Source organism: Ctenocephalides felis, unplaced genomic scaffold (genome assembly GCF_003426905.1).
Source record: "Ctenocephalides felis isolate EL2017-DRISC unplaced genomic scaffold, ASM342690v1 CF-g0.4_SCAFFOLD_03570, whole genome shotgun sequence".
Taxonomy (NCBI): Eukaryota; Metazoa; Arthropoda; class Insecta; order Siphonaptera; family Pulicidae; genus Ctenocephalides; species Ctenocephalides felis.
Window position 1 is genome coordinate 10,231,389 of NW_020539724.1, and position 60,678 is coordinate 10,292,066.

At 29.3% G+C, this 60,678-nt stretch overlaps 3 protein-coding genes across 3 annotated transcripts; 2 read left to right on the forward strand and 1 right to left on the reverse strand.

Annotated features, from left to right (window-relative positions):
• The first annotated feature begins 431 nt into the window (after positions 1-431).
• Positions 432-42,229, forward strand: LOC113382909 (protein 4.1 homolog). Its single transcript, XM_026621157.1, has 17 exons — positions 432-669; positions 30,961-31,110; positions 31,174-31,321; positions 31,386-31,562; positions 31,631-31,748; positions 31,822-31,974; positions 32,045-32,230; positions 32,296-32,468; positions 32,555-32,682; positions 33,539-33,622; positions 34,291-34,399; positions 34,470-34,537; positions 34,783-37,758; positions 39,454-39,690; positions 41,300-41,380; positions 41,726-41,932; positions 42,047-42,229. Exons 2-17 carry the CDS (start codon positions 30,979-30,981, stop codon positions 42,227-42,229), a joined length of 5,160 nt encoding a protein of 1,719 aa, XP_026476942.1. The 5' UTR covers positions 432-669; positions 30,961-30,978.
• Positions 42,230-47,747: 5,518 nt separating this feature from the next.
• Positions 47,748-48,925, forward strand: LOC113382908 (cytochrome c oxidase subunit 5B, mitochondrial-like). Its single transcript, XM_026621156.1, has 4 exons — positions 47,748-47,901; positions 48,175-48,348; positions 48,617-48,660; positions 48,738-48,925. The coding sequence occupies exons 1-4, from the start codon at positions 47,823-47,825 to the stop codon at positions 48,798-48,800; spliced, it is 360 nt and encodes a 119-aa protein (XP_026476941.1). The 5' UTR covers positions 47,748-47,822; the 3' UTR covers positions 48,801-48,925.
• Positions 48,926-49,752: 827 nt separating this feature from the next.
• LOC113382907 (myelin expression factor 2-like) lies at positions 49,753-52,711 on the reverse strand. Its single transcript, XM_026621155.1, has 7 exons — positions 52,308-52,711; positions 51,673-51,835; positions 51,441-51,531; positions 51,234-51,369; positions 50,169-51,059; positions 49,975-50,110; positions 49,753-49,887 (listed from the first exon to the last, which is right to left on the reverse strand). Exons 1-7 carry the CDS (start codon positions 52,521-52,523, stop codon positions 49,832-49,834), a joined length of 1,689 nt encoding a protein of 562 aa, XP_026476940.1. The 5' UTR covers positions 52,524-52,711; the 3' UTR covers positions 49,753-49,831.
• Positions 52,712-60,678: the final 7,967 nt, after the last annotated feature.

Consider the following 60,678-nt stretch of genomic DNA (forward strand, 5'->3'; position numbering starts at 1 on the left):
AACTTACTTGGAAAAGCCACATAAAAACAAAAAAACAGCAAATGCTGATCAAAATGAAAGAATTTAATTGGCTACTGCGTAAGAAGTCTAAGCTCTCTATGAAAATAAGTTGCTGCTATATAAAACAATCATTAAACCAATCTGGACCTACGGAATTGAGCTCTGGGAATGTGCTTACAAATCAAATATAGCTATAAAGCAAGAAAAAAAATTAGTTAAAAATAATTTAATTCATTAAGTAATGCGTAACATTGCTTAAATTGTTTTAAGGTTCCTTTTACTTTACTAAATTTTTTTTTAATCTTCTAATTTTTCACCGACTCTACCTTTAATACAGTCCCTACCAAAAAGAAGTTTTGATATCGTCGCCGCTAGCGCGTAACGGCTGGCGGACGAGGAGTGCCTCGTGTCAGTTAGGTGTCGACCGCCACAGAGAGCGTGCTTTTGCGCTGAAATCATCTCGCGATAACGTTTTGAATGTGTTTTATATGAAAACAGTGGCTATTTATTTACTCGATATGTGTCCACAGTAAAGTATTTGTGATTTATTCAAGTGTTGTGTGCTGATTTAGTTTGTTCAATAGAACCTAAAAAAGAACAAGGTTTGTGGTGTTTGTGCTTACAACGTTTTAGGATTTTGAATTCGTGACTCTACGTGGATAACGCTAGGTAGGTGTGCCGTAATAATATACAGCTTTTTGGCTTAATTAGTAATTGAAATTTTATTATAAATTGAATCGTGAAATTTAGAAATAAATGTGTGTGCGAATGGAGGACAAATGTAAAAAATATTATAAAATAAACAAAAGATAACTAGCATTATTGGTTGATAACGATGGTGCCCAAAGAAGTCAACACAATTTTTTTATTACAAGAAATAATACACATTTTTTATTTTGTTCAAATTCACTTAAATTCAACATTTTTCTCACTAGTCTTTAAATTATTAAACTGTCATGAATATTGTCTCAAATAATTGAAAAAAGTAAAGTGTTGCTTCTGAGTTCATCCTCTTTTTCATAGTAGTGTCTAAATGATTTGATTGTCATAAATATTGTCTCAAAGAAAATTTTATATTTAAATTCAATCTCTTTCTCCAGTCTATAGTCAATAGTCTATTAAATTGTCATGGGTACTTTTTCAATTATTTTAAAAATAATGTGAAAATTGCTCTTAAATTCAACCGCCTTTTCAATAATCTGTAGAAGATTTATAGATTGATATTTATATTATAAAATAATAGTAAATTCATCATTTTTTTCAATAGCCTTTTAAAATGTCATATTGTGCTTTAAGTATTTTAAAAAAGATTATTATCTTGCAATGAAATTCAATCTCTTTCTCCAGTCTATAGTCAGTAGTTTTCAAATGATTAAATTGACATGAGTATTTTTTCAATTACTTTAAAAATAATGTGAAAATTGCTCTTAAATTCAACCGTCTTTTCAATAGTCTGTAGAAGATGTATAGATTGATATTTATATTATAAAATAATAGTAAATTCATCATTTTTTCGATAGCCTTTTAAACTGTCATATTGTGCTTTAAGTATTTTAAAAAAGATTAATATCTTGCAATGAAATTCTCCAGTCTATAGTCAATGGTCTTTAAATTATTAAATTGCCATGGGTATTTTTTCAATTATTTCAAAAATAATGTGGAAATTGCATTCAAATTCAATATTTTTGTCAATAGTCTATAAATGATTAAACTCTTACAAATATCCTCCCAAATATTATAAAAAAAAATAAAAATCAAGTTAAGTTTTAAGCTCAATCTCTTGAATACTCAATAGTATTTTAACAATTAAAGTGTCTAAAATATTTTTTCACATATTTAAAAAATATGTAATTCAATCAATAAAATGTTCTATTTGATAAACTTAAATGTATCAGCCTTTGTGAGTAAAAGTTATCAATTTTCAGATTAATTTTTATCACTGGGAATTAATTATCTTATTTATATTAAATGACAGGACTTTTAATTTAAATTTAATTATTTGTTATGAGAAAATGTTTACATGTAATATATATTAGATAAATCCTGGATTTTCAATAAATTGATATATGTTTCTTTTCCGATCAATTAATTCTATAAATAAAGAACTGTTTTTTTTATGAAATATCAATATTAATGATGATGATTACATATATAAAGAAATGGATTATGTACCTTTTCTTAAAATAGAAAAAAATTTAAGACATTAGAAGCAAAAAGAAAGAAGCAAAAATTATTTACCTGCAATATTGATTTATATTAAATCCATAATTTTTTATCAAATGCACTCGTAAAAATTTATTTAGAAACATTTTATATTAAAGTGAAGTCAAAATTTTCAAATATTTTTGAATATTTTTTTACAAGTGCTTTTGATAAAAAACGAGTGACAGATTTATAGATCAATATTGTGCATTAATTATTTTCTTTACAAAGTTTAATTATCTCTAATAAATTTATCTATTCCCAATTCATAGAAAAGTATGATATATCGGCGGTTAAAGTCATGGGGCAGTTAGTAATAAATATATATAGAATACGTGATCTAAACTTGTTTTTAAAGAACACATTCCTCTGAGTCATTCGGCGCTGTGTCCATCTAAAACGGTCATGCATAAGTCAAATGGACATACAAAAACGTGTTTTTAGACGATCCACGGTTTTTATTACATTTGTTTAAGAAAAAAAAACTGAACTTTATTTAAGTTAGGTTTTTGTTCTAGTCAGAAAAAAGTTAGAAGTACAATGTTACAAAAAATAGAGACAAAATAAGTCAAAATAGTGTAGATGATCTATAGAATCAAATATATATGTGGTCAAATGACCTGCAGAAAAATCTAGGAAAGTAAATAAGATAGTTTCTAGAAAAGATTGAGGATTTTCAATAATAATTTTAGAGTATGACTTTCAATAAAGTCAATAATATATTTCAAAATTAACACTTATTTTTTTACTATTTAATCATTATTTTTACTATTTAATATTTTTTTATTTATTTACATTCTTAGAGTATGAAATGAATCAAAAATTTATACTTTTGTTTGATTTTTTACATAATATAAAGTGAAAATTGTTGATGTCCTTGTGATATGATTCATTTTGATTCTATATTGCCTTAAATTTTATTTGTTTTTTTTTTTTTTGAAGATGTAGTAAAAACGATTTTGTATTTGTTTTTTATGGTTCTCTTATTTCTAAATTATATTGCATTCAATTTTGCAATTCAAAATTATAAGAATATTTCAATATACCTACTATAATTTCATTGAAATTTTGTATAATGTTAAATTATAATATTACAATAAATTTTTGATTTTATAGGTAATAAATTCCAAGTTTCAAGTATGAGCTGTAGGTACTTGTTAGCTCCCATTTAAGAAATTTAGGTTTTTATTATGTATATATTTGATTTTTTGTTTATTTTAGAACCTTACTATGACAGATTAAAGGTATATTGACAGTGTTTTTTATATTAAAATCACAAAATGGTGATATTATAACACAGAATGTGTAAAATTATTCTTTGACTACACGCTATTTAATGTTGCAGCTCAAATTTCTCTTATAATAATAGCATTTATCACAGATATTATAACAATAATGAAATGCAATAAAAATGTTCATTGAAAATACCAATTATGGATATTTATAAGTCGATTTAATGATCATGTTCATTGAATAAGTTCATATTTATTGTCATCTTCCAAGTATCAAATGTGAGCTGCGCATTTTGCATTCAAGGCTAAATTGAGTCATTAAGGAATGCCGCGCCGGCTAATGTAACGATACATTAGTAAACATTTATCGCATTATCTGATATACTATTTACCTGATAACTACTACAAATACACAGATGACACCTGTAGCAAAATTTCCTATAAATAAAATATAACCATCCAGACCGTAATCAATACTTCTAAATAACCAAAATAATACAATTTAGGCAATGAGTATCCGCCAAAATAAATTTTTCATTCTAAGCTTGAAAGCATTTTTGACCACATCAATTTTTCCCATTTCCAATTCTAAAAGTGCTAAAACACTAAACTTTTTAATATTCTAATAATGACTTGTATCAATTTCTTACCAGGTTGCATCATTTGCATTATTATTTAATCCAATTTTTCAGTTAAAAGAATGCATAAGTACTATCTTTCTTAAATTAAATTAACTCGTCCATTTTTTACGAGCTACATTATAACATATAACGACAAAAGTTTTAATAAGATTTTGAAATGTTGCAGAAAGAGATGTCCTGCAAACTTTTCTTTTAAAATCCTGCGAATGCTATTGCACATACCAAATTGAGATAGAGTTTTATATTGCGAAACTTTGATAAGATAGTACCTATCATAATAATGTGAATAACTGAAATTATTATTTTTATTATATATTTTTATCTATTTGATACATAAAATTAATATTGAAAGAATGATTCGCTACATACTAATAGGAAGGTGATACAAAAACCACTAAAACTTAATTTTGCTACTTTTGTATCGGATTTTTGCATATTTTCAATAAATTATGAGGTAGAGCGAAGGATTATTATCAAAAATTTAATATATAAGATTTTTTTTAGAAAATACCGGTATTTAAGACTAATTTCCTTAGGCCAATTCTTTGACATCAATACAATATTGTGAGTGCTCCTTATACTAAAAGCACATTTATCCAAAACGCAATTGAAGTAATGGCAAATAAATTGTATTTAATTTGGCCATGCGTTTCCGACTATAAATTCTTTCACAAGACAGGTAATGTCGACAACAATAAAACTTGCTACCACTAGGTTGTTTTTATCAGTGCTTTCCATACTTTTTCGAGATAGGTAATAAAATACTTATAATATTAAATCAAGAGTATATATATTTTTATTTGTAACATGATTTAGACTGGTAGTTGCTCATCGTGCAAATGCTTTGGTAAAAATGTAGAAACATAGATTTTCTTGTAATTTAATTATTTGCTGTAAGGTCTGTAGGTGCTTTAATAGAATCAAGACCAGGCTTACAAAAAATTAAATACAAAAAATCCTGGAAACATCAGAATATTGATTGGAAACTAAAGGATTCAAAATTTTCCAATTTGTTGTTATGATCATACTTGTCTAATTGCAATTTTATATCATGTTTGGACATTAGTCAATTAGGATTCACTAGTTTCTAGTTCGATTCCAACTTCGGACAGTTCAATATCAAGCAGTATGATATCATATTTTTACTTGAGATTATGGATCTTAATATTCTTTTTGAATGTTGTAAGAAGATGGCCCAAATCGTCAATTAACGTCGTAATCAACAGAAAACAGCTTGTTGCAATTTTATATCATGTTTGACTACTAGTTTCGATTCCAACTTCGGACAGTTTGATATCAAGCGGTATGATATCAGATTTTCACTTAAGATTATGTATCTTGATATTCTGTTTGGATATTGTGACGAGTAAAAGTTGATGTGCCTTTTCTTGGTTGTTGCAACGATTTTTAAAAATATAAATTTATTATATTTTAGCATTGCATCCCCATTACGAAAGGGTTACTCCAACTCCTTAGCCCGACTTCTATGAACACCCTGTAATTACCTGTGGAAACTAAACCAACTAACTACGGGGATGAAACAGGATGCAGTTTTATTTTATTTAATTTATATAATTATGATTACAAGTGTGAGGGCATGACTGTTTCTAAGTACAGGTGTCTCAACTACTAAAGGTCAAACTTGTGGGCTGCTTTACCAATTAACGTCATAACAGATTTGGACATTCCAGATCTAGAATTATCAATAAATTTTCTAATGTTTCCAAGATTTTTTTACATATTTTTTCAAAATTTGGTGCCCTTCCATGTTTGACTTTTTCCATCATTCCCATATTGGGGAGTTTTTGCGTATTTAGCCACGCAACGTGGTCGTGTCTTCCCTAATTCAATTATCTACCGGAGTGCGGTTAGTCCTATGCGCAGACTTGCGTGAGGCGATCACACGCGTCCTGATTTCGACCTGTTTTTGTCTAGTTTTGGGAAATCTAGGGTTTTTGATTTTAGGGAGACATCTCTCAAGGTGACAAGCGATATTATCTACTAAAGTTTTGCTCCATAAAGCTACTTGAAAGATTTCTAAAGAACTCTCTTTGGCATAAATTTATCAGTGGACATAAAATATTTATGCCAACTTTATGTTATATCTACTGACACTAAAATTTATTGATTTCTTTTAAAGTCCATTTTTATAACATATGAGAATTATGCAAGCTTTATAAAAATGACTGCAACGATAAAATTTCTAAGAATAGCTATATTTCCATGAATAGTAGTTTTGAAGTGGATTGCAGTTTATATAAAAGTATTCAATAAAACTTCGTCTAATCGGCATTATATAAATACTAGTGGAATATTTCTATGATATATTTATTAAAACTTATGAGTATTTTAAAATTAAATATTGAATGTCTTAAAACTGATATTCCCAATCGTCACATACTTCGTCTTGTTATTGCAAAATAAGTCTGGATTTAATATTATCGCTTGTAACGGCTATCAAAAGTTATGGTAAGGCTGCAATTTGCTTATCAACAGTTATATTAATAATTCAAAATATTTACAATTTCTTGTTTTAAGATAATTGGCTGATATATACTACCGTCGATCTTTGTTTATTTTGATTTATCAATACCATTCCCAAAGAATTTTTTATTTTCTATTTGGTTCTTCGATCAGAAATTCACGTCACGTATTCCGACATGAAAATATTTCAATAAAGCAAAAGTAGGGAAGGAAATAAAAAGATTTATAAGAAGTAGTTTTTATTGGCACTTTACACGATTTTTGTACATCTTTCTGAAGAAGTATTTGGTTAACATCAATCAATACTTGGATGTGTTTAAAATCAAATTTTGTGTTTCAAATTAAAAATATTATTTTCACTTATACTTTGGCCCATCTTATTAAGAGCTCTTAATGCATATGTTTATGTTTTTTGCAAATATTTATTTTGTTTCAAACAAGCTGAGATGATTATTTTTAGACACAGTCTGAGTAAAACGGATCTACGTGCTAAAATATGTATACTTTTCGTTAAACATTTCTGGTAGTTATAATAGTAATGATTTGTATATGTTGTGTTTCACATGCAAATGTTGTTCATAGGATTTAATAATAGGATTTTAAATTGTAACTTTAAACGCTTGCAAAAAGGGATTCGGGGGCTCCCTCGGAATTTGTGATTCACTGAAGATAATCTTCGTGAGATATCGAGGCAGTAAAGTGCCTCTTTATATATTATCAGATATATTTATATAGTATTCATTCTATTCAGTGAAATTTTAATAATTCATCTTTTCAATTGGGTGCAAATTAAACGCACCAGAAAAAAGTCTCCTTTGATCTATAAATTCTATTAATTATTAATGAATACCACAATTTCTAACCCTGATATAAATTACTGTGTAACAGCAAAGAAAATTTATTTTTAAAGCGTAATTATTATGAAGTACCATTTTCCTATCTTGATATCGTGTAAATCGAAAGTCTCCACGATGGCGGGCAGTTTTCAAAGGGTCGTTCATTTGCGTTTATTGTAGGATTATAATCACCCTTTTAAATTGCTCCTTTATATTTCTGCATGTATGCCTTCTGGTACTAAATTTGATGATACATTCTGTGACTGGTCATTTTACTGGCGAGAAAATTCTTTGCTCAACTGAATCAATTTGTTCATGATTTTAATAATGATAATGAAAAAAAGTTAATGGAATACGTTAATGTTGATATGATGAATCACTCAAGTTTATTGTCCTTATTTATTTATTGCTAATCTCGTAACTACACGTTAAGACCCAAACCGTTATAAATATTTTATTTGAATTATATTTTCTACGATTACGACTATCTTTCAAATTGAGTATTCTGTATTGTCATGATTTACGATGATGGAAAAGAATACATTATAGTTGGATAAGAAATATATAATTAAAAAAATCTAATTGGGTTTCATAGACAATAAATAATATACTAGCGTTATATGCAATCAAGAAAATGTGATGTAAAAAATAATGATGGATAGATTGTAATAACAATACTGGCGTATCTTGATGTTTAACTAGGCTAAAAATTATTTTATTGGTTAATAGAACATATGTTGACATTGATTGAATGTTTTTTCAATGATTTAAGTATCTCTAATAACATGACATCTTATTAGCATAAACAATGTATTGAAGTTATAAATAACGTAAAATAAAATTTTGATTTATGTTCGAAAAGTCATGTAATGATATTTTATTTTTCTATGGGTAGTTTTCACAGTTGATTTCACCCTATAATTTATACCTAGAATTACAATAATAACAATGTTGTTAATTTAGTCTTAGGAATTTTATTACTAAAATAGCCAAATATTTGATTTTTGTATATTCACCTATATTTTTCATTCTTCAAACTAAATCTATTTAAATTAAAACAAAAAAAAAAATATTTATTTGCTGCCAGTATGTTTAATTATAATAATAACGTTAACGTTTGTTTCCTTTTAGAAATTTTATTACAAATGTAACTAAATATTATACGATTTCTGCTTATTTATTAAGTTTTATTATTTTTCAAACAAAATCTACATAAATTAAATAATAAAAATAATAAATTTTTCTATATTTATGCGTCAGTATTTTTTTAGTTGATGTTATTCATATGTAAGAATTAATTATAATAATAACGTTAATAGTTGTATTTTTGTTTATTTTTAGGAATTTTATTACTACAATAGCCAAATATTATACGATTTTTGCACATGTATTTACTTTTATTATTTGTCCAATGAAATCTATAGAGATTAAAATAATTAATTTTATAATTATTCTATTTATGTTCTTGCCAGTATTTTCGATGAATTATAAATTCAATTAATGTTTTTCTTCGTACGGTTGTAGTTTTTTATTCAATTTTTTTTCGACTTCAATAATTTTATCTATTGTTATAATTTTAAAAATGAATAATAATCTAAATTGATTAAAATTAATATTACGAAATTAAATTTAGAGAATTGATTGATTAATTTACAATTTATTATATTCAATTTTTTAATTGATGCGTTTGATATGTAATTACAAAATTATAACATCATAATAACGGTAGTAATTGTGATTTTGTCTAGTTTCAAAAATATTATTAGTAAATGGCTAAATAATTTTTAATTTAGTATCTTTTTAGTAATTTTAGAAATGACTTCTAAATTAGAAAATTGATTTTTTCATTTACAATTTATTATATTCATTTTTTTAATTAATGCGTTTGATATGTAACTATAAATTACATTAATCAAATTATAAATAGTAATTGTGATTTGGTCTAATTTTAAAATTTTTATTACAAAATTTATTATCTGCTTATATTTTTATTACTTGATATCCATACGAATTAAACACATGTGTGTGCATTAGTGTGCACTTCATCCCTTACCAAAGCCATGATCAAACTATAACAACCCTCGATTGTAAATCCTATGAGGTTGTGCGTGTCCTTCCTCATTCAAGCGCGTTCATTCGGGGTCGCGATCGATATGACATCAACATTTACATTTAGGGTTCACTGTAATTCTCATGCAGAAAATGCTTCGATATAGGGGTTGGAAGTTCTAAGAAAATCAAACATATAATTTTCCTTGTCTGAGCCATTTTTTCTTGTTGGCAAGTAATATTCGTGCAAATGCATCGTTTGGGTATGAACACGTAAATGGCAAAAGGTTCTGCAGATTGTTTGCAATAATTGCATATAGATGTTGAGTAGATTATGCTTGATTGCGAAATTGGCATTTAGAAAATTGCAGGTATAATAAAACTTCATTCTAAATTAATCTGCTGAACAAGGGAAATATGTAGATGAACGAATAACAGGTAAGTCACATTGGTTTTTGAATAATCGGTCCTGCCCTGTTACATTATTAGACATAAATCAAAAGTTTATTTTTTATTACTCTATAAATTTAAATATTCTTCTTAGAACGTGACAAATAATATGCTATATTATTCAATTACATTGAATCACACTTCCTTTGACATACTGTTTTACTAAGGTCATCATGTAGATAAACTTGACCACCAAAATTTTGTTTCTAGATTATCAATGTATTCAAGGCTTTGTTAATTACGATTTGCCATTGATAAGTACGTATTAAAATTTTGTTATCAACTGTTACTAATTTTCATTACTTTGATAAGCTTTTGTGAACATAATTAGCTCCGACATCACAATGGAGACTGAAAGTAATTAGAATTAATTTAATTGGTAACAATAGTTATAATTAACTGAAAAATCGACTGGAGTCTGATACTTTCTAAAGTATCTGCTATGCATTTGTACTTCTAACAAAAGATTAGGTAGAGAAAGGGCAACAAGGAGAACGTTGATCCAAAATGAGGAGAGTGCATAACAATGCCTACAATATTTATAGAAATTTCTTGGTCCGAATCTTCTGAATATCAAATGCTTTTATGTAACATTCATAACAATAATGAGATTTTTGTATTATATTATTTGAATAAAAAAAAATTAAAGAAGCATTTTTTGAGGTACCAATTCCAATAGCAACAATTCCATTTTATAACTGAGTTTGATTGTTTTATCACAATTTGGTCTTTATAGTTTACTGTCCTCTCTTGGACTATTAAAACCATTTTATGCATAAAAATATTAAGTGAAAGGATTCCATTACAATACGATTCTGATTTCTAACACAGCCCATAATCTTTCTGTCATTATTTTACTGTGACTAATTTTTGCAATCTTTGGTTTATTGTTAGAACAACTGTTTGTGACTCATGATTACATAATGATTTAATGATTTCTTTTCTCAGATCGCGGTGCAATTTGCTTCTATATGATCTTTAGTCACGTTAACTTCAGTAATGCTATATTGAAAATTTAAATCAATGAAATTGCATTATAAGAAATTATTTTTGAAATTGCATTTCCGTAAGAAAATCTATTACGAAATCATGATTATACTGACATACTATGAAATTTTAGTTCAGCATACATGACAAATTTCTAGTGAAAAGATTTTCATGGTATTCTATTATTTATAGGCATCGCGTTCCTTTTATTAATGTAATGTGGATTCACATGTAATTAATTTGGAGCAAAAATTCTTTTATCTATTATTATTTATTTTATAAATACGTAAAAAATCAAAGATGCATATCATGTTGTTTTATTCCTGTCTGGAATCTCTTAAGATATTAGACGGCCGTACCTTTTTCACAATTGAATTTAATATTACACTTGAAACGGATGTTGACGTTCAACTGCCAAGTTAAGAATTTGTCCTATATACATTTATATATATATTTTGTAGAGTTTCGAACAAGAATCCAAAAATAATACAAAATAAAAAACAAGAAAAGTTTTTAAAAAAACAATTTCTTTATTTAATTATTTGTTTATTGTCGACGTTTCGGAACTAGGTACGTTCCATCTTCAGGACATCTGTCAAGAAACATGATCTTGATGAGATTTTAGCAAACAATATGTTTAGGAAAAGAAAATAGATTTTTCTTAAATAATGAATTAAATTGTAAAAAATATAATAATGTACAGAAATATGATAATATGTTCAAAATAAAAATGATAAAAATAAATGAGTGGATTATCAGAACAGGATATTAAACATAATAGAAAATTTTTTTGAAAGTTATGGAAATTTTTTAAGAAAAGGTTAATGACAAAGTTGAATTAATTACCTGTATGTTTGAATATTTGTTAGCACTTTTTCACTAAACAAGCTTTTTTAACAAAAATGATTTTGTGAGTTAATTTTCCGCCGAATAATTAGATTTTGTAAATCAAAATTACTAAAAAATTTTGTCTTTTTTAAAATTATTATTTGAAAACACAAATAATATTGTTCTCTGGATGTTGTTCGATTGGTTTTCGAAAATTAACTAAATGAAACTGGTGTGCCTTTTGTAACACGTGTAAACACTTGAACGAGAGATGTGAGATTGTATGTGTGTGTTTTTATATGTCAGGGTGTGAATACTTAAATTGTTGATCTTAAAAGGAAGTCGATAATAATATATCGACTTCCTTTTAAGATCAACAATTTAAGTATTCACACCCTGACATATAAAAACACACACATACAATCTCACATCTCTCGTTCAAGTGTTTACACGTGTTACAAAAGGCACACCAGTTTCATTTAGTTAATTTTCGAAAACCAATCGAACAACATCCAGAGAACAATATTATTTGTGTTTTCAAATAATAATTTTAAAAAAGACAAAATTTTTTAGTAATTTTGATTTACAAAATCTAATTATTCGGCGGAAAATTAACTCACAAAATCATTTTTGTTAAAAAAGCTTGTTTAGTGAAAAAGTGCTAACAAATATTCAAACATACAGGTAATTAATTCAACTTTGTCATTAACCTTTTCTTAAAAAATTTCCATAACTTTCAAAAAAATTTTCTATTATGTTTAATATCCTGTTCTGATAATCCACTCATTTATTTTTATCATTTTTATTTTGAACATATTATCATATTTCTGTACATTATTATATTTTTTACAATTTAATTCATTATTTAAGAAAAATCTATTTTCTTTTCCTAAACATATTGTTTGCTAAAATCTCATCAAGATCATGTTTCTTGACAGATGTCCTGAAGATGGAACGTACCTAGTTCCGAAACGTCGACAATAAACAAATAATTAAATAAAGAAATTGTTTTTTTAAAAACTTTTCTTGTTTTTTATTTTGTATTATTTTTGGATTCTTGTTCGAAACTCTACAAAATATACACAAATCCAAGACTCTACCATTCATTATATATATATATATATATATAATAGTATAATCCATTAAGACTAATGCATTTTGCAGTTTATGTTCACTATTTTAGCACCACGAATGGATGCGATAAAACTAACAACTTTGTGACCTACTGAACCATAGACCAGATACAAGTATAAATATATACAGAAAGGTTTCTTAACTTTGTTCAATATACAATTGAACTTAAAAAATCCACCTGAAAAAACCTGTCCAATTTAATTTTATAAATTATGATTAAATGCTTTTATTATTGTTTTTTATATTACCAATGAATCATGGACAAAATTAATTCTGAAGCCATTTGTCTATATGGATTTGGGTATGTGTACATTTTTATGCCGAGGCAAAATATTCATATTTTTATTACCCAACCCAACTTAACGAGAAGTCAGAAAATCATGTAATAAACGTGGTGAAGCGTTCTTTAGCAGGAAGGTCGAGTGGGTTTCTAAGATTGAATTACTCCCAAAATACCTTATTACATAGATAAAAATTTATTGAAGGCCAGTCCTAGATTCTGGCTTTGGATTGTTCTGCTTGTTCCATAAATTATTTCATTGACGACGCGGCAAAGCAATTTCGCAGTTCAGGAAATGATGACATCATTTTTTTTCGGACGCTCGATGTCTCCATGCGCTCCATTTGCACATCTAGTATCTTTCTGGGAGAAAACAACCGCTGTGTAAAGGGATAGCTAGGGAAAATTTTATTCAATACTAGCATACCGGGCGAACTCCGTTTCACCACCAGATGGTTTCATTTTATGTAACATTTCGTTTGGTGATTAAAAGATGAAGAAAACAATTGCCTGCTGTTGAAATTGAATAAAAATTTGCACCATACGTGATTGCTTGGATGGTTTCCAATTGAAAACGAATACTTAATTTTTTACTTTTTTTTGTCCAATTTCACAGTGAACACAATGTCGGTTTGTCACATGAAATTAACTGAGCAGAGAACAATGAGTAGCTACCAAACAAATGAGTAGCTGTCAAACAAAAAATATTAGTTTATAGTAGTATGTAAAAAAAAGAAAAATATGTTTTTCGATTTTCTGTTGAAACCTTTCTTAAATTTTTTTTGCTATAAACCTCACGGAGTCCGAGACTTTTCCAACGAATGCAAAATCGTCGAAATCGGTTCGTGCGTTCTGAAGTTATATCGTCAGGAAGGAAAACCCGACTTATTTTTATATAATAGATGATAATAATAATAGTAATTCTCATCAGGTGAAATCACGACAGGAGATATTGAAAATTTGACACACAGCTTATTTATAATGGTACCATGAAATTTTAGTATTGACTGAATGCTGTTACATTTCATGAAATGATAACAAACGTTATGGATATCTGGAGCAGTTATTTGTTTGTTTGTACATCTAATCAGTGATCAGAATTTAACAGTTCTATGATCTGTTCTGATGAATATTCCTTAACAAACTCAGCATCTTAGAAGCCAACCTAACGGTTTGTCTATCTCTATGTGTTTAATTTAATTATTATCACAAATAAGACTTAAGTTTCCAGCAGAAATTCTATTTCAAATTATTTTGAGTAGAAATGTCACCATGTCTTCGACTACTGGTACAGTGTAGGTTGTCTCAAGCCAATTACTCCCAACGGAGACATACCGGCACGCGATATGGACTGAAGGACTAGCGCGTACCATATTACGACATACGTGGTGAACGATTTTGTGGGAAGTTTTTCATCCCTGGATGCTGGTAGGATGTTAGTACATTTTGGGATCTTGGCTTTGGGATCATATAATACTCATAATTATTATATGATCATAATTCTGCAGATTTATAGATTGATTATCTGATGTAGGAATGTAGCTGTAATTTATAAAATGGAACAATTCTTGCTTAACCCTATAGCGCAACATGCCTAATTTACAATTAAGTCTTGAATGGTATAAGCTAATTAACAAAATATTACCAAAAGTTAATTTGTTCTGAAATATATTGCACATTTGCTAAATCCAATACCAACATATGGTACTTTTCGTGAAAACAAGCAGAATAACAAGTTCGGCCGTATATTAAGCCGAAATTATCCGCAGTGCTTCGGCACACTGTTCATGAAATTCGAAACAGGCCCGGAAACTAGGTCACCGAACTCGTAAATGTGGGGTTTCGTGCACGCAGGATAAAACTATCCAAAAAAGACGATTTCGTGTACTAGCATGAGCTTTGATGAATATTTTATTATATTAGTTTAATAAATCGTTGTTTGGTATGTTTGATATATAACCGATGCTATGAATCCGGAATGCATTCCTAATTTAATTGCTAGCTAACTTGCATATTTCAACATCAAATTGGAGACTTCAAACGTGAATTCCATTACCCATTCAATAGGCCATTACGGTCATGAGAATTTGTGTACTGGCCGAGCAATAAATGTTGTTATGTTGTCTAGAATCTGGTTACTATGTTTTATAAATCAAAAACTTGCAATTAATTTGTAAAATCCAAGTAAATCACAAACGATTCATTTACCGGCAGCTTGCAAAAACGTAGGTGTTCTATTGCGCAATTCGCACCTAATCAAGTTTTCGTAACGAGTTCGTTTAATGGTATTACACGTCTCTAATGATTTTAATCAAAAGTGAATTAGCACGCTAAAGCGTTAACGCCCACAGAAATTGAGACACAACAATAGTAATTTTCTTCTAGTTATTACTTCTAAAGTTAGAAAAGTAGGGGAAAATCCCTTAGTGGCGGACGACACCTAAGGTTATTTATAAATAAATCAAAAAACATTTTACGAAATGTTTATCAAATTATAATTTATGTTAGATAACAAAGTTAGAAATCAACCTAAATTATCAAAACCGCAATCTTTACTAAAGATTTATACTCGCTTAAATAATACGTGTTAAATAGAGTGTCCGGTGCTCGGTGCCGTCCGGCGTTACGGGAATTCCCCCTAAAGGTTAAACGTGGTAAAATGATTTTGTTGCATTAGAAATAGATATTATTTAAAAATTTTAATTGCATGATCTTTTTTACAAATTCTGATTTTTAGAATACGTGTAATTAATTTGATTATTTTTTACTGGGTCTATTATTCCTTCATAAATAATTATCACATATGTAGGTTTGTTTTTTCCCCAAGTTCCTATTCGAGTTGCTCAGACTACAACTTTTTATTACCAGAGTACTTTGCGAAAAGTTTACACGATGTAAGATGTTGTTCCCGCATTTCTTTCTTTGCTAAATGTCTTCTTTGAGGATATGAACAAGAAGTTTATATGTCCAAAGGCGTAAACTGAAACTACTTTTTGTAAAATGACTGCCGAATAATTGAAAACTTTATAAATTTGTGATGTGAGGCAAGAAGTAGGTTCTTTTCATTATTTAACGTTATAACACTGATGAATGATTTAAATTAATGAGTATGCAAGCGAAAGGTAAATTACCTTTTTGAAGCAATATATTAAATTACCGAAGCAAAGCAGAAAATTAGAGCCTTTGTAAATCCTTTTAGCTGCACAAACGGTAATAATTTTCAGAACTCCCAAGACGTTGCTCGAGCGAGAGTGTAAAAACAACAAATATATCGAGATCCCATTACATAGAATTTATTTTACGCACTGTTTTCAAGGAACCTATATACTGGACTATATTTATACCGTAGAGCAGTAGCTCACAATATGGGGGAAACGATATTATAGACTCTAATTTCCTACCAGAAAAATTTCAACTTCATCCATATGGTAATAATATTGTAAAATATAACCATGATTATATTTTGACGATGCTTTAATCAACAGTTTTTATATCTCATTGTTTGCTGATTGACAAATTTTCTTTTATCCCACCAAGTTGTCAATCTCTGCTTTGGAGTGTAGACTTTTTATCTCTTGGGACCGATATAATTTTATTTTTTCAGTTACTCGAGAAGATGTTTATATATTCATGTTACAAGTACTCTGATACAAGTGCTTTTTCGGTTGTACAAACAAAGCTATGCTGTAACTATCCCATAAATGTCAAAATACAATTACGACTTTACATTACGGTAAATCATCTAAAATTGTAGCCGAAATGGTATATAGAGATCGTAAATTAGCATTGGTTCTGACATCCACTTGATATCAATCAGTAGTGAGATTGTAGATACAAAATCTGATATCAAGCAAAAATTGACTTTTGAATTGCTGCAAAAATAATTAAGTCAAAAATCTTAAGTATCTTATCTATCAAGTATCTATCTTAAGTATGCTAAAAATGTGTTACAACTTTATGAATTTATCAAAACAACAAATGCTAACAACAATTTGTTGAAAATACCTTACTGATTAATTTTAGAAGACGGTTGTTGATTCAAATATAGTAAAGAGAGAAATGTTATATAGGCTACATATAAGAATTTACAAAGACCTAAGATTAGGGAGATTCATAATTTATTTAATATTTTTACTAAATTGGATAAAAAAAATAGGATTTTTTTTTATCGATGTTCAAATTTTTTATGGATGTTCAAATGTACTAATTTTAAATCTTAATTATTCTGCAAGCTTGGGTTGGGATTATATGAATACTTTTGATTGCTTACATAAAAGCTTCGATTTTAGATTCAGATACCTGGTTTCCCTGGGATTAGTGGTTGGATCCGTGTATTTCTTATCATGAGTTCCCAGTTCAGATAGTCTGATGTCAAGCAGTGGTTACATCAGTTCCACTTAGAAATATAGATAGTAATATATTTCCTGGTGAAAATAGCCTTTCGGGACATTGTTGCAATATCCCAATTAGAAAGGCGACTGAGTGGTTCAGTATTAATATTAAAACTATCACAGATGGATTGCATTCTGGTTGCTGTAAAATAAAGACAGAATGTTGGTGCTACTTGAAAAACTAGTGTCCAAAGTTTGGAGTTACATTTCAATTCCCACTATTGAAATAATGATATCAACTCATTTAAAATATGAATGGATTTATGCCTGGCTTAATTTGCGTATGCCAAGGTAGTATTATTTATATAACTGTAATAAAACAGACGGAAAAACGAGCAGTCACAAAGTACAGCATTTCAGCATTGTCGTTTGTAATGTCGCGCTCTACTGATTTCGGTAATAGACATATATAATCTATGAGGGGAATAAAATTTCTATGTTTTGTACACATACGAATGTCCGCTTTGAAGACCATACTAAAACAATTTCGAATCGTGAGAAAACCGATGTCATTGTCTGCATTAAAATATTTAATCATACATAGTTGATATTATTAAACAATACGTTTGCAATAAAAGCGATTTGTTATTGTTTCTTCGCTTCATTTAAATTCTTTCCCAAGTAGAGGAAAAAAATACGAATAAGTGTATGTGCGTATGTGTCAGCGATTTGAGTCTGCTTTTTACCGTTAATACTTACTTACTGTTATTCATTTCATTTCGTATCTAGAATCTTAAAGACGGAGAAGATATTATTATATTTGAATAAATAACGGAGCAAAAACTTAATGTGCATACGACTATGTTGGATAAATGAATTCGTGCATTTGAACTTCGACTGTAGGAATAGATACACACGTTAGAAAAAACTTTTTTTTTGTTTGTGTATATGTTATGGATACAATTTATCGTCGACGTTTTCCGGCGCATCAAGGGCAGATCAACCGATTTGAATTATTCAGAAAATTTGATTCGGAGATGTGCTGATTAGTTTTTGCCAAAGCACGGCATTTGCCCTAAGGCACGATGCCATGCACCACTAGCTTCTTAATAATCTAACATAATTCTAAGTTACAAGTATAAGGATTTGGAATTTTTATAAATGTTGTAATTGAAACGTTGCCATTTTTGTATGACAAATTGTAGAATTTTGTGACACAATTATAAAGTTCAAAATGATGTAGATATCGAGCTCCAACCTCTATCTAAATTTGTTATCCTACAATTATTTTACCAGCTAACAGATTTCAAATTTGTTTCTGATGCATCGTTGAGTCTGTGTACTCAAAAAAATTAATTTTAATCTGTTCTCCAGGATTCTATTTAACATCAACCTAAACAATTCTAATACAACCATGTATATGTCTACAGTTTTTTTCTCATTCATCTGTAAATCAATATAAAATTAATTAATTTTTCATTAATCACCGCATTCTCGTTCTCGGAATGTCTATCCACTACTAAAAGCGACGATTTCGTGAATGACATATTTTTACTACTCTAAAATTGATAGTTGGTCGTTAAAAACAGAACTTCGGTGTAATTTAAACTCGCAGGAATGGCAGACATGCCATTTATTTAAAGATCGTTAGGTTCCAACGATGTGCCAAAAAGAAGACGAAATCACTTAATGAAAAAATAATTGGTCTGTCAGTTGTCTATTTCTTTGGTATCTCCAAAAATTTGATGATTAGATTATTGACACAGTCTTATTTTTCTGGATGATTTATTTGGATGTTCTATTGTTAATAAGTTTTTATTATAGTGTATAGTTAAGTTTTTTGTGAAATAAATTACTATTTTATTTTATTGTTTATAGTTTTTTTAGGTTGTTAAAATATTATTTTTGTACCACATTTACACACATATATTTATTTATATAATGTGTAATTTTTCAGTGGATTATTCGATTAAAAATGGCATTATCTCTCATAAAATTGAACGCCAGCCAAGTTCAGGAGTTCTTACAATACTTGCCAAGATATACATTATCCATTTTATACAACCTTGATGTCAGAAAATGGAATGAAAAGATTTTTTGCCAAAATTAATTAAAACACACAATCCTATATATCTGCGAATTCATAATATTTTAAATGCCTTGACCTATTTCTGATTTTATAAATAAGCGTTTTAAAATAAAAAAGCTTTTATTTTGCTTGCCAACTCGAAAAAGCATTCTCACATGCTAATATCTGATTAATTTTATAGAACTTACTATCGCAGTTGGTCCATTAAGATAATCGACTTTATATCTTTTTTTAAAAAAGCTATTAAATTAAATTCAAGTTCATTCCTATGATCATTCTCCATCTTTAATTTGAAACAGAATATGAAGTTACTGTACTTTTAGTACCATATAGCTATTGTATGTAAAGTGTAATAATTTGCCACTCAATTGCCCCAACCTCTACATCTAATTTTATGACGATGCAATTCTACATGCGGAGATTATAATTCTTCGGTACATTTCCAATGGTGATGGGGATAGAAATTCGATAGAAGGTTCGAAATTGTTGTAGTTAACTAAATCATAAATGAAATATTTGAAGGCTACCAAAATCCTGAGAGCTATAGTTGATGCTTCTTGGTATATTTAATCTGCTCCTTGGTAAATGATCTACCAAGACTTGGATGCTCATTTCATCAAAGTCGTCATCAAGAACTATAGTACAGAAATTGGCGACCAGTGCAATAATACTACTATAGTATTCTAATCTCAATATTGATATTTGAAGGCTAATAAAATCCCGAGGGCTACAGTTGATGCCACTTGGTATATTGTATCTGCCCCTTGGTAAATGATCGACCAAGACTTGGAGGCTCATTTCATCAAAGTCGTTATCAAGAACTATAGTACAGAAATTGGCAACCAGTGCAATGTAATTCTACCATAGTATTCTAAAATCAATATTGATATTTGAAGGCTTACAAAATCCCGAGGGCTATAATTGATGCTACTTAGTATATTGAATCTGCTTCTTGGTAAATGATCCAAGACTTGTATGCTCATTTCATCAAAGTCGTTATCAAGAACTATAGTACAGAAATTGGCGACCAGTGCAATGTAATACTATTATAGTATTCTAATCTCAATATTGATATTTTGAGGCTAACAAAATCTCTAAGGCTATAGTTGATGCTACTTGGTATATTGAATCTGCTCCTTGGTAAATGATCTACCAAGACTTGGATGATCATTCATCAAAGTCGTTATCAAGAACTATAGTACAGAAATTGGCTACCAGTGCAATGTAATACTACTATAGTATTGTAATCTCATGAAGATTACAATACTATAGTAGTATTACATAGTATAGGAGGACTGGCCTGCAGACCTCAAAATAGAATTTTGGATTCAATTTCTGGAGTTTTATCGGTTGTTTAGTCTTGGTTTGATAAATAATGTTCTAGTCCAGATCTGCAAGGACAAAGTTCCCTTCAGGTACTTTAATAAATCTAATATCTTTGCGAAACCAAAGCTGGTCTTATCTTCCTTTCTCATCACTAAATCGACGTAGCACGCGGCGACAAAGTGTTGAATGCAGGACGGCCGAGCTGTAATACTAAAGTAATAATAATGGCAAAGTGCTGTTAGTTTTCGTCGTTACCAGACTCGCCTTGGGGCAAATTGTTAGTACAAGACTCTATTTTCTATCTTGTTCGATCATTATAAATCTTTTGCACAACTTTGTAAAAGATTTAAGTTAAGTGACGGTAGCAAATTGTAGTCATCCAGTTGGAAATGTTGTATACCGGAACAGATTGGATCATATCGTAAAAATGACCCGCCGGGAAGAATTGAGATATTCATTCTGTTGTATATTCATAAATGATATTTTGGATGAATCGTTTAGATATAAAAAATTCATGCTGAAATAATTTTATGTCGTTTAAATCCATAATCCAGTTGTGTCTATAAAAAGAATCTTGAACTAAAATGTTTAGTGAATGTGTGATTAAATTTTCAGGGAGTGTTTATTTCAAAATATTTTTAATTTTAATACTTCAAAATTACTGCAAGTTACTTATCTTCGATTACTTCCAGCAGAAAATATTTACAAATGAATTTTTTTTAATCATTTTGTTTAAAAAAAGAGGGCTAAATAGAATGAGTTAGGTCACCTTTAAAATGAATCAAATTATTATTACTATTATCAATTATTACTATTTGCTAATCAGATTTATTGCAAGTTCATCTCTGTGTCTGACTCAAGAATGCATTAGAAATCTTTAAATTTATTGCGGTTAATAAAGGAACGATGATGCCATGTCTTATTTTATACATGTAGTACAAGTATAATGACATTTCTTCGATGAATCATCGATTTATTTACTCTATCTTAATAATAATAGAAGTAGCAAAATTTAATTTGAATATAATTGATGAATCTATTGAATTATAATTTAAGTCAGGTGATTAAAATTGAAATAGGTTTATGTAATGACAAATACGAGTGCTGTAATCAATTACTATTAAATTATGTATTAGTCCTCTACTTAATTTTGAAATTCATTAGTTACATAGTAGACTAAACCCAAAATTTAATCAATGACCTAATTTTGTCTCTTACGAGAGCTACGCTTTAGGCCTGAACATATTTAAAAATAAAGAGATTATTATTCATAATTTTAAATTTAAATATCATCGCAAGAGTTTACAGTATTAGATCTATATTTAATTTCATAAAGGCGGTTTGGGATTATTCTTGCGGATTTTCTTTCTTCATTAAATTACATTCGCGACTCCTATTACAGGTTTCTGAAATCAATCGTTTTTTGCGCTAGTAAAATAATATATTTCTCTATATGTACATGTTAACTTTTATTCAATTAGCGCAGCAATATAAATTAAAATAAATTGCTCTGCATCGATAATAAAATGTATCTATGCTCCACATTCAATATAAATTAATATATATATATATATATATATATATATATATATATAATTCAGTTACTATTTTCTCTTTGATAGAGACATATAATAGATTATTATGAGCAACAAATGTAACTCATCGGTCGTTAGCATTAGATTTTCTCAAGAACGTCATTGATATAAAATTGATATCAATCGTATTTCTAGATAATTGTGTTGTGCATTTATTTATTAAGCCTAAGTTCATCGTCTCTTTAAGCTCATTGAACTTATTAGAAATAATCAATATAAATTATATAAAAATTCAACCACCGTTAATCGAATTGGATACAAAATGTAAATCATTCATGTTAGTTATTTACATGCATGTTATTAATTTACTTATTTACCTTTTTTCAATTTACTTAAAAACCTACTAAAATTTTATGACCGGCCATAATACAAACAATTAATTACACTTAATTGATCATAAAAGTCGAAATGTAATTAATAAAATTGAATACGAAATACGAAGACTGGGAAAGATCACGTGCATAAACAAAATTAAGACTGTGATTATGGATACAATCAACTTAATCTATAGTATAAATAGTAATAACAATAAAGTTCAAATCTTTCAAATTGTAGTATTTGTGTCCATCTCCCGCGTGTATCGGAATAAAATATGTTACAGCGTGTTATAAAAATACACCATGTTATTTTTATTCATAAACCAGTTTTGCAATCCTGCATCGGACGTTGTGTTTTTCTACAGAATCCGCGAAAAAATAAAATAAAACATTGATAACTGATCCCATTTAGAAATGAGAATTGCTTGCCGGTGGCCTACAAACTCGCGGTTTCTATCAGCCTAGAAGAATTTGAATTTCTCGAGGCAAAACCTGTCCACCAGAGGAGTTGTGGGACACCAGACTTAATGGCGATGGATATATATATATATATATATATATATATATATATATATTAATTTAGAAATATGAACAAGCAACACTCTTTTTTGCACTAATTTATTAAATAATAATTTTACAAACGTTTCGAGACTAGGTTTGTCTCAATATCAGTGTGTTATAATTTAAAATCTAAAACATGGAAATCAAAATTATCATTATGTGTGATCCGTTACAAGTCGTTCATTATACTGCCCCACCAATGATCGTCGGAGTCTGAATTCTCTATCAAGGTCAACTAGATGAGTCACGAAATATCAAATAGGAAAGAGAAGGAATAGGGAATCTCTAATTTGAATTCCATAGCTTTAACCTAAGGTTACTGGAATGCCTTAATGAATAAAGTAACTACCAAATTTTTAATTATTTATTTGCGTAGAAAATTTTAACATCATCTTAAAATTCTTTAAAACAAACAGTAAGAAATTCTAGTTGAAAAACAATTTTCATTCCATCGATAAATAACATCATTCCATTAAGATTGCCAGTGTATTGAAAGTAATACGATAATTAACATAACTTGTATTTTAAAAATAATTATTTAAAGACTTCTTGGAACGAGTTACATGTCTGTTTCTCAAGTATCGTGTTTACTAATTCATTATAATATATAAATATATCTGTATATATATATATATATATATATATATATTTGTGTGTGTATATATATTTCTGCATCAAAAGGTTTTATGAACATGGAGAATTTAATTACATATGATTTATTATTTAATAAAGATTTTAATTATTAATCTGTGTTGTCTTCAAGTTTGTTATGAGCTTGAGTGTTCATTGACTTCTTGCAAACATAATATGGAAATTAACATATAAACAAACTTGAAAATCACATTTTGACTTTCAAAACTAATAAATTTTGCTAATTATATTTGACTACCATTTAGCAAGCAATTACTTACTCAAGAAAAAAATCAATATCTTTGAAAAACATTTTCGTATTTAAAAAAAAAACAAGTAATTTCAACGTATTCATCGTACATTGTACATATTATTTAGGTTGGTGCATTAACTAGCACAGATGCACTAGAGAGAATAACTAACCTATTAGTCATACAATGTGTTTAACACATTAACATGTATTGAAATATATTTACTGAACGATTATTATAGAACAAAGTGCATGAAATTTGTTGTTAGCAAGCTTGAACATTTGAAAGAAATGCCTTGTTATGTGGAAAAATACACATAGTTTAATAGGAAATCAATTCTCATTGCGTTTTATTAGTCAGACCATAAAGATAAGTTTTTGGTTTTGCAATTAGATAAATATGGCGAGGATGGCTTATCTATGTTGCACTTATTTCCTCTATGGGGAAGATGATTCATTGTATAAGTTACAGATAGTGTCGTTGGCACCAAAAATATGAATTTGGTAATGAAATCTCACGTTCTCGACAACTTGATAACAAGCAGTAGTAAAAAAAATCAATAATATGTTTCCAAGTATTAGATAAATTCTAATAATAAGAACATATTAAAGATATGCCAGAAATATTGTTTGTAGCTCATAGAACTGTTAAGTTCTGGTTGCTGTTCAAATATATAAAAAACTATTTGACAACCGTTACTGTTATATTTTTTCAACTCACACTGCGATAATTAAATAAAGTGGTCTAAGAGGATGGGGTAGTATTATACAAAAATAATTAGATAAAAGCTTTTAGTTACAAATTATTACACGCAAAGTGACATGTCACTGTGACAAGTCCTATAGAATGAAATACTAATTTTGACTACCAATGATTGTTTGGATTCATATGCATTTTAGTCTTCTATTATCTTGAGGACAATTTTAGGAAATTTGAATATATTGTTTCTCAAACATCTATCTATCTATATTTATCGACAATACATTGTAGTTCGAAATGAAAACACATTCCTTGTGTACAGAGCGTGTAACCTGATAAAGTTCTCGCCTGTGGATATAGAGATAGAGTTTACTACGAAGTGTACATAGAGATCATTTGTTAGTTCAAATATTTGCCAGCTCGGTATTGGATGGTAAAATTAGCCCGTGGAAGATCGATGCCTCTGGACTGTACAGTATAGGCGGGCATTGTCTGGATATTTTTAGATTTGCAAGCAACATCATTTGACCAGATAAAATTTATGCGGATGCTGGATCGGAATCTACTCTAAATTCCATAGGTCTTCTTCTGTTTCTTCGCAATCTTCCTGTTTTGTTCGCAATAATTTTCAATCTGTTTTGAAGCTTTATATCTCGGAATGCTGTGGTTTATTTCGGTATATGAGTACATCAGAAATATTAAAACAGTTTTTCAATCAACACGTCCAATTCCATGTTACATAATTGCATATCAATATTTTGTGGTAATAAAATATGGGTTTAGTTATATTCGTGTATAAAACTTTTGGGCTTGTTTCTGGCTTAAGTGGCAAAAACTTTGGCTTTGCAACTATAAGGAACCAGGTTCTATTTCCGTCTAGGACAACTTGATATCAAGCAGTAGTGATATAAGTTTTTACATGAAATTATAGATCAGACTGGAAATGAAGCGAAAGTAGCCTTACGTGAAATTCTTGCAATATATAAATATTTCACATGGCTTATAATAGTCTTATCATAACTCATAACAAAGATAATGGCGAACCACTTTTTATATTTAAATTTAAATTCCAATACAGGATTAGACTCTTCCAATTACCATTGTGCTGAAACGACATCAAACCTGATAATAAAAATACAGTTATTGAAGATCAATTTGAAAAACATATTTTTAGTAATAAGACAGATTATATTAATTATGATATTATATTAATTATTGATATATTATATATATATAGATATAATTGCTGCTTGAAAATGTTTAACTCTGTAGAATTATAAAAGTAATCAATCAATTTCAAAAGTGATATGAAACCTAATAGGAGGTTGAAAAAAATTAAAAAGAAAAAATAGGAACATGGGAGCTGTTGAAAGAACAGTTATATCAAATATTATTGATTCACAAATTATCAGCAAGTCATTGTCTAATACCGAAATTGGCATATTTAGAAATAATGTAAAGCTTTTGGGCTTTTAAAAATCTGATGTAAAGAACAGCTCATAGAACACTCAAAAGTAACTCAGATTGATGTTCATAAAATCTTAGTAATAAAAAACATTTCAAGTGTCTTTCAAGTTGGTTTTCTCATTGGTGATATTCAAATTTATTTACCATTGATGTATTTTTTATTATATAATGAAAAACTAAATAAATAAGCTGAAGTCATTCATTTACATTGGATTTTCTGTAAACAGTAATTCAATACCATAATGTTTTATATGCCTAATGGAAAACTTTGCATCCCTCACGAGTATTCTCTCCTATAAACCGAATGATTGGCCACTTTATCTATCCATCACGTTGTCATATGTCGCCAGATATATTGATTTCGGCTACAAGACGGAAAATAGAAAAACGTACCATCATATTTTCTTTCTGCCTCTGGCTTTACTTTTTCTTTTCATATCCTTTTTGCTTCTAACAATTTTCTTTGTGGATTACTGATGTAATTGCATTGGGCACGCCCTATTTCACCTGATATAAAATATCATGCTACTAGACTGATGACACGTTCAATTGAATTGTTTCTCAGAAGCAATTATTAGAATTGCAAGGTGGAAAATAGATTTTGTCTGGAATTATTTAATGAACTATATTATAATTTATGAAAACTATTAAATATTAAAGAAAATTAATTTTAGAGATGAGTATAAAATACTAGATAACTGATTAATTTTATTCAACATTTTTTCATACAACAAGTTTTTCAATATTATTTTAATTAATATTCAGCATGCATCGTAAATTAAATTAGTGTATTCGATACCATTTCAAAATTGCGAATTGCATTTTAGAACATATTAGCTAATGGTTCCATGCGCAAGTTATTATTAATTATTTGACCAAATCCTAATAGGACACATATAGAATCTATATTGAATTACAGTCAGCATTTGAAATTAGTTTCAAAAGCAATGCTATTAATATTATAAGTTATCTTTATTGAGTACTTCTACATAAGCAACATGTTGCTACAGTAAATAAAATATTAGAATAAAATTTGTGATTTACAAGAAACAACTGAATAATATTCATTATATGCAAATTTTACCATAGCATGTTCAAATTTGTGAATTTATTTACATTTAGTGTGCGTAATGTAATGGAATATAAAATGTATGTACATAACTAAAAATATAACAAAACAAAATTTAAATAAATGAATTTTATGCAACATTTTATTGCTACTAGACATGCTATTAGTCATGCAGTGATATTTCGATAAATTCTGATTTACAAGGCTAATTTAAATAAATAAGTTAACACAGTCTTTTGAATTTACTTGGAAAATGATTTCAGAAGCAAAATGTGTTTTATAAAAGTTTTTCCAGTACAGTTACAATTTTTGTACTAGATCAATTATGTAGAAAATATTATCAAGTTTTAAGTTACAAATTCTTTTTTATCCATTTTTAATCATAAACACGATAGTTCTTGAAATTTTATAACTAGTATCAAATGTCTGTTCTGAAGTATTAATTTTCAATTGCTGGTAGTATTGCAACACATATTGCTTCTGTACTGGTTTTTAATCGAGATAAACAACAAACGAGGTATGTTTAATATTAAAGGCGAGAAATAAACCATCAGTTTCATTTTTAGTGCATTATTATTTCATATAAAGTCGATAATTGATGGATATCATATTATCAAATGTTTGTCGTCGTAGATAAATGTGTTCTATCTGCAAGTGTCAGATTTAATAAATTTAAACTTAAACGCTTTATGAAAAAAATACATTAAAAATTTACTGATTTACTGCAATATTGCTGTAAATATTACTGTACGCCTACGGGATTCGAACCCGATCATATTTAACTTTCTTAAATTCTCGGTTAGAGCTATATAGGATACAACATTTTAATTACAATCTGTCACACTTAGGAGATTCAGTAATTGTTTTGACTTTATTATATGGATTTTTGAAGGTATGGCAACTCAGTAGGTGTCCAATTGAATTATGAGTAATTAACTATACTCGAAGTATTTTTTGGCATTTGTATAATATTATATCACAAGAGGCGATTTTCACTTGACATCAAAGCTGCGTGCGAACCCGGGCGCCACTGCTGGGTCCAGCTATTACATTTATAGTACCATTTTAAAGAAAATGAGTGTGTAAATAGCTGCGTATAAGTATACAGTCTATCTCTCATTTAGTTATTTCCTGCAATTTTAAAATGAATATATCTGTAAATGTTACAAAATATTATCCGGCTCTCTGATTATCAATGCACGTATAGCTCGGAGCGATAATGGAAGCTATTACAGCTTGCGCCTGTTGAATCGAGAATACTGGTAGTAGGATATCAATATGGGCCAGATCTCACTGGGTTATTGTGTTAGTAATAAAACATTGAAAGCTGTTTACAGATCTCTCGAGAATTATTCTCGTGTGCATAAAACCAATTCCAATTGGTATCGGTTATGAAATGTATAATCAAAAATAAACTCTTCAGATCCGATTTGCATCGGTATAATACACAATTTTCAGCCAATATACTTATTTGATATTACGTAATGTTTTTAACCGCAAAAGAATATCTGAGGTCTTATTGAATAGGAGATCAATGTGTTCAGGAGTCGTGCCTTGCAGCAAAATTCCGTAATGAAAATGCTTCACGTTTTCCAATAGAAAATACAAAACATGGAGTTCTATGGCATATTTGATATAATTGCTTTTTGCCAACTATATGCCATGGGGGATACTTATGATTTTGAAATTGAATTTGCTGTAATAACAGTCCTGATTTTACAAAATTGGATCCAATCACTTACAAAAACTGGAGCTTCACAGGCTTTTAATTATTTAAAATTTGTGTAGTTTTTGTCATTAGCAACAAATTTCATTTACTTCTAGATTAGTTTAACTAAAGGTTAGCTCATATAAGTAAACGTTTTCCCTATGTTTTCCCTTATGAGGAGCCTAAAAAGAGGAGCCTTGCAAACCCTAATTTCGCCGACACCTACCCGTGTTTCAGCGGCTCCACTGAGTAGAAATTGCTCCAATGTGCAATTGACTATGAAAGTATGAAATATGATTTTTTATCTTATAAAAATCCTCCACAATATTTCTCTACATTTTTATTCTACACCTATACAAGAGAATTTATCCAATTTCACTTTTATTTTATCATACCTTTTCCCATTTCTGCGTCCTAATTCAATCAACGGCAGAGGTCAATAATTAATTGAACCACGAATAAAATAAAGAACGTTCGGGTCGTCGCCAAATGCAGCCTGATTGACCTGATTTTATCATACCTTATTATATATATATATATATATATATATATATATATATATTTGTTTTTATCTGGATGTGTGCTCTGGAACTTGGAACAACATCCATCTTCGCTCAGCTTACGTAATTCTCATATTAAAACAATGCGTCATCGTTTGGAATGATGTCACATTGTCCTATCGACTCGGCTTACACAGTTACCCACATTTGTATCGTATTTTTTCAACATTGTTTGTTGAGCAGTGAGGCAGAAAAAGTAATAAAAATAGAGCATAAAATAGGGAATTTTATTGGTGCAAGTATTATATGGACAAAGGTACAACATTTGGCTAAGATTTGGATCAATTAAAATAGCTCCTTAGTTTTGATCATCAAGTTTCTATTTTTTTTTATTAATTTTCCGAAGGAGAATGTTGGTGTATACCTACTACATTCTTCCTTACCCTCTATAATCGTTGGATAAATAAAATTTGTGAAGCAAGACAATTATTTAAATTGCTACAAAAAAACTTTTGACTCGCTCGACGAACTCCGCAAACTTAAAACATAGTTACTTTTGTAAAGCTCGCAAAATAAACACAATAAATGACATTAAACTCTTCGTTCGCGGATTAAAATACACAGAAGTTCTAATATAGGTCAAACATATCCCGAAATAAAATTAACGTAGTTTGTACAATTTGCGTAATTTCAAGCTTATCAGTCAAACTGAAATTCAACATGCAACAAGCCCTTTTACTTGATTCTGATTTATTATTAAATGAGACATGAATGGAATTTTTATCTTGGTTGATTGCTATTCAATTGCCATGTGTGATAAAATTTATATTTACAGACGAAATTTCGAGATAATTCATAGTTACCTTATCATGATTCATAAAAATCCAATAAATTTTATTGGTGTTATGTAAGTTTATTCTTCATATTGCCGGCAATTTAACTATAAGAATAATATAATTATTATTGCTGGTTTTATCAAGATTATATTTGCTTTGGCGAATAGTTTTGCTATTTCATTTTATTCTCGATTTATGATTGGCGCTATTTAGAATTATTTTGGGTAATTTTATTGCCATGATTTATGGAGCATGTCGATTTCGTAGACATGACGAGTTGAAGCACGAGCTAAATGAGTGATTTAAGGAAAACAAACAAGATATTAAAATAAGTGCTACATTAGCAATTAATATTTGTGAATGAATGAAATTGACATATATTTATCCTGTAAAGTACTTTGCAGCTGAAAATATAATGATTTTTACTTCTAATAAATAATAATTTTTTATTTCCACAGACTTCCAGGCATAGCACAATGCCGGAAGAGACCAAAGTGGAGGCGGATGCACCTCATAGTCCTGCCAAGCAAAAACGGTCATCAGGTGGAAGAACTGTTTTGGCTAAAGTCGACCTCCTAGATGGATCAGTTCTTGATCTCCATATTGAAGTAAGTGGTTGAATACTACTTTATTTGTGTATACCAGAAATTCACACGTCTACTATATTTCAGCGTAAAGTTAAAGCAAAGGAGCTGCTGGATAAAATATGTGAAGCCTTAAATATTTTGGAAAAAGATTTCTTTGGCCTTATCTACAGTACACCATCTGATCCCAGAGTCTGGCTGGATCCAGAAAGACCAGTTGCTAAGTTTCTTAAATGTGTGTATTAAGTTGTAACTGATCTATGTTTTTGAACTAATTGTTGATTTTTTTTTGTAATCAGCTGAACCATGGCGTGTTGCATTCGAAGTAAAATTCTACCCACCAGAGCCGGCTCAATTACACGAGGACATAACACGTTATCATTTGTGCCTTCAAGTCCGCAATGATATCCTTCAAGGAAGATTGCCTTGCTCCTTCGTTACGCACGCTCTTTTGGGCAGTTACCTAGTTCAGAGCGGTAAGTAGATCAAATTAAAAAATTATCCTGATTTTATATAAAATAAAATAATTACATCTTTTTTTTAGAATTGGGCGATTACGATACCCAGGAAATGGGTAGAACATATTTGAAAGACTTCAAATTTGCACCAAATCAAACACAAGAATTAGAAGAAAAAGTTATGGACCTTCATAAAACACATAAGTCAGTATAAAAAAAATATTTTAAAAAAAATTAAAAAAAATGGTTATTTGTAAAATTGTTATTTTTTCTTCAGAGGTCAAACTCCGGCCGAGGCAGAATTGCATTACTTAGAAAACGCTAAGAAATTGGCAATGTATGGAGTCCACTTACATCCTGCTAAAGACTCGGAAGGTGTAGATATCATGCTAGGAGTTTGTTCTTCAGGACTCTTGGTCTATAGAGAAAAGTCAGTATTAATGAAGTAATAAAATTTGAAATTAAATAATAATAATTTGAACTTATTTTTTTATTCTCAGATTGCGAATAAATCGTTTCGCATGGCCAAAGATATTGAAAATATCTTACAAACGTCATAATTATTATATAAAAATTAGACCTGGAGAATTTGAACAATATGAATCGACCATAGGATTTAAATTAGCAAACCATCGTGCCGCTAAGAAGTTCTGGAAAATATGTGTAGAACATCATACATTCTTTAGGTAGCGTAATATTTATTTACTTTTATACATTACTATGAGCTTTTAAATAAATATTTTTTCTGTAGATTGATGACTCCAGAGCCTATGCAAAAGGACACATTCTTCCCGCGTTTTGGCTCAAAATTCCGCTATTCAGGCAGAACACATTATGAGACCAAACGCGCAACTGTTGATCGTCCAGCTCCTCAATTTAGCCGATCTCTCAAAGGCGAAAGGCTGGCTTCCCGTAGTATGGATGGTAAATAAAATATTACTTAAATTATTTCAATGTCTGACTTTATTTTTTTGCCTTTTTTGTATAAATTTCTTTGTTTATTTTCCTAGTTTTAGCGGCAAATAAGGACGCAGAAAAAGACAACAAACGTCACACCATGTCTCATCCACCAGAACACATTCCTGAATTAGAAGGACATCTTTCAAGAAGCCCAATTCACAAAGACAAAAAAGAGAAAGTGAGTTTTTAATAATTGAAACTATTTTAAAAATATGTTATGCTTTGAGTATATAACAGTTAGCCAGTAATTTATATAAATATTAAAATAGAACAACAAAAATTTAAATGAGTAGTTCAAAATCTTAATAGTAGTTAACCTATATGCTCTTTAAATTCTTCTATTTTAACTTGAACTTTTAATTTGCAAAAATATTTTAATATTGTGTATTTTTAAAAATATTTTAGATGTATCAATAACTATAACTTTAGAAGTATATAAGTATACAATTAATTAAAAATATAAAAAATAGTAAAAAGAAAGTATACAATTTTCAATTACCAATCGAAGAGTTTAGCTTATGTTCATTAAACGATTTTTCTTATTATTTACAAACTGGCTCTCTTATATTAGCAATAATAATTGTTAGACAAAAAATGCACAAATAATATTGCCAGCACTTCTAAAATATGAAATATTAGAGAGTATTATTATTTTGATGCATTTATATAAATTATATAAATTTAGTGCATTTCAACATCGGTGTGTTGTAGTTTGTCAAATACGAAGATGTGGTTTTGTAATCAAATTTTTTAAATTTTTGTTGTAATGTAAGTTCTATTACTATTTATTATTAAAACGGCATCTTCGAGAAATATTTGAGTATTTTTTGTCTATTGCACTTTAGCATAGTCACTATAGGGTGTGAAAATTTTTACTACTTTTGAATATATCTCCAGTGCATGTTTTGAAAGTGCATTGTGAATTAATTTTCCGAAATAATTTGATTATTAATAATATTTTAACAATTTTAATTACTTTTTCGTCATTTATCATTTATAATACAAAATTCATGATTTTATCATACATGCATCAGTTGATACGACAAGCGAGTACAGGGACGAACTCGGCATCGTCCCAAAGTTCACTTGAAGGCGAATATGATGCGGACACTGAAAAGGTTCCGTAAAATCATGACAATTATATTAATTTCGAAATATCTTTATGCCCTTTGTAATCCTTAGAATTTATACATGCATTTATATTAATTGTAAATCTTGGTTTATTTTACCTAAGACGTCGCATATTAGACAATACACACTATGTGCACCTTATATGGTTTTATAGAAATTTAAACATAGTATATTGCTGTTATTTTTCATTTCTATTGAAACCTGCTTTGCTTGCAAATTTAAAAAAAAAAACAAATTCTAACTTATATAAATGCTTCCATATTTGCTTGAGTTATTTAAAAAAAAGTTATTTAAGAAATAAATTTATTTATTGATTTATATCAAACTTTTCATATGATTCCCATCACATGGATTTCATCATATAATATATAAAGTCCACGTAATGTTAAATTGCAGAAGTTAATTTTGAATATTAATTTTTTTAGGCACTGAATCATTATTTTTTAAATTTCCGTATCATAGTTTTCTCTTCTTGAGATAATACTGCATGATTTCTCTGCATCCATGTATCGATTGTAGTCTAAAAATGCTTTGCGCAAACAAATATACACCAGAGAAGAATATTTTATATATTTTTATCTGCATTATTTTCTTATGCTTGCTTGTGCTAAATGTTGTAACAAATTCATTACTAAAGACTTATATTTTTATACAGAAACCTTCTGGTGGCGTTTCTGTGCTGCCTACAGGAGGCCTATTTGGAAAGAGAAGTAAAAGCCAAGAAAAAGATAAAGAAAATAATCAACCACGTGAAACTCTCAACGGTAACTTAGTATTTTTGTAATATTTTTTATCTTTTGCAATAGCTTTATAATATATATTTTTATTATGCAGGTGATGGCGATCCGAACGAAACTCTTAGTTCTACCGATAATGAGAAAACACCTTCTGGAAAAAGACGGGTAAGAATTGTTTATGTCATCCTTGTCATATTTTATAAAGTAATTTTTTTGAATTGTGCAATGAAGTATTGTAGGATTATATTTTTACTGTTATTGTTGCCACTATCATTGTTATATCAATTACCAATGTTTTGTGATAGTGTCTGTGCAAATTCCAATTAAATACCAAATAGTATATTATTTTAGTTATTTAGTTATAGCATGCCATTTTTATTTGTTCGTTCCATTTTGTTTAATTTATTTAGAGCGGCTTCATGTTTGCTTCTGGCCGCCGCGATAAAAGCGATAAAGAAAAAACTCCTAAAGAGAAGAAAGAAAAGGTTCCTAAAGATAAAGATGTCAAAGAAAAAGAACCTAAAGAAAAGGAAACTAAAGAAAAATCCCTGAAGGATAAATTCTTAAAAGATAAGTCTTCTAAAGAGCCGAAAGATAAAAAGACTAAAGAACCTAAATCCAAATCTAAAGTTGCACTTTTGGATACATCAAATGATTCAAATCAAACTTCAAACCTTGATTCTAGTTTAGATAAGTCTGGTAAAGAATCTGACAAAAGCAGAACTCTTGAATCTCCTGAACCCAGCTCCCCTCAATTACCTGGATATACAAAACAGTATGAATATTCTGAAGCAGATCCCAATAAAAGTCCAACCAGAAAACCATTTGTAAGCGGTTTCAAATACGAGAAGGATCCTAAGAATAAATCTGGAGCTAAACCTAATGAAGAACAATTGAGTCCGAATTCAGAAATGAGACGAGCTACAGGTTTGGCATTTAACTACGCTCCAGGTGAAGATAAAAAAGTTGCGGAGAGTGCTGAGAAACGAAAAACTACCGGAAACGATAACGCAAAGACTCCTGGGAAAGATATTGCTGGCATATTAAAACCAGGTGTTGTCGGTTATGTTGATCCGGAAGCTGATTCTAAATTGGGATCAAAGGATCCTAAGAAATATTCTCCTAATGAGAAGGTAATTTCAAAAGCATCGCCAGGAGTTTATCGTCACTTTGGCCCTGACGGTTCTATCATTGATCAGAAATCTCCATTAGATCCTAATGCAGGTCTTTTAGATTCTGAAAGAGGCGCCGCGTTAGGTGCTGGTGTAACAGCTCCTGGATCTGCTAAGCCGAAAAAGAAGCTTGTGAAAATCATGGTCATTGTTTCTAAATTAGATCCAAAATCTAAGAAGTTAGATGCTCCTAATGGCCAAGTTGAACATTCTACTGGAGTATTAAATACCGATACTGGTCTTATTGAAACTAAATATGGTCTTTTGGATCCTCATTCCGGTAAAATGGAAATTACAGATCCACAAACAGGACAGAAAGATGTTAACCAAGGTATCGTTGATCCTAAAACGCATCAAGTACTATTCACCTCCAGAGTTGTAGATCCATCAACCGGTAGAGTGAATCCTGAATTAGGCCAACTTGTATGTGTTGCTAAACAAGATGATCCTATGATTGAAATAACAACCATAACTGCAAAATTAGACCCTAAGAGTAACAAAATTGATGCAATTAACGGTGAGATTGAACACTCTAAGGGCAGATTAAATTCTGTAACCGGCTTTATAGAAACCAAGTATGGTGCCATAGATCCAAAAACTGGTCACGTTAAGGTTAAAGATCCAAAGACAGGAAAAGAGCAGGTTAAACAAGGTGTTATTGATGATATCACTGGTCAAATATTAATTGCAGGCGTTGTTGATCCAAAATCTGGAAAAGTAGATCCCACTCTGGGACAACTGATTGCTATTGGAGCTCAAATTGAACCAGTCGTCGAAGTTGTTACCATAAGTGGCAAAGTAGACTCCAAAAAAGGAATAATTGATCCAAAAACCGCAGTTGTTGATATATCTACTGGTCAACTTAACCCAGATAATGGAAAAATCGACACTAAGTACGGGCAATTCGATATTGATAAACATAATGTTTCATACACGGATCCAAAATCAGGAAAAACTGAAGTAAAAGATTATAAAGTAGATACGCAAACCGGCCAAATTTTATTAAAAGGAACGCAATTGAATCCCAAAACTGGAAAAGTCGATAAAGATTTGGGCAGGCTTATATCTATAAGAATTGTACATTATAAAGTAGACCCGGCTACTGGCAAGGTTGTTGAGACAGATCCAAGTCTAGTGAAAGTGGATCCCAAAACCAATCAATTATGGATTCCTGGACCTAAAGATCCTAACACTGGAGAAACTTCTTACACAACTGGTCAGATAGATCCAAAAACCGGGTACATAATGACGATTTATGGATACCTGGATCCTAAAACTTCTCAGATTGTGAAAACCACAAAAGTGGATCCTGCCGTAACAAAATTGGATCCTGCCACTGGACAAGTTTACAAGGCAACAGGGCTTACAGAAGGCGGAGAACCTACTTACTCAGCGTCTCAAATTGACCCGTTGACCGGTGAAATTTATACTAAAGTTGGAAAAATTGATCCAAAAACTGGAAAACTCGTTATTATTAAGATTTATATTCTTACCAAGAAAGACGACAGAGGTAAACCTCAGGAAGTAGACCCGACATCGTGTCAAATTGATCCTAATACCGGTAAAATAATGAACGTAATGACGAAAACAGTATATGTTTATAATATGGTTGATCCGATTACTGGTGAAATTATGCAAGTGGACCCCAACGATCCTAGAGTACGTGGAGCCACTACGACGGTAACACAAACTATGACTTTAACTGGCGAAATTGACCCTGTGACTGGTAGAATTCGAACAGAATATGGTGAAATAGATCCAAATACTGGTGATATAGAACCATCGACTGCAGTACGCGATCCAGTCACTGGAAAACTGATTTTGAATTACGCACAAATTGACCCAAGCCACTTCGGAAAAGAAACGGACATCAGTGTTAAAACTGAAAGATTTACGCGATCTCCTGACGAGCTTGGCAAATCATCTGGAATATTCTCTACATTCGGCAAGACACCTAGAATTAAAAGGGACTCTGGAGATGAATCAGACGATGATCTTGATCAATACAATTCAGAAAATTATAAAGATCTTAGTGCCACGGCTAATTTGAACATTTCTAAAGGAAAACAGAAGGCAATTGGAACTCCAACGGTTGTAAAAACTACGACGAAACAAATGTTGACGAGAAACGACGAAGGTGTTACACATAATGTTCATGAAGAAATTAAAAACTTGGGAACCGGAGAAGTCACATTCTCCACACAAACGAATAAGGTAAAATAATTCAAATATTTATTTGTGCCTTCATAAGCGTACTATATATATTTTTTACGTTATTTTGCGATTTTTATCTGTTGTGGAAATATATAGATTCGTGTTTTTTATTTTGCATGATACGAATGCAATTTGTACTTTGAGCCTTGATGTATTTTGCTATAATTACCCGTAGATTTTTGTTATACCCAAAATACTGAATTTATTTTTTCCAGATTAATCGACTGAAACAAAAATTCTGGAAGCACTAAATAATATAATAATTAATTAATAAGGCTTTAGATATATTACTAATTTGATACGTATCACACACTAATTTTGTTCAAATAATCATAATTCCAAATTGATGAGCAATTGTAAATTTTCTACTATATCTCATAATATCAAATATTTTAATAAATTAAGGGGCACAACTGGTGTGAAATTTTCAAAAAATGGAATTTTCAATTTTACCATAATTCGATAGGTTATACCTTTAAAAATAACATACAAAATTTTAATTCGATATCTTAAATAGTTTGAGTCACAGCCATTTAAAGAGTATATATAGTATATAGTATAACGATCATTTTATCTTTAAACGCGTTTTTCTCGAAACAGTATTTTCCGAACTTGCTGCAGCGATTACTGAAAAACAAATGATCCGATCACTATCAAATTTTTTTTACACGTTCTATATATAGTTCTCCGTAAAGTGAACTATCGATTTTTTGATCGGATCAAAAATCGAATTTTGGCAGTCCAAAAACGACTAAAATTTTGGGTAAAATTCGACTTAAAAAAAAAACGCCGCCATTTTGTCAATTTTTGAATTTTTTTCTTTATCGTAGTTCATTTTATAGACAATATTATCTAGTTTAACTAGAATTTTTTTTTCTAAATTTCATCCACGTAGATGGCCGGAATCACTGCAGCAGTGAAGGGCCTTTTTTTTGTCGCATTGGAGATCGACGATAACTTAAAATATATTTAATTTTTTTCTTCAAAAATTTTACTATGCATTTTTAAAACATGTATAAATATATTTCTAAAATTTTGAAATGATTTATAAAGTAGTTTTTTTAATATAAATTCCTAAAAATCACAATTTTTTTAGGCGGTTACACTAGTTGTGCCCCTTAAACTATCGTAGATATAATCTTTATAGAATATCTACGATGAATGAGTGCTAATTTTTATGACTAAATTGATAAAATTTGACAATATCAAATAATTTATTTGACGTGAATTTTGCAATCAAAATAATTAAACTGAAATATTAATAATTTTTCATAAAATCTTTGTACTTGGAATCATTTTCTTCTTCAAAATCTATTCGAAATAATTTATTAAAATTTTTAAATTAAATAAATTTAATAAAATGTATATATTTATTCAATTAAATTTAATTTAATAATTAATCTATTATGTTATCGTACATGTTACTATCAAAATTTTATATAACTTCATCTTCTTGGCAATTGTGGTGTTTTATATCATCTTCGTCATCCAAATCTATTCAATATATTTAATTAAAAGTATTTCTACGTTAATCGGTATATCAATAATAATAATACTGTCTTCTAATAATTCATTCAATATTAATTTAATCATTTCAATATTAACATTAGTAGTACCTTAACCCATGTGTTATTCGATGTTTGTACATAAACTAACCTTCACTTCCCTGCCCTTTTGTTGTCGCACCACCTTCAGGCTGAGGCTGCTCCTGGTGCGATTGGCGACGAAGCTGGTAAGTTACCGCACATCACCGCCCGCGCGGTGACGACGCGCACTGCCACTACACACGAAGATTTAGGGACAAATGCCAGGCGGCAGCAGTTGGAGGAAAAAACGGTAGCCCATACCACCACTTCTTCGGCGAATAGGCAGGAACAAAAAGTTGTTACGCAGGAAGTGAAAACGACCAGCACGGTCACCAGTGCGGATCAGGTTAGATACACTAGATGGAAATTATTAAAGTCGCTTCATATTATTTTCATTATTATAATTTTTCAATATAAAAAAATAAAGATAATATCATTAATAGTAGTAGCAGATTGAGAAGAAATTGAACGTGAAATGTTGTAAAAATAAAAATTCTTTTTATGTTTCGATTTTTTTAACTTTTATTTTATGTAAGGTGACCATAAAATCAAAAATGAAAATTTTTATATATCTTTACGTTTCAAAACCTTCTGAACATTCTGGCATACCTTAGAAAAAATGGATGTATGTGTGTGTGTATGCGTGTGTGTGTGTGTGCGGATACAAATTTTTGTCGACGATTTCGGGAACACGGATGAAGCGATTTAAATAATTCAAAAAGCATTCGATTCGTATTGATAAGGAGACGTGCTGATTAGTTTTTAGCGAAGGCAGGTCTTGCCGTTCCGAAAATATGCAGCAAAAAGTGCCAAAAACGGTAACTCAGTTTTAAGAGAACATTTCACTTGTATTAACAAGATGAAGAATTGATCAAGTTTTCATGAAGGCAGGTCTAGCGGTTTCGGAGATCTACTAAAAAAAGTAAAAAAAATACCATTTGGCGGTCAAAAATGATCATTGGACATATGCACATCAAATTATTAGATATTTTATAGAGATTTTAACAATAAGTATAAATTTTGTTTACATTCCTATGGGTTTCGTACCAATGCTTATCCGTTAGACGGCGGCGCGGCGCTTACGCGGTTCGATATTTTGTCTCTATGCAGTTAAAGCAATACGATTGCTTTCAAAAAAAGTTCAAAATTTCCAAAATATTTCAAAATACACTTTTCTTCAAAAATTCTTTTCTTCAAAAGAAGTAAATTTTTGTCAAAAATTTATAGTTTATCAAAAATCTAATTTTTCAGAGTAAATTTGTTTCAAAAATGTTGATCTTTCTAAAAAAAAAATAATTTTTGGTACGGGAAGTTCCAGCAATTTGCCTTAAGGCACGATGCCATGCGCCCCACTAGTTTGATTATATTTAATACTTTTTCATATATGATATTATATTATATCTTATATTTTTTTATCTATATGTTTTATCGCTTTTGAGCCTTGTATAAAATTCTATTCAATTTTCTTCATAATTATTTTGAAAAAAATAGCCCATGTTGGTTTATCTTCATAATTTTTGTTAATTTACCTATTAATTTTTGAAAAACTGGGACTATCCGGGACAAAAGATCTAAATTCGGGACAAATATTGCTTTTGGAAAAACCCGGGACACAAGTGGAAATCCGGAACAAACCGAGACGTATGGTCACCTTAATGAATGATAGATAAAATACCTATTATTATTAACTATTACACATAACATGATCATAACAACGGAGATTAAAGTTTACAACATAATTTTCTAATAATTATCACCTAATATTATCATTAATTCTAAATCATGGGGCTCATTTACCCAAGGTAAACATTTTATAACTTTTGTTCAGATATAGTTTAATTTTTTTTTCATTTAATTTATCATTTCCTATTTTTTGTTTGCATGTTTTTATGTGTGCATTTCTGGTTTGATCTGCATGTGCTATTTGTGTGTAATACAAAAAACACAAAACGCAGTTCAATCGAAGAGGAAGCATTACATCGTCCAGCAGTGGTGACTCTGGTACACCTATTGATTTTGATTCCTCATTGCCACAGGTAACTAAAACAAATATTATTGATAAAATATGATTAGCCTTTGAGGAATATATTGGTTTTACTATTGTTATCATATTACTAGTTGTATTTTTAATTTTATAATTTATACTTTGTGTAACATGATCAGGTAAGAGTTGAAGCTTCCATTTAGCATGGACATTGTTGTATGCAAGTTGGAAAGATCATATCATTTATTTTTTATGCTTGCATGGTTTTCCAGACATATTTGAGATTATGCTCTCAATTGCATTCAACACTGGCTAAATCATTAAGTAAACCAACCTAGAACTTAATAATAAAATTTTGCAATTATTTTATATTTAATAAATATGTTTAATTCCACAGGACGGTTCTCTTGTGAAGTCTAATGTATCTGGTACCCAAGACATTGATCCATCGAGAACTCAGGAGTTTATAGGAGGTGTGCCAATAGTTTCTACAGAATCTCGCAGAGTTGTCCTAGGAGAAGATGGTGAAGGTTACATTGTCACCGGAGAAATTGTATCATCCCAAACCATCAGTTCCAAAACGAGGACCGTCGAAACAGTCACGGTAAAAGAACTACAATCACCTTTAATTTATTTGCTAAGAAAAATGGGAAAAGAGCATAATTGAATTCTTATTTTCTATATGTTACCTTTATTATAATATAATCTTTTTGTATAGTACAAAACTGAAAAGGATGGAGTAGTAGAAACCAGAGTGGAACAAACAATAACGATACAGAGTGATGGTGATCCAATCGACCACGATAGAGCCTTGGCTGAAGCTATTCAGGAAGCAACTGCTATGAATCCAGACATGACTGTTGAAAAAATTGAAATACAACAACAGGCGGCACCCCAATAGAGAGGAATTATTAGTAAGTGAAAATTAGTAAGTCTTTTTTAGTACTTAAATACAGAGAAACATAGTACACAACTTGACAAAGAAACACAAAACAAATAAGTGATCAAAATCAATTAATCACTGATTAATTAATTTTCTCCCAAATGATTATTTTTACAATTGAGTAATATTAAATGCTACACCGAGACAAAAATCTATACCTGTAAATATTTTTCTTGCAGGTTGCACATGAATTTGAATATTTAACAAGATTTTAAATATAAAACAAGAAAAATTTTAATTTAAGTCACAAATAATTTAAATGTATATTTTGTTATAAATATACATACAATCGAAATACTAATATAAGATTTTATCTTATTCTTCAAAATATATTTCATTGTCTATTCATGCTTGTCATTTTATGACCTGTTCATTTATAAATAAGTAAAATATACATACAACATTATTTTTATTTGAAATTATAAATATTTGATCACTTATATATTAATATATTTTATTTTTCACTAGTGTTAGGGATCTCTTTTGTTATATTTTTTAATTATAAATATTTATATAAAGATTATAAAATTAGTATTCCAGATTATATATAATAAGAGAATATTTTTAAAAATGTTTGATCCAGTGAAAAGATGAAAGTTAAGATATATTTAAAAACATACTAATTATTTATATTTAAACTTGATGGTTTATTCAATCAGCTATTAAAGTATATGCTGCAACTTTTTTACGTTTTGCAAAGAAACATTTTTGTATGATAATAAGTATTTTATTTTATATTTTTAAAGTAAATAAGCAAAACAATTTTAGATAATATCATAAATTAAAACCACTGCCTTTCAATATATGTATAATTTAAATATATGCATTAAATTTTGCTATTATATATTTCCTTGATGGCTTTCATTGTGCTAGATATCTAATTTATAACTTATTTAGTACTGAAATATAATTCAGTACACTCATCTACTCTCCAAAATATTTAGCAAAATTTTTCACATATTTAAATTAAAAAGAATAAAATACATTGAACAAACATTCCACATTTGAAAACACAGAGTTGCTTTTAAACTAATTTCAATTCGAATCAGAAAATTAATGATACATTTTAAAAAAAGAAAGATATTTATTGTAAAGATTGTAAATAAATCTAATAAGTCATCAAAGAAAAATACAAATATATGTTACCCGAGAAGAAAACATTATTTATTCTATGGAAATAGAGTTTGTTCAATAAATGAATATTCGAGAGCAGACATATGAGAAAAAAAGCTTAATATACAATGTCTATAATAAGATTTTAGATAAGATCATATTTGCATATATATATATATATATATATATATATATTAGGGTGGTCCTTAAAATAGTCATTTTCGAATTTCCTTGTTCCCAGGAGCTCAAATGGTTCCAAATAGATAAAAAACAATTCTCTGAAAGTTTTAGCTCTTAATATTAACGTTTTGATAGAGCGCAATTCAATCAAAGTTTTGTATGGAAATAGAATGAAAAATTTTTCAAAAATTTTAAAAATGTTTTTAGATGTAATTTAGTAAACAAATGAATGAATAAAACTCATTCATTTATCGCTAAGTTATACCTAAAACATTTTTTTTTAATTTTCAAATTTTTTTCCATGCTCTTTCCATACAAACTTTGATTGAATTGCGCTCTATCTAAACGTTAATATTAAGAGCCAAAACTTTCAGAGAATTGTTTTTTATCAATTTGGAACCATTTGAGCCCCTGGGAGCAAGGAAATTCGAGAATGACCACTTTAAGGACCACCCTAATATATATATATATATATATATATATATATATATATATATATACAAATATGATGAATGCATATATGCACACATGTATGTAAAAAACATTTATTTAAAGCTTAATAATAAAACATTTTAATTTGATTGAATGTTTAATAATTACACAATTGATTTCAATTGTATTTTTATGTCATAGAATTTAAATTTACAAAAATGTTAGTAAGAGCATAATGTTACTTATTTATTAAATTTTGGAGCGACAGTCCTTGCACTGCCTCTTAACTGTTGGCGTAAAAATCCTGGCAATTCATTACTTGGTACTAAAAGTAATAAAAAGAAAAAATAATACAAAGATTTAACATAATATTAATAGATATTTAATGGACTCACAGCTGTTCCAAGATATATATGAAGAATTATTTGGCAACTCATTGAAATCTTCTGCATTCATATTAATATAGGTTTCAATATTATCTTCACAGAGGGATTTTCTTAAATCTTGATATTTTTCATGCGACTGTTGTTTGGCTCTAATTTTGGCCTTTGCTTGGTTTTCCAAAAGTTTGTTTAAGCTCACTCTGGATATTTGAGATACTGGCTTACCATCAAGCATTTCTGGCAGAAAAGTGTGAATAATATGAGAATGTATCAAAGTTAAAAGTAATTAAATGAAAATCAAATTATTAATGAAATGCAGAATAAATCAATTAGTACCTAATCTATGTGAATTGCCAATTATGGTATCTTTATATCGCCTAAGTTTTGTGGCTGGGCATCTCTTAAATTCAGCCTCTTTTAAATATAACCAAGATTGCAAGCATTCAACAAAATCATCAGCACTTGGAAAGAAATTATCATTTGCTCGAAAAACTTCCAACTTTTGCAATGGTTTCAAGGGCAATATTGAATTTATACCTGTTCCTGAGACATCTATCAGCCGAAGATTCTTAGAGGTAAATGATATTTTTATAATTTAGGTATAGAGTAGCATAGTTTATAAAACATAATGGCTCACATTAAGGCAGTGACCTGGTTCGTGGATCAAAGCACATTGAGCTGCCTGGATTTAATATGTTTTATTGTCGGTGCTCCGCCAAGATTATCAATTTTAAAAATTAAATTATTTTGAAGATATAACACTGATAAATTCATGCAAACTGATATGTCTCCCTTTAAAAAAAAAATTATATTATAAATATAATATATATATATATATATATATATATTATCATAATTTAATTTAAATTTCAAATAAATATAATTTACACTTACAATAATTCTTATATTTTTATCATTTAGATACAAATGAGTAAGTCTTCTTATACAATCGGCTTTACTTTCAGATTTATGAGGCAGAATATTTTTGGAACCAACACTTTCAATAAAGTTTTGACTCATTTTAGAGTTAAGTATTTATAAAATTATATAAAGTGTGTTAATAAAATATGTTTTTGGGAGATTTTTTAATCAAATAAAAGGAATCAAACAAATAAAAATTATCACTATGGTAACTACATATTTAGTATGTATATTTACCATTTCATACAAGTTGATATGATATCACTCAATTATGGTTATCAAGATATATTTATATATTCAATTTATATACTAACTATGAAGACAAAACCTCAGCTACGGGTATATAAATAAAAATACACCTTTGTATTTTCGATTTTCAAACAACCCGCCATAATAGATTTGAATTCATATTCTCTTATGAAACGTTTGACGTACGGGTCGGTGGCGACATCTAACACAGAACCATATGAACCCGGTAGTCACTACGTAGTTCCTCACGAACTGGGAACAATTTTGCATAGAGGCGCTGCATGCAATCTCCTTAGAATCATAGGAATCTTATTGGATTCCTTTTTACGCAAGAACTGTCAAATGTTAGTTCCTCAAGAACTGGGAACAATTTTGCATAGAGGCGCTGCATGCAATCGCAGAACTGGGAACAATTTTGCATAGAGGCGCTGCATGCAATCTCCTTAGAATCATAGGAATCTTATTGGATTCCTTTTTACGCAAGAACTGTCAAATGTTAGTTCCTCAAGAACTGGGAACAATTTTGCATAGAGGCGCTGCATGCAATCGCAGTAGAAACTTAGAGATCTTATTGGATTCCTTTTTACCCTATTATATATAATTATGGTCCTGGCTTAGGAGAAATATCAATATATACATTTATATATCGCTTTATACGCCCTTAGATATATAAGTATTGTCCCGGTTTTGAAGGAATATCAATATATACATTCATATGTCGCTTTATACGCCCTTAGATGTATAATTATGGTCCCGGCTTTAGAGAAATATAAATATATACATTTATATATCGCTTTATACGCTACTAGATATATAATTATGGTCCCGGTTTTGAAGGAATATCAATATATACATTCATATATCGCTTTATACGTCCTTAGATATATAATTATGGTCCCGGTTTTGAAGGAATATCAATATATACATTTATATATACATTTCCCATACAAACTAGGGCAGCTAGGCCATATATAATCATGTATAAATCAATTTATACATTTATATATCCGTTTCCCGTACAAACTAAGGCAGCTAGGCCATATATAATCATGTATAAATCAATATATACGTTTATATATCCATTTCCCATACAGACTAAAGCAGCTAGGCCATATATAATCATGTATAAATCAATATATACATTTATATATCCATTTCCCATACAAACTAAAGCAGCAAGGCCATATATAATCATGTATAAATCAATATATACATTTATATATCCATTTCCCACACAAACTAAAGCAGCTAGGCCATATATAATTATGTATAAATCAATATATACATTTATATATCTATTTCCCATATAAACTAAGACAGCTACGCCATATATAATCATGTATAAATCAATATATACATTTATATATCTATTTCCCATATAAACTAAGACAGCTACGCCATATATAATCATGTATAAATCAATATATACATGTATATATTCAATTCCCATGCAAACTAGGCCAGCTAGTATATATATAATCAAGTATAAATCAATATATATCAATATATATATATTTATTTATATATCCATTTCCCATACAAACTAAGGCAGCTAGGCTATTTTTAATCATGTATAAATCAATATATACATGTATATATCCAATTCTCATACAAACTAGGCCAGCTAGTATATATATAATGATGGAAAAAACAATATATAAATCCGTGTATAGCTTTTTGTTCTTTCGATGTCGGCTCTTCCTATCCATGGATTCAACTTGACAGTAGTTTCTCACGAATTGGGAACGATTTTGCATAGAGGCGCTGCATGCAATCGCTTCTATGAATCTAGAAATCTTATTGGATTCCTTTATACGCAATATATACATTTATATATCCATTGCCCGTACAAACTGATGCATCCAGGCCATATATAATCATGTATAAATTAATATATACATGTATATATTCATTTCCCATAAAAACTAAGGCAGCTAAGCCATATATAATCAGGTATAAATCAATATATACATTTATATATCCATTTCCCATACAAACTAAGGCAGCTAGGCCATATATAATGATGGAAAAATCAATATATTTATTTATATATCCAATTTTCATAAGAACTACGACATCTAGGCCATATATAACCTGTATAATATATATTTATATCTATATAAAATTTTCATAAATCCCGCGATCAAGTTGCAGGAGTACCATTAAAACAATCGTAACATCTGACATTTATTTGCTAAGGTTGGAGCTACTGATCGATTTATTCTTGGCAAAGAAATAAAAGTCGTAAAATAACACTTTGGTGTGCCGTCAAAATGGCTTCGTTGTGTGGAAAAATCGCTTTAAATACAATTAACCGCAATGTCGGAATGTCTGTGGCCAGATACTGTAAAAGTAAGTATTAATTTTTGGACCCGAGTGCCAAGTAAAAAAATCTGTAGTTTTCAGAAATTTGTGTTACGTAATATTGTTACTTCATTATTTAGTATATAACATAAAATACTTATGAATACTATGATATTCATTTATTTAAACAACTGTAGAACCTAAATATTGGTCTTAAGTTTATTGCTTCATACAAAATCTAGACATGTTGATCTTAAATTGACAACATGGCGATTCAATTTCATGATAAATTATGAAATATTTCAACAATTATCTTTTTAGTGATGCCTGACATCATGGAACATGCAACGGGTATTGAGAAAAGGGAACTCCAAGCTATTGCTGCAGGCAATGAAGATCCCTTCGACATGAAAGTAATCAAAAGAAATGCTGGGACACAACAAGAACCTAATTTAATCCCATCAGCTTTCGAGTCTCGCATTGTGGGATGCATATGTAAGTCTTGGCTAGAATGTCTACAATACATCAAGTTGTTGTTTACTAGCATTGTAAATTTCAGCACTTTTATATTGAAATCAATAATAAATCATTTGTTTAGAAAATTAAATTTTCTATCAGTTCTTTGTTTAAAATTACTTATAACCTAACATGTTTTCTTTAGTTATCAGTGCAATTGCAATTTTAACATGTATTTTTTTTTAACTATTATAAATTCCTAATAGTAAACTATTATGCAGTTTTTAATCTAATTTTTTTTTTTCAGGTGAAGAAGACGCCACAGCAGTGAAATGGATGTGGTTGCACCAGGTAAATACTGCTAAACTTAAGTAAATTCTTTCTTTTAAGTAAATAAGACTTATTGCATCAATTATATTTTATTTCAGAATTCCCCAAGAAGATGTGAATGTGGCCATTGGTTTAAGCTTGTACAAAAAGCACCTGTTTAATAATGTGATGCATGGGCTTGTCTTTATTCTTAGAATGATGAAATAAATATAATTATCATTAAATTTGAAATCAATTTGATGTGTACATGATTGTAAAACAAACTTCAATATAAGACAAGTTGACATAGACATAAATATAGTGTAATTATGTATAAAACCATTATAAATGTTATAATTTCAAATTTTGTTTTTACATTCAATTTCAGGGCAGCGTTGTAATATAATTAATTGTGGGTAGAAGGCCAAATTATAATTACATGGTTCTAAACATATAATGCTATGAGTGTTTTGCAAAATGCAGTGCTGCAGGTAATTAATTATTATTTCTTTGCACTAGGAATGAAAGTAAATTAATGCATGTTATTGAACCATATTGAAGTTTAAAAAAAATTCTGCATACAATTAAAGTTTAGATGCAAACTACACTTGACATATATCAAATTAGTTCAAACATAATTAGATTTATGCATATATTTAACAAACCAAACAATTTAAGGTTCATAAAAGAATTTACATATAAAATATTTATTGCCGACATTCTAAAATAAAGTACAATGTTACTGTAAATATATTAAAAAAAGAACATTCTACAAGATAAATTTTTAGCTTAATAATAGAATATGTGCAGATTTTTTCCACAAAATGTTGTAAGTTAAGAAAGGTATTTTACTAAAAAATTTCTATTCTATTCTTCTAATTTATAATCTAATTCTATTCCTTTTATTGTATATTGTGATGGGTGTTTTGTGGAATGCAATGCTGCAGTTAATTATTTATTAAAAATTAAAGTAAATTAATGCATGTTATTTAACCATAATAAGATTAGATTTCTGTATACAATTCAAGTTTTAATCAACTGCATATGCCACAAAAAATAGTTCAAACCTAATTTAATTTGTGCATATATTTCACCAAAAAATCTACATAAAAGAACTTACATATGAAGTATTTATTGGTTACATACAAATATAGTCATTGGTTACATTAAAAAAAGAAAACATATTCTAGAATAAAAATTTTTTTTACTTAGCTTAATAATAGGATATGTGCAGATTCTTCCCACAAAATCTTGTTCCGTCGATTGATTCTGAATTATGTAAGTTAAGGAAAGCTTTTACTAAATCTATACATTTTATTTTATATCTGGTATCTTATGGTTTACTAAAAAGGATACTGTAAGCTCTTGCGGCTTGGGCTTCGTTTGTAAACCTGATGAGTCCTGAATCTTTTCCACGCATCTCTACATTCTCAATTCCATTGAGATCCCTGAATTTTGCACGTAGATCTTGCCATGTGCAATTAGCTGGCAACTGAAATGTTAAAAATAGTTTAGTAACTGTAAAATATAAATATACACTTTTTACTTACATTGCTTATCATAAGGGTATCTGTGACAGAAAGTATATTGCTGCTAGATCTGTTTCCTCCATCCTGTCCACTCATTTTATTAGAATTCTTGTATAAGTCTGTAGTTCCATATGAATCCAGCTGATTTGAATTGTAAGAATCCCTAATAGGATAACTTGTACTCAAGTATCCTGCATTATTCAGGGATGAGTTCTGGTTGTATGCATTGTCTCTATTATATGAAGACATTTGTTGAGTGTTTTGAGTGGAGGACAAATTGTTAAGTTCAGCAAGATTTCCACTTGCCATGTTATTAGACACATTCATAGCCCCTGCTGTTGTATTCAAAGCATTCAAGTTGGAATTATTAATACCTAAATTACCTAAATCTCCTCCACCTAAAGACAGTAGGGGGTTTGATAGTGCACCTAAACTTCCCGCAAGGCTTTGAATAGTCCCTAGACCAGCAAGATTTCCCCCAACAACATTACTTAATGCTGCAAGATTAAGCCCTTGCGGAATAGAATTGCCAATTGGGTTGTTAGCAACTGGAGGAGGTGCAGAATTTGATGTAGTGTTATTACTGCTATTATTTGGCAAATTGTATGCAACATCTCTTAAAGGCTCTCCATTAGGGCCTAAACCTTGACCAATTCCCTTTAAGCCTTCAGGCAAACGTGAATGATCCAATTTTTCAACTGCTCTGTCCATACGAACGGTCATTCTACGATCATACAATGCTTGATGATCAAACATAGAAATTGCCTGAACAGATTCTACAGGGTGATCAAACTCGATCACAGCAAACCCTCGACTATTTCCATCTTTATCAACAGATAAGTCGACATTCTGAACTTTACCGGCAAGTCTAAAAACCTCCCTCAGCTTCTTTGCATCTACTTTGTAGTCCAACTGAAATCAGCAAGGCATATGGAACGAACAAATAAAAAAAACTGTTCAAATCAATGAAAACAGGAAATAAAGCAATGATATACAATAAAAAAAAAAAAAATACAAGATTCAGCACTTTGAACAATTGAGTTTCTAACCAAATTTGAGAAAGAATCGACAAAATTCCAAACTTACATTAGCAACAAAAACTCTACTCTGTAGAGGTTCTTTAATTCCCAAGCTTTCAAGGAAAGACAAACTCAAACCATATGTGTTAAAGTTGGGTGTACTTCTTGGAATATCATTTGAGAGACGATCATTGTAGCCAGACCTGCAGTGGCAGAAATAACAAATAATTCAATTCCTCTACAGTTTCATTATACAATTACTCTGATGACTAACCTTCTTATTTCATCTCGCAAATCAGGACGCCTGTCATCATTCCGGTGTCTCCCTCCTTTTATAATGAAACCATGCTTATCTCTTTCAGCGTCTGATTTATAAAGAAAAACATTACATGACTATAATTTTAGCTGCAAAATTGTTTCCAAAAAAATCAAGAGCATCATGTAGAGGAAATAAAGTTGAGAAAATTGATACAGGAACCCCTATACATTTTATAAATTTCACTTACTATCATCCTCTTTCAATTTCAGCTTGCGACCTTTAATTTCATAGCCTTGCATGACATCCAAAGCCTTTTCTCCCAACTGGTCATTGGAAAATTCAACAATTCCGCATCCCCGAGATTTTTCATTTTCATCATAGAAAAGCTCTACAAACGCAACCTCTCCCACCTGAGCAATATAAATGATAAAAAGATCATAACCAGATAACCAAAATCAAATTGTTCTTATTTTTTTGGATTCCAGAGAAAAACAATTATTTCAAAATTATGAACAACAAAGATAGAAATAGGAATCATATAGTAATGAGCTTGATGCTAAATAGCTTCCCCATTCCAGTAGCCCTTTATCCTTTTACATTCAAGACAAATAGAAGGCAATTTACTGTTTGGATAACTGGCAAACTCATAAAGTGAACTTCTGAGACTTAAAAAAAATATTTCCAATATGCAATATTAACAACTCAGTAATGCGACGAATATAGAAATCAAAGACAACTAATTCCACCATAAACATATAAAATGTTCTAGAGAAACTTATAAGTGCGTTAAATTGAGAGTAAACAATTATAGCCGCCATTTTCCAAGATAGGGGAAAGTTTGAGCAGCAATCCAGAACAGTGGCTAAAAACAAAATTATATACCTTTTCGCGGAATAAATCCTTCAGTTCCTGCCATCGATATTCGTATGGGATATTTGAGACATACAAACGCTTAAAATCCTTTCGCCTGCGTTCTTCCCGATCTCTACTTTTATCGCGCGTAGCATCACTGAACCTGCTTGGCCGGTCGCCGCGTCTGGATCGATCGCGTTCTCTTTCCATAGAATCTTCACGTTTTATGGAATCATCCATTTTCATCTATATATAAAGGATAAAATGTTTTTACAGACCGATTACACTGAATAAAACTTAGTAAGCTCGAAGTGCTTTTCGTCACTATGCAGTTATCCTGTGCTTCGCTTCCAAATTATAAAACAAAACAAGCAGCATAGAATAAATATGCTCGGTTGGCTATAGATAGGCTACGCTACAATAGTCACCATAGACAACTTTGCGCATTCTGAAAATGAATTTAAATATTATAATGGCCAACGGGCAAGCTCTCCTCTAGCGGATTTTAAGTGAAACTTGACGACCCGGATGTGGCGATGACACATTTATGAGTTGAATTTGCTGTTTATGCTTATTTATCATAGACCTTATACAATACATGGACTGCTAGTTGAGCGCATAAAAAGTGTCAAAAGATGTTCTATGGTATGAGGGCGTACGAGGGTAATTTTGCGGCCGAGATATGTCAAATACGAACACGAGCTTTACCGAGATTAGTCGAATGCACTCGATCGCTTAAATTTTACAGTTACTTGGGTTCACGTGATGTTTGATCGTTCGGGTTTTTAAACTAAAAGAGGATAAAAATATACCTGTTGTAAAATTGTTAAAAGTAAAATGTCTTCTAAAATGTGTTAGGTAAGGTGCCTGATTGCAGTAAAACCTGTTTTGTGCTGTTCTGTATGCTTCGCAAGTATTCCGGGAAATTCGACATTGATCGATATAATAAATCGAGGATATCTTTCATATCCTTCCGAAGAAATGTTTAATTTATGTTTATATAGAAAGCCTAATTCAAAATTCTTTAAATTTAATGTACAAAAGTTCATATGAAAGCATGATTCTCTGAAAGTTGAATGACTTGGGACTTGCACATTTTTTTAGATCAAGTTATTTCCAGCAATTTGTCCAGCATTATCATGACCTTATCAACTTTGTCGCAAAAATTTACTTAACAATTAGAATGCACCATGAAGAAAGAAAGAAACAAAGTTGATAAATATGTACTCCGCTTTCATACGAAAATTGTGCTTTTTAAACACCAATAATAAATATATACATTTAAACAAATATTTCATTATTGCTTTCTAATTTCCATAATAGCTCTAGCCAACTGTCCTTATTTTCAGTTAATTTTATAATATGTAAAATATTGTTTTAATTTTTTGTTTCTAATTTCCCTTAAACACTTTGTATAACTAAAATAAATAAATTAATAAATAAATAGTTCATTACGTTCATTAGTTCAACATAAATTGTATATTATATAATATTCTGCCAACAATTTCGAACACACGGACTTTCATTTGACGTTTAAGCGATCGAGGGGCGATCGAGTTTGACATATCTCGGCCGCAAAATTACCCTCGTATGCCCTCATACCATAGAACATCTTTTGACACTTTTTTACTTGAGAAATGTATGGGGACTAGCAGTCCATGAAATTGTATAAGGTCTATGTTATTTATCTATATTTGCTGTCAACTAATATTTGTTTTGATGTAAAACGTGCATTTTTAGGTTAGACATTTGCTGTAATTCATATTTCTTACATATTCTCATCATTTATCTTTTATGATTTCACGGCAATGTGTATAGTCTTTGGATATGTGTTATGAATATATAAGATAAAAAGCATATTTCAAATCTACAATTTTTTATATAAAAATGTATCTATCACATATCTAAAGACTTTGCTTTTTTACTGTATAAAGACTATACACATTGCCTTCTACCGTATATATTCAAATAGGTGAATTTTACAATGTTTTAAATTTCTATTTGAATTTCGCGCTTTAAATTGTACAAGTGGGCACAGACTTTTTGACACTTTTGACACAGACTTTTTGACACGCTTCGATTGTCAAAGAAATTTTCGTGAATTAACATGCGTTAATTAAGACTTTTTAATTAAATCTTTGATTGGATTCTGTTAATTTGTACATCAACTCGTTAATTAATTTAGCAGATAATAATGATACAGGAAATTCATCGCAAATGTTCATAAAAAGTAAAAAAATTGGGTGTGTTGTCGAAGTACCTAGGTGTACCTTGAATAGTTTGATAAGTATCTCTTTCAGGGTCTCCATTTTAAATCAATTTTATAATTAAACAATTTTTTCACAGCGCCAATGTATCCTTCAATTATATACATGCAATTATCAATATTATAATTCATATATGTGGTTTTTGTACGTTATACTTGAGTACAATTTATTTACAGCGCCAATGTATCCTTTAATTATATTCATGCAATTATCAATAGTATAATTTATATATGTGCTTTTGTAGGTTATACTTAAGTACTTCTACAACATATCTGTTTTTATTGAATTCTAAATTCACGAAAGTCTCTATATAAGTTTGTGTCGTGTATTGTGTAAAGATTTTACTCGGACAATAGCTACAGGTCAAATAGACTTGTAAAAGACTAAAGTTATGTACTGTTCTTTAGTGATTTTGTGTTGAGTACTTGAGATTTCTGGCAGATGCTCCAGAGGTGGTTCCAGTAATGACCCAATGTTTTGGGAGCTGTTGCAGAGGATATCTAACAATGTAAGTGCAAAGCATGTTTTATACATATCGAGTCAAAGAATATTTTTCTAGAATTATATACAGATATTTATCGTACTAGATCTGTTGCACCTATAGTGTTTTAAATATTCAATATTTAACTTATATATGTATATAATATAATATAATATATATATGAATTAAGTTTTTCTTAATTTTGAATTTAAAGCAGTCAAATGATTTTGAAAATATTTACTCCAACACAATATTGTTTGTCATCTTTAGTGAAACTATAATTTCAATAGAAATTCATAAAAAGATATTTATTATAATTTATGTTCTGAAAGGAGTTTACAATTATTGACCGAGTCTGTGTTACATGCTATTTTTTATGTTTGTATCAATAATATTTCTTATTAATTATGTATTTAATGCTTGTTTTTCATATTAAATGAAATTAATAAATGAAAATTAATTTGAAGGTGCCTTGAGAACTTGTCACGTTATTCAATATCATTTATAAAGCAGTCTGTATATATTTTAGTGGAATATAATTATATACATATATCTGCTGAAAATATTGTTTATATCATAATATTTGAGTCAATATCATTTTTTACATAGTATACCTTATACAATCTATTTTTTGTTCAACGTATATAATTATGCGAATAAAAGATTTTAAATTAATTTGGCAGATATATGTGTAAAAGACTTAAGTTCTTATTTAATTTGTTATGGGGAAAACATGTTGATTCAGTCTTTTTTTTTATTTATTTATACAAGTGCCTTTTATATATGTTTTAAATCAATATTAAACAATAAAATTTGTACTTCTCGTATGTATCAATTACATTGAAAGTAATTTATTATATTACAATTCCATAAATAGTCAATCACAAATTTTTTGTTCTATGAATAGCAGATTTTGTGTGGAATTCAGAATTATTATTTATATTAAATTTTTGTTACCAAATTATTAGTTAACCAATACAGCTTTTTGAATGCATTGATTACTTGTTCGTTGAAGTAGCCCTAGCACCCCTCCTTATGTAACCCTTAAATAGATGGTGTTTTGTTACAAATTACAAATTACAAATTTACTTTGTTCTAACACCTCTTGTTCATTATTCTACGGAAACAATTTTTAAAATTACATTTCTAGTATCAAGAATCATGTGTTTTCCCTGTAGCGACATTGTCTGCATGTACATTCTTATTTATGGATAACACGATTGTTGGTTTTGATCAAAATATTTTAAATAGTCAATACAACTTACCAAATTGTTAATTAAATGCAGCTTTTAAAAGTCTTTTACTGTAGTTTTATTTTAAATTTATTCAATTATATTGCTGCATAGCTAAATGATAGATTTTTATTCTTTTATTGATAAAAACAATTTTGATCAAGACATGCAATCAAAGTTTCAAAGAGTTGACTTGAATGATTAGACAAAACATAATTTTGTTAACAAGTTTATTATTCGATTCAAGTTGTAAAAATTATTTAACTCAATTTCTAAAGGATAATAATCAGATTTAAACAGTCTTGAAGTTTTTAATGTTCACATTTGAATATTTTTTATTATTTCATTTCACATCTTTTATTGAATTTCTTTTATAGCTTTTTCCAATAATTTGTATATTATTCAAGTCAACTACATTTGTTACTACGTTTGTGATTAATTGTAAAGGTTTCACATGTTTTATCAAGTCATATAAACAATTTTGATTTGATTAATATCACTTCATTTCATCGATTAATTAAATAATTCTTTCGAATAATTTTTTTTTCTAAGTCCTTTCAGATCATTTTTTTTCTAAGTCCAAATTTTTTAAAACCTTTTCGATTAAGACAGACGAGTTAATTTTGCATGCTATGTCATCCCAAAGCCAACACTCGAATGAATGAGAACCACATTGAATATTTCATAACGAGAAAATTTTATTGGGGCAAGTCCCAGTAATTTTTTCTCATTGTGAAAATTTCAGCGTGGACCTCATTTCATTCGAGTGTTAGCAATCAAAGTTTCAAAGAGTTGACTTGAATGATTAGACAAAACATAATTTTGTTTACAAGATTATTATTCGAATCAAGTTGTAAAAATTATTTAACTCAATTTCTATAGGATAACAATCAGATTTAAACAGTTTTGAAGTAGTTAATGTTTACATTTGAATATTTTTTATTATTTCATTTTACAAGTTTTATCAAATTTCTTTTTGGCTTTTTCCAATAATTTGTATATTATTCAAGTCAGCTATATTTGTTTTTTGTCTCGATTAATTGTAAAGGTTTCACATGTTTTATCAAGTCGTATAAACGATTTTAATGTGAAAATATGATTTCATTTCATCGATTAATTAAATAATTCTCTCGAATAATTTTTTTTTTTATAAGTCCAAATTTTTTGATTATATTTCTTTCGAATAATTTTTTTTTTTAAGTCCTTTCAGATATTTTTTTTTTCTAAGTCCAAATTTTCTGATTATAATTCTTTCGAATAATTTTTATTTTCTAAGTTTTTTCAGATAATTTTTTTTTCTAAGTCCAAATTTTCTGAAACCTTTTCAATTAAGACAGACGAGTTATTTATGCATGCTGTATTATCCCAAAGCCAACATTCGAATGAATGAGGCTCACATTGAATATTTCACAACGAGAAATTTTATTGGGACAAAGTTAAAAATTTTAACTAAGTCCCAGTAATTTTTTCTCGTTGTGAAAATTTCAACGTTGACCTCATTTCATTCGAGTGTTGGCTTTGGGAATTGGTGTGAGGGAACACTAAAAAACATAAAAAAGTTTCAGCATTGAACAGAAAAGAGAAAAATTCATCTGGGACTTAGGGGGGTTTTTTTAGGTCCCTCCACCTCCCCTTCCCCTCCTCCTTCCCCTTCTTTTCCCATTTTTTCCTTTTTTCTTTTTTTTCATTTTTTTTCTTTTTTTTTCATTTTTTTTCATTTTTTTTTCATTTTGGGTTTTTCGGTAGATTTTTGGATCCGGCATGCATCTTCCGCAATGTGTCTCCCTGCGTGTAACCTCTCGCATCATGGACCTCAGGTTGACCATCACTTGGTGTGTTCGTTTCAGGACCCTTTGCGCTCGCCAACAGCCAGCCACCAGCACTGTTCCATTTTTTCTGCTTCCGTGTTGGTCGTCGTCGCCTTCAGCTGGACTCGATCCGTCTCACCTTGTGCCTGCCTCCAGAGCGATTTCACCGAGTATGCGGTCACTTAAACCGCTCGGCTATTTAAGTTATTGATGATAAAAGTTATTTTTATTCTCATATTGTATTAATGTTGATTTTTAATAAAGAAATGTATCATACACATCTCTCTTATTCATCATCTGCCTCTACCCCCCTCTTTCCCCCCAGTGCTTCCTCTTTTTTTTTTTTTTTTTCTCTATGTATCTCTCTTACAGTCAAGTGCGAAACTTGAGTTTTTGGTTTTTCAGAAATTTACTAAGTGTCAAGGTCGAAATGCGACACCTGAATTTAATATTTTGAACTAATATTTGATATTTATGAAAATAGATATTCGAATTTTCAAGCATCTTGGGGATTTGAACCGAGAAACAATGAGCAACCGTAGTGGCAACTTAACGATCTCGGCCAATTGGTTATAAAGAACCCTCCTCTATTTGTAAAAATATAAAGACTTATTTTGACAATGAAAGATATAAGCTTCCTAAAAAAGTTGTGTGCCAATTGTGCGAATGGCCGAGGTTGTTAAGATACGGTTCAGGCCAGAATAACAATTCGAGGTTCGCCAGTTCGAACCCCATTTATATGAAAAAAATGTAAAACCAATTTTTCTAACTATGTAAATAAATAAGACATATAGATAAATAATTATATTTATTGAGTGAGAGTATTACAAAATATATATTATATGTATATATATATATATATATCTATCTATATATATATATATATATATATATATATATAATATAATATAAGAAAAATCATAGAAAGATGATAATTTTTAACAAATTCGTATTTACGCCTGGTTAGCTGTAAACCAAACATACTTTGGTGTAATTTAATTTTTTTTTAATTTTACTAAAAAAACCGGTTTTTCAGGGGCAGCCAAAATTGGCCAAAATCGTGACTTTAAATGCAATTTTAAGGCCCTTAATGAATGAAATTAATAATTTTAATGAATGCATTGTGTAGACTAAAGTACAATCTTTATACCAAACCAAAAAAATTACAAATTTATCATCGTCTTCATATTTAAAATCAGCTTCAAAGTTGGCAATTTTTCAAACTTCAATTTGGTAACAGGGGCAGAAAATTTTTTTTTCCCAAAAACTGATTCCATATTCGGTATCAGCACCTCGAAAACTATCAGAATCCGTCAAAACATTTTGAAAATTACAAAAAAAAAATTTCATTTTATTAGTAAAATTTTGATTTAGCAACCAAAGATTTCGATTTTCGGGGGATGTATGTGGATTTATCCAAAAACGGATAATATTTTCGAAATCAGCGTCCCAAAATCAATCAAAACCAATCAAAACATTTTGAAAATCGCAAAACAAAGTCGTTTTTTTTAAAAAAAAACTCGATTTTCCAACTAAAGATTTCGATTTTCGCGAGGTGTATGTAGATTTATCCGAAAACGGATAGCATTTTTGAAATCAGCGTCCCAAAATCTTTTGGAATCAGTCAAAACATTTCGAAAATTGCGAAAACAAATCTATTTTTTTTGCTAAAATTACGATGTTGCAACCAAAGTTTTCGTTGTTTGGTTGATGATACACGCCCTGAAAGCTCATCAAACAGGATAATTTTGTCCTTTCTAGCAAAAAGATTTTGTCCAATTAGTGGTTGTAAGGTTCCTTTTAAGGCATTCCTATAAGTCATAGGCATCTGTAATAAGAATCAAAATTTATTCTAAGGATATGCATCTAAAATAGGATCATTTCCAAAGTTTAGAAAATGCATAGATAGTCCATGGATTCAACTTCAAATGAATTTGTAGAATATCATTTATTATGATCGAATAATTTGGTATCATTTTCAAATTGAGTAGAATGGGTTTAAAAAAAGCATGAATAGCAGTCTATGTTTGTAATATGGTTTAGTAATTATAAATCTAAATTTTATCTATTTTTTACTAATATGGATACATTGAAATGCCTAGAATAAAATTTTCAAGTTGTTTGATAAAATGTACACAGACACAAATTTCGCGTTTCAGTTAAAAATTATACGAAATTTTAGTATCCAAATATATATACTAGTTTGCACTAAATTTTAGTAAGTTTTATCTAGTTTTCACTAATGTAAATAAATAAAGTGTCAAGGTCAAAATGCGCCACCTGAATTTAATATTTTGAACTAATATTTGATAATTATGAAAAACTATAGATTTAATTACGTGCATATAACATTTATACTAAATTCTAGCAAATTTAATCTAGTTTATGTGTCCGGAATAAAATTTTCAAAATATTTGACATACCTAATGTGAAAAAATCCTCATACAACCAAATATTGAAAATTAGAAAATATTAAGGTCTGCTAGTTTCATTGGAAATTTCAATATTTAAGTGCATATAATAATTTATATTAAATTTGAGTAAATTTTATCTAGTTTAGACTGATAAAAAAATTCTGAATGTTTAGAACAAAATTTCCATGTTATTTGACAA

Excerpts from the sequence above, each read along its gene's own strand:
- LOC113382909 (XM_026621157.1), top strand. The coding sequence starts at position 30,979 with ATGCCGGAAGAGACCAAAGTGGAGGCGGATGCACCTCATAGTCCTGCC. Across the intron at positions 33,623-34,290 it reads ATGATGCGGACACTGAAAAG|AAACCTTCTGGTGGCGTTTC; the intron begins GTTCCGTAAAAT and ends ATTTTTATACAG. Across the intron at positions 41,933-42,046 it reads GGACCGTCGAAACAGTCACG|TACAAAACTGAAAAGGATGG; the intron begins GTAAAAGAACTA and ends CTTTTTGTATAG.
- LOC113382908 (XM_026621156.1), top strand. The coding sequence starts at position 47,823 with ATGGCTTCGTTGTGTGGAAAAATCGCTTTAAATACAATTAACCGCAAT. Across the intron at positions 47,902-48,174 it reads TGTGGCCAGATACTGTAAAA|TGATGCCTGACATCATGGAA; the intron begins GTAAGTATTAAT and ends TTATCTTTTTAG. Across the intron at positions 48,661-48,737 it reads AATGGATGTGGTTGCACCAG|AATTCCCCAAGAAGATGTGA; the intron begins GTAAATACTGCT and ends ATTTTATTTCAG.
- LOC113382907 (XM_026621155.1), bottom strand. The coding sequence starts at position 52,523 with ATGAAAATGGATGATTCCATAAAACGTGAAGATTCTATGGAAAGAGAA. Across the intron at positions 51,370-51,440 it reads TTGCGAGATGAAATAAGAAG|GTCTGGCTACAATGATCGTC; the intron begins GTTAGTCATCAG and ends CTGCCACTGCAG. Across the intron at positions 51,060-51,233 it reads GTAGAGTTTTTGTTGCTAAT|TTGGACTACAAAGTAGATGC; the intron begins GTAAGTTTGGAA and ends TGCTGATTTCAG.